The 72,089-nt window shown below is 39.5% G+C and overlaps 1 protein-coding gene and 1 long non-coding RNA gene across 5 annotated transcripts; one reads left to right on the top strand and one right to left on the bottom strand.

The window, feature by feature from the left end:
- The first annotated feature begins 27,556 nt into the window (after positions 1–27,556).
- On the top strand, positions 27,557–70,300 carry LOC138736603 (peptidyl-prolyl cis-trans isomerase FKBP1B). 4 transcript variants are annotated; one of them, XM_069886386.1, is made up of 5 exons: positions 27,557–27,718; positions 28,234–28,281; positions 66,922–67,034; positions 67,504–67,662; positions 68,842–70,300. In XM_069886386.1, exons 1-4 carry the CDS (start codon positions 27,682–27,684, stop codon positions 67,630–67,632), a joined length of 327 nt encoding a protein of 108 aa, XP_069742487.1. In that variant the 5' UTR covers positions 27,557–27,681; the 3' UTR covers positions 67,633–67,662; positions 68,842–70,300. The 4 variants fall into 4 exon arrangements, with proteins under 4 accessions (XP_069742487.1, XP_069742488.1, XP_069742489.1 ...); XM_069886387.1 differs by lacking the exons at positions 27,557–27,718; positions 28,234–28,281 and adding an exon at positions 41,489–41,568; XM_069886388.1 differs by lacking the exons at positions 27,557–27,718; positions 28,234–28,281 and adding an exon at positions 41,575–41,714.
- On the bottom strand, positions 33,422–41,441 carry LOC138736607 (uncharacterized). Its single transcript, XR_011340433.1, has 2 exons — positions 41,263–41,441; positions 33,422–34,079 (listed from the first exon to the last, which is right to left on the bottom strand). It is a non-coding gene; the product is annotated as an uncharacterized lncRNA (long non-coding RNA).
- Positions 70,301–72,089: the final 1,789 nt, after the last annotated feature.

Here is a 72,089-nt window from a genome sequence, read left to right as displayed (position 1 = left end):
TGATGGCACACAAATGAGGTGGAAAAGTGATGACTTTCCTATCCCTGCTCCTGTTCTTTATGCTGAAACATAATGAAATGGAAAGGGAGTACACTGTTAGACAATATTACAGCAAACCCCATAAAATTAATTTTCAATTTTTATCCAAGATACAAAATTAAAATGACACAGTTTCATTCCATGGAAATAAAAATAGGTAACATTCTTGTAATCTATCAAACCAGTTTTATGACTGAGTCCATATTCTAATATGCAAAAGGTGATGATAATGATTAATTAGAACTGTTTACAATGAAAGATATTGTGGATGCTAAAAATCTGAAGTTAAAACAGAAAATTGGCACAATTTCAAATTCAAACCAGAGTTGATAGAAATATCTAGTAGACCAGGCAGCATCAGCGGAGAAAGTTTTCATCAGAAATGAATATAGTTAGTATATGTGGTGAAACATGAAAGTCTGCAGATGCTGTGATTGTAGCAACAATACAAAAATGCTGGAGAAACTCAGCAGGTCACATAGCATCTATAGGAGGTAAAGATATATAATCGATGTTTCAGGCCTGGGCCCCTCTTGAAGGTATAAGCAAAAAGCAGGCAGATGTCTGAAATAAAAGGCTAAGGGAGGAGGGAAGAAAGGACAGAGGGAGGAGCACAGGCCGTAGTTGGATGTGGATACGATGTCAGGAGAGGAACAGTAAAAATTGATAGGTGGAGGGGATAGCTCTGTGAATGAAGAGCTGGAGGAGACAGATGGAAAAGTATAGAGAGCGGGAGAGACAGAGCCAAAGAAAAGCAAACATAGGGATATAGAAAGGGAAGTGACGGGGGTTGGGGAGCTAACAGAAACTGGAGAAGTCAATGTTAATGTGATCAGATGGAATATGAGGTGTTTCTCCAGTTTGCGGGTAGTCTCGGGCAGTGCACGAGATCATGGATCAATGTCAGCATGCGAATGGGGTGGGGAATTCAAATGGAAGATCCTTGATAGTGGAGAGGGCGAAGGTAATTATCGAAGTGATCTCCCAGTCTGCGTCCAGACTCTCTAATGTAGAGGAGGCCACAACGGGAGCATCAGATGCAGTAGATGACTTTGCAGATTCACAAGTCAAGTGTTGCTTCATTTAGAAGGTCTGCATAGGGCCCTGAATGGTGTTGAGGGAGTAAGTGTGGAAGCAAGTGTTGCATTTCTTGCAGTCACAGGGGAAGGTACAAAGTGGATGAGTAAGTCACAGAGGGAGTGGACCCTGTGGAAGGCAGAGAGGGGAGGAGAGGGGAAGATGTACCTGGTGGTGGGATCACATAAAAGGTGGTTGAAATGGTGGAAGATGATATTTTGGATGTGAAGGTTGCTGGGGTGATAGCTGAGGACAAGGGGAATCCTTGGGGCGGAGTGAGTCAGGGCAGATGTGTGGATAATCAAGGATATGTGGATGAGGGTCAGGTTAATGATAGTAGAGTGGAAGCCACATTGTTAGATGAAGGAGGAGATCTCGGATGATCTTGCATGGAAGACCTCGTCCTGGGAGCAGATGTGATGAAGACGGTGGAATTGCGAGAAAGGAATAGAATTCTTGAAAAGGACAGGTAGCTGTGGGAGAATTTCTAATCTAATTTTTATTTCAGTCAAACTTAATTTTGGGAAGCTAAGCACAATGTGGAACATATTTCTATTCAGAGCAAATTAAAATTATTGTAATTTGTGGGGTTGGTATTTGTTCTTGACACTCATCATGTTAAGTGGCATGGAAAGTGAACAACTTCTTGAGAGCACCCAGTGACAACTAGAGCAATAAATGCCTCATTTGGTAATTCTTAATAAGTTATGCAAATTTTAACGTGTAACCCCTGTGGGTTAATTTCAGCAAGAGAGAAAATTCATAAATTGAATTGATAATTGCATGCAAGGACAAAGAAATGAGACATAGATATGACAAATATCAGACTACAGGGATAATATCCTACAAAATCTAACCTGTACATTTGTTTAATTTAAGAGCAGATTCTATGATTCAGTTGTTCCAGTATGGGACTACAGTACATCCATAAGAGACTTTCTATAATCCATTCTGAAAGCTTGAAGAAGCAAACTATGAAATTGCTCTCTGAAAAATATCTTAAATCAACTGCAGTTTTTAAAGACACTTTATAAAAAGATAATTTGTAGTTTATTGATGTATTAAGGATTTAGATGGTAATTTACAGGAGAATTATGAAACATAATTTAACATCAAGCCACAAAATAAAAAATTGAGGCAAGTTACATAATGTTTGTCTGAAGAAGAGTATTTGAAGGAGCATTCTAAAGAAAAATAGAAATAAAGATGCAGAAGGTTTATGTGATTAATTTCAGTGTACATTTTTTTTCCTGTTGAATGCTCAGTTATCACAAATAGGACATTTAAAATTGGAGATTTAACACATAGATATAAAATTGAAGGTTTGCAGATATCCTAGAGTAGTGTCATTCCAGTGAATACTGCAGAAATTGAGGGATCTGAAAACAAAAAAAAACAATTTTTTAAAATTGAAGCATTGCTCAACCAGAAGGTGAAAGGTCAAAGAGCAGAGGGGGGAAATCAGTGAATGGGAAATCGTGCAAATTAGGATGCAAGCCATAAAACAGGGGAAGGCAACCTTTTACCATGTGTGGCCAGATGGTGTGTCAGTGGTTGAATAGTGGGCCGCACTGATGAAATAAATGAAATAAATACTGAAACACAGACATTGTGTAATTTGTTTTCAATTATCTCTGCTTGAAGTACATAATGTACAATGTATGAACAATAATTTACCAAAAAACAACCCACAGAAAAAATTCAAGGAACGAGATCAACCGTATTCCTTCCAAAAAAAACTATGATGATCCATTTCAGGTCAGGGAGATCATCTTCAAATCTGGAAATGCACCAAAAATCATGTTAGTCATTAAAATTACACAATAAAAAAAAACCATAAAAATCAAAAAGGAGAAAAATTAGCCACAATGAAAACAGAATAACTGAAACCAAAACGGGCAGCAGCTCAATCAGTGGAATAACTTGATTTTGTTTATTGTTTGAAAACATTTCGATATTGGGTGACACAGTTGTTGATGCCAATAGCAAGACATCATCTCAAGTTGTGCTATCAATCTTACCACCAGTAGAACGAACTACTTAGCAGGAGTGATAACATCATCCCTTGCTGGATATAAATATTTCAGACAGTCATTTGGAGTGTTGTAAACTGTCATTTAAACTTGGTTGCTTTTAAATAAGTCTTCAAATAGTTCAAGAGTTTTAAAAATAATCAGTAACAATTATTTTTGTTGCAAAACTCCGGATATAATTTGTCAAATACAGCATCTTGAATCTTTCTCAGCAGAAGCTATTGTGTATTCTTTTCGACTTCTTCCTTTGATCCATATCTCCCCTTTTTATTTAATTTCCCTGCACTCTAAGGTGTGTTTTGAACTATGAGTATGTGAGGTAAATCCCATTTCCAAGTGAACAGAATTTGTTTTGTGCTAAATGAGTTTCGCTTGAGGCTGGAATCGGATGAAGGAACATCACAGCACCCCACACATGGACATCTGGTTTTGTATCTTTTTGAGCAGCTCAAGGGAGTGGGAAGAGGGGGGGAGTAGGGAGAGAGAGCAGTCAGGAGAACTGCGAGAGGGGGTAGCAAGGAGAGGGGATGGCTCAGGAGCAGGGAGAGGCAGGCAGAAAGTGGGAAGAGGAGAGCAGCTCTGGAGAGCGGGGAGAGGGGGTGGCTCAGGGGAGCAGGGAGAAAGCAGCTTAGGGGAGCTGGAGAGGTGGGTGGGTGGCAGCAGTGGCAGTGGCTCAGGGGAGGGGTGGAAATTCACCAGTGGGTGAGTGGCCTGGGAACAAGAGTGGGACAGTCGGCACAGCTTGTTGCAGGCCCATCTTGAGGGCGAAGCATTTTCCCGGGAGCGTCAGGGTGAGTTACTTTTCCAAGTGCAAAAAATGATGCAGTTGATGGTTATAACGATGTATAGAGACTTCATGAACATTCTGCATGAATGCAGTAACTTTACTGCCTGGTTCACAACACCGAAGGAATGGGCAGCATTTATATAGCCACAAAGTAGTTTCTTTGCTGAGAGAAGTTTAATTCACATGCACAGTCCCTCGGGCCACCGATGACAGAGACTGACAATTTAGTGCAGTGAATGATTTTTGTTGGAGAGGCTAAGGGTATTCGGGTGAAAACGTTGGGTAGCGGGCCGGGCCGCAGGTCATACGTTTCCCACCCCTGCATAGAATATCAGATAACCTCAAGTTTGGGGAGGGTGAATGAATGAGACTTAAAAGGAATGTATTGGAACTAAGTCTTATGGGAATAAAGGCATGGATGAAGATTTTAGCAGCAAAGATGAATTTACAGACGAAGTCAGGTAATGTTACACCTTTAGAAGTAAACAATTAAGTTGTCTGTACTGATGCTTTGACTTCACCTGATATTGCAAAGTGGCATCATGTATATGAGAAATAAGACTGGGATAAGTATAGACCTGTGGGTAACCTCAGAAGCAACTTCATGCTTCTGGCTGAGGATGCTTGTTGAAAATGGATGTTCTCACTGTTAATGTATTTTTGAAGATTTAAATCAAAAAGTGTTCTTTAAGTTTTTTTTCATATTCAAGAGTTGTGTTGTTAGGCAATGGTGGCTGCATTCTGGTATATACTGTATGGGATGAAATTATACTTTCACGATTGTTACTTCTACAGCTGAATCATCAATTCATGGCTTATGTGGGAGTTACAATGCATACTTCTAAGTGAGTGGGTACTGTGACATTTTATGTTTTAGATAAAGGTTGCAAATGACTCATTCTAAGCTTATTAGAGTTATGCCATACTCAGCTTCTCTGTTTTAATAGAGAGGCACATAATTTCCAACAAAATATAATTGAACAGGATCTTATGATATAAATTTTTCAAACTTGAAGTATTAACTTTTGTGGGATTCCTGGGTGAAAGGGAATTTCCAGGTATAGCATTTTTGATAATTAAAAGTAATGCTTTGTACGTGCTATACAATTGATCAGTGTTTCCCACTTAGCAGTAGTATCATACCTATCCCCAGAAAGTTAACTTACACAATGTGATCTTTCTTTTTATTGTAATAAAGAAACTTGGGTTCTTTTAAAACAGCTATTCTTTATTAGCTAAAGTAAACAAGACTCTGTGGAGGCATCCACTTTGAATCCAATCAAAGCTGCAACAAACTAGTCTCTGACTTCCTCTGTGGTCAGGAGGATCACTAGCACTCTATCATTACATTCCCTTTCCTTGAGATATTTAATCTAACAACATGACACACTACTGTAGTATTCAATTCAATTTAAAGTTCAACACTAATGTCAACACAACATCAGCAGCACAAACTTTTTAAGTGTGCAGTACTTTTTCTTTTAGAGATCCAGCCTGTCAGGTGCTTTGATAATATGTGTGTATCTTCTTAACACAGGTGCTGGTCCACTACTATCTAGCACCGGTGGTGTTTCCTCTGTTGCTGTGCAGACAGGATCTCCTGCATTTGTCTGTTCCTGCAGTGTCTTTTGTGTTTTCAGCAGGTTCTTTTGATTCCTCCTCAGTATGTGACCATCCTCTGTCCTGACAGTGTAGGATCTTGGATTTACTTCCTCCAGAACAGAAGCCTTTTTATCCCATGTTTTATTTTCTGAGTCTCACTTTGTCATGTTGTGCCAGTGGCCCTAAGCTTCTTGCTGACTTGTCATAGTTTGCTTTTTGTCTCCATTGCAGATGCTTTTATTTCTGTTCGACCTCTTCGACATCTGTTCTTGTTTGGGTGTGCAGCATAGGGAAGTGTGGTGCATGGTCTAAATCCCATTAGAAGATCAGCTGATGACAGGCCATGTTCATGTGCTCTGTAACTCAAGAGAGCTAGATAAGGATCTGAGTCACTGTCTTGTGTTTTCTGGAGCAACTGTGAACTCCTTTCTCTGCTTTACCATTTAATTGTGAGTACAGAGGGCTTGAAGTCACATGTCAAAAATCATAGTCTTCTGCAAAATTATGGAATTCACTACAGCTGTAGCATGTTCCATTGTCACTGCAGACCATATGAGAAATTCCATGTCTTGCAAAGATCGATTTCATATATCTGATCACACTATCAGCAGATATTAGGAAGCAGCGCAATCTCCAGATAATTCAATAGGTAATCAATAACCAGCAAGTAATTATTTCCATCTATGTGGAACAGATCAGTCCTAACTTTCTGCCATGGTTCTGTTGGAATGCCTGTTAATATCATGGGTTCATTTTTCTGTTTTGCATGATGTTTCAACAGGTCCCACAACTTGAAACCATCTTGTCAATGCAGAGATTATTCCTGGCCAATAAACAGTAGTTCTGGCCGTCCTCTTGCATTTGTCCATTCCAAGGTACCCCTCATGCACGCTTTTCAGCGTCTCTTGTTGTAGTGATTGGGGAGTGACAATTTTGCTCTGAGTAGAAGCCCATTGACAACACTCAGCTCAGCTCTGATGTTGTAGTATGGCTGACATTCACCTCTAGGCCATCCTTCATTCAGATTCTTGATGACCTTTTGTAGAACTGTGTCCTTTTCTGTTTCAGCTGCAATCATGTCAAATAAGGGAAGATATTCAGTGATCAGATTCACATGCAGATTCACACCTGTCTCTGTGGAACTCCCATTGTGTGCTTCACTCTGCGTTGTTTTACTGGATAACACATCAGCTAACACAATAGGTTTCCCTGGTGTGTACACCCTCTTGACTCAGCTTACATTTTCACAAGGTTTGTCACCAAGCAGTGATTCGTGTCCATCTGGGACTAGTGTGAACCTGAGGTGTAATCCAGGTGTATTCTTTAACTTTCACCTTGAGTTTATATGTACCTGTCCATTGTAGGCTTTGAGCTGTACAGGATTTGCATAGATGTTACACTTACAGATCAAGTTGACTTTTGCCCCTGTGTCCAGCTTGAAAGGAGTATTTGTTCCATTTGTTTGTAATGACACTGTCCACTTGTCCTGCTCATCTCTGTTCACACTTGGCTGTTCAGTATCTGTTGATTTATGATCCTCCTGCACTACCATTTCAATGAAAAGTTTCACTTCTGTTTTGTTTCCCTTTGGAAAAACATTGCTTTGCATTGAGATTCTGCCCTTTACATTTATTACTGACTTTTCCATAGGCAGGGCATTGTTTTGGTGCCTGTTGAGTGCCACATTGTTTGCACTTAAATGTCTCTCCATCTTTTTGATGTTTCCTATATCTCATTTTTTGTTTATGTGTGTGGACAGAACAGACATTGTGGCTATGACTATGCCTTCATTTTCACTGGCTTTTGCATTATCACCAAACTTATTGGCATGCTTCAGAGCTATTTCACTGGCATGGAAAGAGAGCTACTTCTCTCTCACTTTTTGATCTCGGATCATTGAATTTTGCAGCAATCCAAAATTGCACGTTCAAGCTTTTAAGTTTAAGTCTGTTAAAAAAAGTATCATAGCCCTCTCCCTGCAGCTGTGTGTGCAAGTGAAACGTACCTCTTCAAAGTTTAATTTTTCTTTGGTGAACAGTGTTCATCAAACATCTCAATAACCTTGTTAAACTTGTCCTGGTCTTCCGCATTGACAAAAAAAAAGTATTGGAAACCTCTATTTCTTGAGGTCCCATCATGGTAAGTAGCAGTACAATCTTCTGTGTGTCATGTTTGCTATCAAAACCAATGGCTTGCAGGTACAACAAGAATCTTTGTTTGAACAGCCTCCACTCGTGGTCATCATTTCCAGTCAAAACAATAGAGAAATGTAAAAGCGGTTATTTTTAAAAAAAAATCTGGAATAAAAAGCAACAGGAATAGCTGCTATGAAACTATCATATTGTTTTAAGACCCAAATTGGTTCACTTAGAAAATAAATCTGTGCCCTTATCTGGCTCGGTAACTTTTCATCTCCAGAACTGTAGCAACCGGGTTGATACCTGGTTGATTTTTGAAATGGATTAACAATCACCTCAGTTCAAGGATGCGTAACAAGCTTGGAAGGGTAGAGAAGGTGCAGAGGAAATATGCAAGGCTATTGCCAGGACTGAAACATTTCAGCTCTGAGAGAAGATAAGATGGAAAGAATTACTTGCTGGTTATTGATTACCTATTGAAATATCTGGAGATTGCGCTGCTTCCTAATATCTGCTGATTGTGTGATCAAATATATGAAATTGATCTTTGCAAGACATGGAATTTCTCAAATTGTCTGCAGTGACAATGGAACATGCTACAGCTGTAGTGAATTCCATAATTTTGCAGAAGAGTATCATTTTTGACATGTGACTTCAAGCCATCTATACTCACAATTAAACGGTAAAGTAGAGAAAGGAGTTCACAGTTGCTCCAGAAAAATTGTTTTCTTTGTAACCAAATAAGCTGAAAGTAGGCTTTTTTAAGGTGTTCGAGATTATGAGAGTTAAAGACAAAAAATAGGAAGGATCTGTTTCCCTAAGCTGAAATGTCAAAACCAGAGGTCTTTGATGTGGTGCAGTTAACAGAAGGGAGATGAGGATTTTTTTATTAAGAGGTTGCTGAGATCTGGAACTCATTGCTTGAGATCACAGAGGAAATTTTAAAAAGCATGGTTGTGTACCCATACAGCCGAGAGCTGCAGATCAAAGACTGGAAGGTGGAAATAAATTTGGTAGCTAAGAACAAAAAAATGAATGTGTGTTTAATGGCAGAAGCTGCATGCCACGAACAGAGCTTAGCATTTTAAAACCAATGAATTCAATGAAAGCTGTGCAATATTGTCACATTTGATTATGAATAGTAAACATAGTTTTATAAATATTGCTGATGTCAACAATGTCCAATACCAGAGATAAGCTTGAAGTAGCTACAACCATCTTTTTCCAAAATTGCAGAATGCATAGGTCATCTCAGTCTCCTTCAGAGGAATCCCAGTGCACAAGTTGAACTTCAGTCAATTGCATTCACTCAAGATATATAAAAGAAATACTGACATACGGCGTAAGCAAAGGCTATGCGCCGCATAACATGTTGGGTGCAGAGTAAAGACTTGTTCTCGAACTAACTGGGCCTTTATCCAAGCTGTAAAAACAGAAATGCTGGAGGAACTCAGGAGGTCTCACAGCATCCATGGGAGGTAATGATATATAACTGGCATTTTGGGCCTGTGCCCTTCTTCAAAGTATGAATGAAAAGCAGACAGGCACCTGAATTAAAAAGGCTGGGGAGAAGGGAAGAATGGACAGGGGCTAAAGTACAGACCAACAGATGAAAGATGTTAATTGAATAGGGTGGGTCACAGAAGAGAGGAAAGGTGAGAATTGACTAAGGGAGGAGGATTGTTTTTGGTTCTGTGGAAGCATGGAAGCAATGCTGGGAGAAAAGGGAAGAGAGAGAGACATGCAGAGCTAAAGGGAAAGAAATGTAGGAAAAGATGGGGGAGGTGGGCTAATAGAAACCAGAAAAGTCATTGTTAATTCCATCCATTAGTGCATGGGTGGCCAAACTGCGGCTTGCAAACCACATGTGTGTGGCTCTCGGAAATGTTGGCTGAGACAGGAATTGTGTGAGCCAAACATTATATATCAAAGAGCCACATGTAACCACGGACTCCACCTAGTCCCCGGGCCTCTGCCTATCCAAGTGCCTAACACCCTGATTGTGGGCTTACCACCTGGTCCTGGCTAGCCGCCCACCCATCTGAGTTCCCTACGCCCCAATAACATGGGTACTTACTGCGGTCAAAAGTAGTATGTTTGTAATAGTCGACCCCCTAAATTTTATCCTAAAAATTGGTCCACAAAATTCGACTAATGCACGTTTATATGATATATGTACTTTTTGATTATTGAAACTAATACAAATTAACAGTTTAAAAACTACATGCATGAATAAATATTTACGTACATGCATTTATTAATATTGTTTCTAAAATTTTTGTAACGTGCATGCAAAAGTAAAAATGTGTATGTAATATTTTTTCATGTCTTGCAGCTCTCAAGCATCTGAAGTTTATTATACGTGGCTTTTACATTAAGCAAGTTTGGACAAGTCTGCATTAGAGAGTGTCCAGACAGAATTCGAGTTGTAGTTCCTGCAATTTGCAGGTGGTCTCAGTCTGGAAGTACACGAGAACATGGACAGACATATCAGTAAGGGAATGGGGGTGGGGGAGTGGGAATTGAAATGAATGGCCATTGGGATATCTCCACTATTGTGGTGGACAGAGTCAAGATACACCATCAAGTGATCTCCCAATCTACATTCTGTCTCAGCTCAGCATTGAATACGATCATTCCCCAGAGGCTGGATCCCAGGCTTCCTAATGAAAAGACCACAGTTTCTTCAGGTCAGTAGCAGAACATCAAACACCATCACACTGAGCACTGGCACACCTCAGCTGTGTGCTTATCTCGCTCCTGTTCACGCTAATGACCCATGACTGGATTGCCAGATCCAGCTCCAACAGTGTCATCAAGTTTTCAGTTGACACAACAGTAGTTGGCTTCATCATCAACAATGATGAGTAGCACTACAGAGAAGAGGTGGAATATTTTGTGAAATGGTGCAAGAGTAACAACCTGAATCTTATTGTAGACTTCAGGAGGACCAGGAATGACCACCCTCTACTGTACATCAACAACTCTGTCATAGAGAGAGTGGAGAGCACCAAGTTCCTTGGAGTTCACTTAACTAGTGATCTATCATGGTCACTCAACATCTTCTCTCTTGTCAGGAATGTGCAACAGTGATTGCATTTCCAGAGAAGACTGAAGCAGAGAAGGCTACTGGCCACCATTATGTCAACCTTCTGTAGGAAGTTTCTATCAAGAGCATCCTGGCCAGCTGCATCACAGTGTGATGCAGAGAAATGGATCAGAGGTCAATACATAAGAGTGATAGAGAGAATCACTGGAGTCTCCCTCCCAGACCCACACATCGACATGAATTGTTGTCTAAATAGGGCACCTAAAATCATTGAGGACTCCTTTTAACCTGCACACAGCATCTTTCAACTGCTGCTGATGGGTTAGAGATACAGAAGTATCAAAGACCGCACCACCAGGCTGAGGAACAGCTTCTTCCCATGGACAATGAGAATGATGAATGATGAAAGGAACTGCTCACTATAACCATCTAACTATCCATAACTCTGATATGTACAAAACAATGTTCATTTATTTATTTATTTTCATAGATTAAATACTTGTCCTGCATATGTATTGTTTGTCTGTATGTGTGCTATGTCTGATTGCATGTCTACATGATTTGCACCAAGGACCGGAGAACGCTGTTTCATCAGGTTGTACTAGTACAATCAAATGACAATAAACTTGTCTTGATGTTGAGGAAACACAATGGGAGCTCTGCATGCAATAGATCACCCCTTGCAGATTCACAAGTGAGGTGTTGCTTCACTTGGAAGGACTGTTTGGGACCCTGAATGCTGGTGAGGGAGGAGGTCTGGGTATGTGGAGCACCACACAAGGGTAGATGCCAAAGGGGTGATAGGTGGGAAGGGAGAAGTGGACAAGGGAAGTCACAGAGGAGTGTTCCCTGTGGAAGGCAGAAAGGGGAGGAGAAGGGAAGATGTGTCTGGTGTAGGCGATGGAAATGGCGGGTGTTGATCTGCTAGATGCAGAGGCTGATAGGGTAGTTGGTGAGGATAAATGGAATCCTGCCCTTGTGGTGAGTGAGGGTGGAGGGGGCCAGGACAGATATGCAGGTAATGGGTGATATGCAGGTGAGGGCCAAGTTGACGATGATAGAGGGGAAGCCACATTTTTTGAAGAAGGAGAATCTCTCCAATGATCTGGCATGGAACCCCTTGTCCTGGCAGCAGATGTGATGGAGTTGGAGGAATTGAGAGAAAAGAATGGAATCCTTACAGGAGACAGCAAGTGAAGAGATGTAGTCAAGGCAACTGAGGGAGCTGAAGGTGTCTGTTGAGAGTTTGTCTCATAAGATGAAGACAGATCAAGAAAGGTGACAGTGTTGCTAGAGATGGTCCAAGTAAATTTGAGGTCAGGGTGGAAGTTGGCAGTGGATAAAGTCATGGATGGATGAGACAAAGTCATCGATGTTGCAGTGGAAGAGTTGAGGAGTCTTTCCTGTGTAGGCTTATAGCATGAACTGCTCCACATAGCCAACAAAAAGGCAAGCATAGCTATAACCCATCTGAGTACCCATGGCTACCCCTTTGACTTGAAGAAAGTGGATGAGTCAAAGGAGATGATATTGAGAGTGACCATATTGTCCCTGCCGGAGAAGGCTGGTGGTGGAGGGTACTGGTTGGGTCCATCATTGAGAAAGAAACAAAGAGCTTTGATTCATTCAATATCAGGATGGAAATGTATACTGATTGGATGTCCATGGTAAAGATGAGGCAGTCAAGTTCAAGGAACTGGAAATTGTTGAAGTGATGGAGGGCATATGGACAATCGCAGATGTATGTAGGGAAGGACAGGACCAGGAGGGACAAAAAGAGATAAGTGGCTACCTATTTGGTGGGGCAAGAGCATGCGGAAACAATGGGTCTGCTGGAATAATTAGATTGGTGGATAATGGGTAGGAGGTAGAACCAGGCAGTGCAGGGTTGGGAAACAATGAGGTTGGAGGACACTCAAGGTATATGACCAGAAGTGATAAATTCTGAGATAGTGCGTGAGACAGTGGTATGATGAGTTTTGGTGAGGTCATTTTGGAGGGGTAAGAAAGAGGGTGTCTGAGATTTGTCATCTGGCTTTGGCTAGATCAGTGTGCCAAACTAGAACAGTACCACCCTTGCCTGAGGTTGGGATTAGTGCAGAGATAGAGGAGGATAAGGCATTCTGAGGTGGCAAGACTGGAATGGGTGTGGGGAGTGGTGAAGTCGAGGTGGTTGATATTTCAGTGTCAGTTGGAAATATAAAGGTCCAGAGCAGGCAGAAGACTGGAACGAGGTGTCCATGAGGAGGAAGAAAGTTTAAAGTAGGAGAAGGGTTTGCTACCTATCCAAACTGTTTTCATTTGCTACAATACTAACAACCACTCAATAGTGAGACAATAATGCCACCCACCGAATACCAGCAGGAAGCTTAGTAAAGCATTATAGACAGCTTATCATTTAAGGTAGATTTGTTCAGATCCTGATGACATCCTGACTGAAAAGATCTTACACCACCCATCTGCAGAATTTTGGAACAGATAGATATTTACAGGATAAATTTTTAAAATTGGATTTCCTGGTGGTTGTCAAAAAAACACACATGCTATTTCCACCATTGTTCATTAGTCAATGGAAAATATCATAGGAAGGGCATGGATCGGGAGTTGGGGTGGTGCAGTGTTGATTTAGTATAAGCTTGCCTCTGCCTCCAAAGCCCATTAGGCACCTTAAGGTCATTTGAATATTTAAAGGCAAAAGCTACAGCAGCTGGAAATCTGAAATAAAAAGTGAAAGTGCCAGAAATACTGCGGAAACCAGACACTATCTGAGGAGCGGAAATTTTCAGGTCAATCAAAATCAAGAAAAATTTAGAAATCAAACATGTTTTAAGATGTAGGGAAAGGGGAGAGAAAAGGGGCATATTTGCGATTGTATGGAGACCAAGTGTAACTAGTGTAATAGGCTTAAAGGAGGCAAAGAAGGCTTCTTCATTTCCACTGTTATATCTGGAGATGTAAATGTAAACAGAGTGAAAAGAAAAACAGGACTTGAACAGTGAGACACCATACACTACAGTTGCTTGGAAACCTATTTTCTGGCATGAAGGATGTATGCAGTTTTGCATACTGGGTGTTTGTTGTGCCTTTCCAAATGACATCAAACTCTATTTCCTGCATCAGCCTTGGCTTTTCTGGATCTATTGGCCTTTGGCCCTACTCTTTTGATTTATGTTCCTGCTGAATAAAGCTTTGCACCAGCAGTGTAAGCTCATAAAATTTAACTACACCAATGTGAACTTAGGAACACCTGGTCTGTCAAGGCAGTTAGGCTACCTAAACTATCTTGACAGAAATTTCACTTTATATTAGTTAAATCTGAAATAGGAGTGAAAAAAATCTTGCATTATCAGGTGTCAAATTTGTGAAGATAAGATTTTGAAAGTTATTCAAGTGTATTAGTTCAATATGTTGAACAGTAAGATTAATAATACCTGTAATATAAATTTACTGGAAAATAGAATAGTATATTTTATGATTCCCTATTTCTGTACCAAGATATTCATTTAAAACAAAAATTCCAAATTAAATTTGTACTTTGCCCACCAGGAAAATTTTATTTGGACAACTATATCATCAATGTTACCAATGCAAAGGGAAGGCATTGGTGCTGGTTTATACTGTGAGCATCAAATCCTTCTTCTCTTGACTGTGCCTATCAGATTTCTCTGATTGTTTGTAAAGGATAAAAATAATTTTATGGTCACACTTTCTCACATGTCTTACCTGATATTCCCAAATCTCAGATTTCAACCAAATAAAGACCCATTTTTGGACACAAGCTTAGAAACACATCAAGAAACTATTTTACATGTGTTTACAGGGTAGGACAGTTGGCATAGTGGTTAACGCAAAATCTTTACAGCGCCCATAACCGGAACTGGTGTTCGAATGGAGGGAGTTTGTATGTTCTCCTGTGTCTACGTGGGGTTTTCATGGGGGCTCCAGTTTCCTCCTACCATTTAAAACATACCGGGGGTGTAGGTTAATTGGGTATAAATTGGGCAGCACTGACCCATGGGCTGAAATAGCCTGTTACCGTGCTGTTTGTCTAAATCTAAAAATTTTAAATTTTAAAATTTAAAGTTGATTAGGAGTTTGGGGGATTGTCCTGTCAAGAAAGTTTGTGTTTCTGTTAAATTTATATTTAGCAGGGTTCAACAATAGATAATAGTTATAAGATTATAAACATTTTATTCTTTTGTGGTAATAAAACATAATTGGGGATTGTGTCCATTGGTGTTTTCATGAGGAAAAGCTGACACAATTGACTAAAAGTATTGTATTTAAAATTGACACAGAAAATGACGTTTAAAGATTTCATGATTTCAAACTTTCCCCTCTCAGAGAGAAGGAATTTGTTGGCCAATAGGTCCAATAAACTTATCTCGCCTTGGAATTTCTCCCATGAAAATAATTAAATAATTGTTTGATAAAGATAATGTTGAAGGGTATGGATAATGAGCAGCCAAATAAAATTAGATTGGGTAATTTCGTTGGAAAAAATATCTTTTCATTCCCCATTTTACAAAAGCATTAATTCAAAGTCATTATTTATAATTCCATGACATTGAGAAAGTCCAATAGGGACTAAGTGATGTTTTCCTAACACATCTTAATTCCTCAAGCATGAAACTTGCTATTTTAATGCTCTACCTACTTCCATCTGAACTCCCAGAAATCAAAAATTAAGTTCAAAAAAAGTTCAACAATATAAAAAGTAAAATACTTCCGATGCTGGAAATGTACCCTTTCAAGCACTTTACAATATTCTGGATTCAACATCAAATTTAATAGTTTTAGATCATACCATGCCTCCCACTCATCCTACGCTGAGTGCTGCAGATGATTCTGCTGTTGGCATTTACAGCAGCTGTAGACCTGCTACTTGATTCTTTATTCATTCCATTTGTAGGATCATTGAAATTGCTACTCACTTCCACACCATTGCAAGTCTTGCCCTTTGTTCTTTGCACCACTCCCCACTTCAACTGATCCCTTTCTCTTTGCTTAAGCATGTTACACTTGAAACATTTTACGATTCTAGAGAGAAACAATCAACATGAAAAAATAGAAATCAAAATAACTGCAGATGGAAATTTAACATTTTCTCTCTCTCCATAAGATTTTCATTTTATAATTCACATGGAATGATATTTTTGTAATGTAATAAAAGCAAGAAGGAAATCAAAGACTTCCAACCCAACCTGCCTAACAAGCACATTACTGCAATGGTAACAAGAATGAATGTAAAACAAAATAATTATACCCATGCTGTTTAATTGGGTGGTTGAGCAATTAAAATCTGCCACCAGGTTTACCTCTGCATAGTGGTCTCTTAGGACTATCCTTGAGGCTCTATGGGTAAAAGAGACTTTGCATCCTGCCAGATTGTTACCTAAGCAGAACAAAGTCATATGTTGTAGTGGTAGTAGTTGTAGTAGGCTTTATTTGTCGCTTTAAGAAAAGAACGAGATAATGTTTCCCTGAACTATCTCCCCGCAGGACAGTGAAAAATCACAAAATTAAACTATCTTTCTTATACGCACATCTCCAATTATACACAACTACTTAAAAATTTCAGAGGCTGGGCCAAGGTTATTCAAGAGACAGGTTGAAATATGTCTTTAGGTGTTAAAATGTCCACTAGAGACCGTTTACCCGATCTGAGTAGGCTGCTGCAGGCAACTACCGTGCCACCATCTAGGCCAGGTTTTCTGGCATCTGCTGGACTCTTGATGTCAAATTGTCTTTTGTTTTAAGGGAAAACCACCCTCACAGTTCGCTCTCTCTCAAGGTCAAAGCCACGGCATCTCCCCCATGAGACCCCAGTGTTCCTGCACATGCATCTTCAGGACCCCCGAACCAGACCCCTGACTCTGCTCCTCCTCTGACTGTACCACACCATCTCCACGACACCCAGCAACAGGCAACGTCAACTCCGGCACAGAAGACTGAAGGCCACATCAACCCAGAGGCCTTGATCCCGTCAGCCTTTCGACTCCACAACATAAGCTCCATCTCCTGGTAGTCGAGTCTGTACACTTTGCAGACTCTTTCGCAAGTCTGCCCTTGCTTGGCATTCCCCAAATTTCAACGTCCAACTCCCCGTGTTCCAGTCTCCATCCTCATCCGCTCAAAGATTGAGCACGGCGCCTACTTGGGAAGGTTCCTGAGGCTACAACCACGCTGCCATCTTGGACATTTATGGCAGAATAGAATAATGTTCCAAGGAACTCCTGCAGTGAATTCTTGGACTGGGATGATTGACCTCCAACAGTTACAACATGATATGATTTGAGGTATGACTCTAACCATTTAAGTGTTTTGCTCATCAATTTCAGTTTTACTTGGACACTGATACCACGCACAGCGACTCTTACCTCAGCCCTAGACTGCAATTCTTTGGTTCATAAGTGAATTACTGGCCACCTGATAACACTGTCAACAAATACATAAGCATTGTCTACTTTTTGCAATTTCATGACAGACATTAGGAAGAGCTTGGTTCTGTAATGCGCAAAACATAGTTTCATAATTTCTCATTTCTCTATAGATTAGCTCAAACAATTTCTTCGCAAATAATTTTGCCAAACTCTAATGAAAATTGCTCTCCCATTTATTTTCTTCATTTAAGACTATCCTTTTCCTTGTCTTATATTAATAACCCAGTCACTTTGGGTCAAGGATGATTTGCTTCCATTCCAGTTCTGGGATTTCTGGCACAACTGATGACAGTTTTGCATGAGACCAGTCTATATGGAAGTTGGGACTGTTTTGCATTCGTTATACAATAGGATGGTGGCAAAACTCTGAGGCCAGCCACATTTCGGAAGAATTCTCCACAGTCCTTTTTTGACTACTGGAGGGAAAGACTTTTGAGAGAATAAAAAAAGACCAAAAGCCTCATATAATAGTTGATGCTGTAAGTACATGAAGGAAGAGGGTCAAAGGAAAACTGTGAGCTGAAGATGGAATGAATGCAGGATATTTCCTCCCCATACCACCTCCTCCTCCTCCTCCTCCTCCCTCCCCATCAACTTGCTAATAATATGCATAGATACTTCAACTCTGTCAAAACTTATTTATGCCTGCAATAACCAGATAGACCCCGATTTACGATGTTCCAACTTATGATATTTTGAAGTTATGATGATCAGAATCCATTTTGAATAATTCGGGGTCTACCTGTATCATGCATTGATGGACCTGACGCCACTTTTTAAAAAAAAGGTGATATGGGATGCATGGACAGATTGCCGTCACTGCGGAGAGAGTAAGATAGAAGATGGAGAGAGAACGATGGCAATCCGTGCATGCATTCCAAATCACAGCATAGCTTGCAAGGTGATGCCGCTGACCCCAGTAGCAGGGACATCAGCCTCCCATCAGCAGGAGTAGGAATGTCGGCTTCCCGCTGCCAGGAGCGGGGACCAGAAGTGGATTAACTACCAGCCGGGCCCTAGGATGAGCTTTAGTAAGGCCCTCCTGACCTTGCCCCCTGCCCCATGGCTCTTACCCTTCATTGATTAGAATAAAGTGAAATTATTCCATTTATTAGCCTTTGGGCATGATGTCCTCACATATTCTCAATTTATTCACTGGGTATATGCTGGGAAAACACCAGTTGGTGCTTGGTTAGAGGAGGAAAATCCATTAAAATCAAACAAAACTCTACCTTACAGCATGGCTGGCATTATGGCGTGGGGAGAGGACATTCCCCCCCAGATGAGCTTGCCCCCAGCCATCAGCTGCTCTTTGGGATGCAGATCCTTACCTCAGCTTTGTTGAGTCCAGCGTGATCCCGCTTACCGGGCAGTTCTACTCCCACCTTTGCCAGTCAGGGTGTTGGAGAACAATGCGCATGCTCTTAAGTCACTTCTGAGGTGCAACTACGCCTTCGGCTCCTTTAGTGGTGATAAGGTGCATTGTTGCCTTGGGGTTTATGGGTATTTCTGTCAGCCAAGAAACTGGTCGCTGTGCTGTTTGGTGTTCTGTATATTCGCTTCAGTCGCTTTCCATTGATTGACAGGTTTCAATTTTGAAGGTTTTTTGGACTAAAAAGTTTTGTCTTGGCTAATATTATTTCATAATTTTTTTTACACCATCTACTCTTGACTAAACCTTCCTTCTTTGGAAGATTAAAGGAATGATCTCTTTTGTCTATTTATTCGCTAATGGTGGTTTGATGTCTTTTGAACAGCTTTCTACCAAATATAATTTACCATGCACACATTTTGTTTAGATATCTACAGATTAGAAAATTCCTGCACATGGAAATGTCCAATTATCTAGCACTGCAACAACCAGATTTACTTTACACCTTGTTCTGGTTAAATGGGTTTAATTGGTACTATTTATACTCATAGTAAATTTGAGATCAGTCCCAGTGGATAAGATTTGACAAATATGGGAATTGGAACTTCAACTAACAATATCTCCTGAAAAATAGGGAAGAATTACTAGACAAATTAATACCTCTTCACTTTGGTTATGGTCCCAGCCTATTTTTGTATCCAAGGTGACTTGTGATCCACAATTAGTCAGAGGTGTGTTGGACCTTTGGATGAAGCTAGAGTTGTAATCTAGCAATGGCATCTCAGTTTTACATTTTAGGTTGTATGGATGATGTGGGTGCATTGAGGAAGGAGAGGAGGCAGATCATTTTAGGAAGACCAGATATAAACCAAATTTAAGTATGGATGCATTGATTAAAATATCCTGGGTACATTTTGATGCTATTCATTGAACAGTAGTAACTTCAGAAGCTGAACCTGAGCAGCTAGACTCTTATTAATTGGTACCCACACGGGGTAGAGCCCAGCATGGGCCAAATTATCAATTGTATTATTGTTTTGTATATCTTACTGAAAGTGTGTACCAAGGGAAAAGATCTGGATGAACCCAAATTTACAACATGATATTTGCATTGTTGTGAATAATGCAAAGAATAATTTGTGAGATGTAAAATGTTGCAAATACCTGCCCCAAAAATTTTACGATGTGACCTTTCTTGCATTGAAACATAAATCTGCCTACACTGTGATTGTAGTAAAAACACAGAAATGCTAGAGGAACTCACCAGGTCTTGCAGTGTCCAAAGGTGGTAAAGATATATAATACCAACTTTTTGGGACTCTGCCCTCCTTCAAGGTATGGGAAGAAGCTGGCACCACCTGAATAAAAGAAGTATCAGGAAGAGGAGTACAGCCCAACAGACAAAAGATGATAACTGGATATGAAGAAGAGGCCAGAAGAGAGGAAAGGTGAGAATTGATATGGGGGAGGGATCACGCTGGCTCCGTGAAAGCAGAGCTGAGGTAAAGGAAACAGAGGGGAAAGGGAAGAGAGAGAGAGTGAGAGAGAGAGAGAGAGAGATGTTTTTTAGACAGACTTTGTGTGATTTTACTGGTCTGAAGAATGTTTAACATCTCGGCATTGGTCGTTCACATACAAACGACTAAAACTCCAAATATCCATTTCTTTACATGAGTTTAGACAGCATACTGATAGTGCAGTAAGTAAAGAGGCAGGACTTGCAACACTACTGTGGCGACATCCTATTCATTTGCTCACTGTTCACGGAATACTTGCAGTTCACTTTAGACTGCAGGCATTCCACGAAATTGACAAGGGGTTAGGGTTCGGGTTATTGAAAATGAAATTCCACGTCAAAAAAATACAGAGTACATTAGAATACATGTTAAAAAAAAGACAAGTACAGAGTGCACTACACTCAGCTTGTACTATTTCATCCACAGTACCCTGCATACTTAATCAAACAAAATATATTATAGTAATATTTTATCGTTAAAAAAATAATTCATCCCACTACCGAAACCAAAGCTGTTCGGCAGAGAGAATAAAAGGAATTCCCTGTCACAGTAATAAATTACCCTTATTAGTTAACACCTCTGCATTAATACAAAATCAGAAATATTGAAAGAAATTCAAAAAGGGTCCCCACAGTGTTTGAAAATTTAAATTCAAATTGGATATTGAGCATTGAATCTTCTCTAAATTTAAACATGACATAATGTCATGTAACCATTGAGCGTGGGAAGGACAAGGAGTCTAAAAACAGAAATGGCACCCTCATTCCCATTCCAAGCTTTTTATACAGCATGTGTTCTGGGAAAATGGGAATAATAATATCCTGGAACACGTTGGCTGTGTAAAAAACATAAGAAAAAGACAGTGCTACAAGAAAGGATACATGGTGGTGGAGGTGTGGGGGGGGGGGTGGGGGGGGGAGAGGAGGAGGTGGCTGAGGGAAACTAGGGAAGTCATGTTAATACCATCTGGTTGGAGAGTGCCCAGAAGAAATATGATGTGTCATTCCTCTAATTTGCAGATGGTGTCAGTCTGGCAGTGAGAATTGGTGGGGAATTAAAATGGTTGGTCACTGGGAGATCTGTGCAATTGTAGCAGACAGAGCCAAGGTGAACAATGAAGCGTTCTCCCAATCTGCTACCAGTCTCACCGATGTAGAGTCCACAATGAGAGTACCAGATGCATTAGATGGAACCTACAAATTCACAAGTGGTGTTGCGACTCTTGGAAAGACTGTTTGAGGCCCAAATGGTGCTGAGGGAGAAGGTCTGGGCACAAGTGGAGCATCTCCTGTGGTCCCAGGGGTAGGTGCCAAGGGAGTGGTCCCTGCAAAAGGTAGAGAGGCAAGGAATAGGGTGGGCTCATGTAATAGGTGGCAGAAATGGCGGAGGATGATATGTTGGATCTGAATACTGGTGGGGTTGTAGGTGAGAACAAGAGGAATCTTGTCCTTGTTATGCATGTGGGTGGAGGAGGATCTACCTGTTAAATCATGAACCAGGCAATTTAAGGGGATCCCGACCCCGCAATGACATGGTGAATGAATGTCACGGACTCACCAGAACTACTGCCAGAAGTTAAGAATCGAAGTCCAAGTGATGAATGGGAAGGATGTTCAGATGCTGACTGTCACAGTGACGCACGCATGTGAGCGCTGACATCACTGGAATAAGCAGGTCGGCCATTTTCCTTTTCAAATCAGCCATGGACAAGACCTAGGTAAGTTTTACTGGGTTCCCTGACTACCTCGAGGTAGGTCAGGGACCCTTTCGTGCCCTTTCAAACTGCCACGTAACTGGGGTGCTAACCATGCAAATTGCCTGGTTCACCCCATTTTACACAGCAGTTTGAAAGGGCCTATTGTATTGATAAGGCTGCTGGTGCATGTGAAGCCAATTCCTGCCAGAGATAAACAGAGAGGTAAGTCATAACTCAAAACTTTCATTATGTGACAGTCAACACCATCAAAGGTGATTTGTGGTTGGTCTGCTGATCACCTGGCTCATTGATGTACAAACTATGAAGACACAGCCAATATTGCCACTGAAAATTTGATAGGGTAGACCAGTGACATGCTGAAAAAATACTTCCATTGTCGAGATTGCACTACAGGAACCCTGGAGTGGTTAGCAGCGTGGATTCTATGATACATAGTAATCTGCTATATATTGTAGAGCTTTCCTTGTCCACTATTTTTTTGCTTGAAAACAGATTATCTTACTTATGGGCACATTTGTAATATCTTAGCTTCTCAGCCAATACCTGTATAGAACATTGAGAGGTCAGACTTTAAAACATGCAGACTCAGTGCACTCCCATGTAACTTCTACTGTCAAACTGGCTTCAGAACTAATGTTCAATAGGACTGCTGGGTGTTGAGGAACTGTTCTTCCTGTTAGGTTATTTGAAATGATGCGGCTCCAGGAGAGTGGTGGTAATTCCAATGAGCAAAAAGCAATCCTTCTCTCTGAGTTTGATGGCCATCTTGGCCTCTGTGTCTATTATGTTCATATCCTTCCTTGCAGCTACCCTCTAATTTCGGTACAGAATTCATATCTGAGTTGTGGCAGTAAACTTAAAATATTTCTTCATTATTGCACTCTTCTTGCTGATGATGTACTTGTTGCTCTTCCACTATCAATCTGGCCTGTATCCAGTGCCTCAGGATCTCACAAGTGTAGAGTTGTGAAGGGAAGGTAAATATGCCACTGATATTATCTACACCTTCAAAATCAGAAGAGATTGTGTGACAAGAAGCAAAATGTGTAAAGGATTATTTGAGTCAACTGTCATTTTTGAAGATTTCAGCCCTGTACCTGACCTCAGGACTAGCAGCTGCAATATTTATGGTGTAGCGGCTACTACAGTAGAGCGACAGTTCGTAATACCATGCTGTGCACCCGCTCGGCCCACTACCCGGCCGTTAAAATGGCATAATTTTCCTGAAGGGGAAATTAGCTTGTCATATCCATCTTCCTTTCTTTGGCTGTTACCACCATCTTATCCCACAAGAGTAAGAACTGTGACACAAGTATCTTGCTTTCTGCTTTGGTAGTGGGACTGCATAGCTATAGTTGAAGAGCTGGGAGTAGACGCCTATTATGAAATATGATCATGAGACTTGCAGCAGTGCTAGGCATGCGAGAATAAGGTGAACTCATCAATATTAGGGATGAGTGATAATTAATAAAAGTTGATATGTTGGTAATGGGGATATCTACCATGCAATAATAGATGGTTAGTCCTTTTAATTCATTGATCTTGATCATTCAAGGACCATTTTTGCTTCAAAACATCCAGTTTCTTGGGGTTTGACTATTAGTTTAACATGACTCTCTGGTCACAACCTTCTAATCATGTGACTGAAGAACAATATGGCTATCTGAGGAGATTGAGATCTCTCATCCTCTCTGCTTCAAATTCAGGTTTATTATCACATGTACCAACATGCGGAGCTAGTGGTTGTTTTGTGAGCTTACCAGTAAATATCTCATACATAGTACAACAATTAAAACACATTAGAAAAGAGCTGTTTTAGAGAGAGATCAGTTTGTACAGAACAAAGATAGCATCATTTTACTCTTTGGGGGTATACTCGGGCATCTGATAACAGCAGGAAAGAAACTGTCCTTGCATCTGTTGGTATGTGATCTCATACTTATAAATCTTCTTCCTGAGGGGAGGGGGGATTGAAGAGAGGGTGACTGGATGGGATGAATATCTTAATACGTTCACTGCTTTTCCAAACCAATAGGTTATAGATGGAGGCATTGGAGGGGAGGTGGAGCATGTGTAATGGACTGAGCAATATTTGCAACCCTTTGCAGTTTCTTGTGATCTCAGGCAGCGCAGTGATACACCCTGATATGATGCTTTCAATGGTCCACCTGTCCAAGTAGTTTAGGAATGCTGGTGACATGCCAAATGTCCTCCTTCTGAGGAAGTTGAGATGCTCTTGCAATTTATTGATGATTGCATCGACGAGAGTGGGCCAGGACTGGTCACCCCTAGGAACTTGAAGCTGTCTACAATCTCCACCTCTGCACTGTGGATTGTGGACTGAATTCCGCCCCTACTCTGGAAATCTATCACCAGCTCTTTGGTTTTGCTGAGGGAGAAGTTGTGGTCCTGGCACCAAGGCATGGACTCTTTTTGATGTTATGCAAATTGGAATGGGTCAAGAGTGGTTGGAATTATTGTGAGCTGTCACCAAACTGTCAAACCACTTCATGATAATGGATATCAGAGCTACTGCTTGATAGCCATTCAGGCAAGAATTCTTCGTATCCACGTATCCTCATCTTTTCACTATCTCTAAACTGACGGCTGGTCTGACATCTAGTAATTGTTTCTCAGCTAACTATTGGGTAGATCAAAGCGATCATATGATGCTTTATTTAATAATACTCAATACATTTGTGAAATACCTTTGGCTATTTTTATTCAGATAGGATTAGTAATAAATACATGGGTTTTTCTGCTTGTTTTCCACAGCAGAGTGAAATTCATACTGAACTTTCATATGTTGCAGCCACAATATACCTGCCTTTAAGCAATATTGCTTATTATCTTTAAATCAGGTTTTAACTCATAACATTGCCCTAACTATACAGTCATTCAACAACAGCAGTTAGAATTGCTTGCGTATTGAGATATTCTTTTCTCGAAAGCACAAATTTGATTTTTGCCTGTACCATCATATCCACGTTGGAATTCCATATTCAAATCCATGTACCCATTTTCGGGGGACCATCAAATTTTACTTCCTTGATGGCAGAGCCTAAAGATAAGGGCCACAACATTACATTTATAACAATCCATTACGAGTTGTTGTCAGAAACTTGTTAGTTATTGTCGGGTAAGTATGGAACTCTCAAAAGTTTGAGAAATTTCAGAACTGAAATTCATGAATTTTCATGTTTGTTCTTGTACTAGAATTGAGTTCTATTGCAACACAGTTATGAGGTAGACAATCTCTGCCAATACCTTTTGTTATTAGACAAAATTTTTTATACAAAGCACATTCAAGATCTTTAAATTTTATGCCTGCAACATGAATAATGGATCAGAATCACTGATCAAATGAGCCAGCTCCTCATAGACATGAAATAGGAATTGTGTATGGGCTTCTTGGTGATTTTTAACAATGCATTTGCCCGAAGATTTTCAGTAGTTTTTTCCATTCCCTTTTTACTTATAACTTGCTCATCTTGGTGTATTCATTGCAACCACTTCCTTATTAGGTAAAAGGTATTTTCAAGCATGACTTTGCTTGAGTCATTGATTCCTCTTCTCCCATCTGTTTATCGTTTTTTTTTCAAAAATTAACAATATTCTAAAAAAAGATGACTGCCTAGAAAAACTGGATGTTGCATTTATGAAAGACTTATTGAAATTTTATAAACTAAGCAGATAAATGTTTCATCCAAAAAAATGTACCTCCAACAAAATACTCCTCCTCAAATACTTTCAGAATTATCAGACAAAATCACGTACGCTTTAATGAAATGGGGTGAGCTCAATATCACCCTGATTCAGGTAAAATGGCTGGTCTATCTATTATTCACCCAGAATTAAGATTAATTCAGGGATGAGAAAAACAATCTTCAGATCTATTCACATCTACCTATTATTTTGTGGGTTGGGTACAAAGAAAAATGGGCATGTGATAAAAGGGACAGACAGAGTAAATGTGGATAGGCTTTTTCAATTAAGAAAGGGGGAGATTCAAACTAGAGGACATGGTTTAAGATTGAAGGGGAAAAATCATAAGGGGAACATGAGGGGAAATTTCTTTACGCAGAGGGTGGTGGGGATGTGGAATGAGCTTCCGGCAGACGTGGTCGAGGCGGGATCATTGGTTACATTTAAGGAAAGACTGGATCGTTACATGGATAGGAGGGGACTAGAGGGGTATGGACCGGGTGCTGGTCAGTGGGACTAGGAGGGTGGGGATTTGCTACGGCATGGACTAGTAGGGCTGAACTGGCCTGTTCTGTGCTGTAAGTGGTTATATGGTTATATTATATGGATCATTAAATGCCTTATTGTTTCAGTGACTGATAAATGTTAACTGTTTGATAACTATGCATTTACCTGTATTATATCTGTAGGCAACATTTATTTTCTACTAACATTAATGTAAATGACTAAAAGAACATCACTGCTGCCAGCTAAAAATTTTAATTAAAGGACCACTATTTTTTTAATAGCCATTATTTTTAGGTAATGAGCTTAAGTTTTGAGTGACTTAGCACCCTTATAAAACTTCACGAAAAAGACTGATTCATTGTGCAGAATACCTTGGGTAATTAATAACGAATTGGATCAGGCAGAACTGGATCTAATGAACAGGTGCAGTCATGGCATTATAGAGACATTTGCGGCACAAAATGAGACCCATTGGTCCATCAAGGCTATTTTAGAGGGGGGGGGGGAAGCGTACCTTAATCTATTGTTGTATTGGTTCAAGTGTTTCAGATGCTTATTGAATTGGTTTAAAAATAAGTGCCCAGTTGCCATTTTTAGGTCACTCAGTATTCCAGATCCTATCACTCTTTTGGGTGGAAAAAAAATCGATTCTCCCTTCTAATCCTTCACCCAAATACCGTCAATTAAATTCGCCTCCGGGTTAAAAGAAGTGGATGCTGACGACCACCCATTAGTTTGACACTTCGATTAAATACTTTAAGGAAACAACCTCCATTTGTTCTCACAACAGCAACAAAATTCCCGCCCAGGCAACATCCTGCCTGCAGTTTGCATGCCTGACGACAGAGTCCTGGAAAGGACACACTTTTCTATCGGAGCACTCGTGTGGGACGACACGACCAGGCTGACTTCGAGACCCAAATCACAAGGCTCCCAAACTTCCCCGAAGTGCCCCACCCCCCAAATGAGTGGAAGGAACAGAACACCGACAGAGACGAGCCGCCTGCCTCGTCACGTCACTGCATCGAACGCACTGGCCTCCCTCGCCACGGCACAACCCAGACAAGAAAGGGAAGCCTGTCGATGCGGAGAGATGGCCCTAGCAGTACTGACAAGTGCTCTGAAAACACAAATAAAAATGATACAACAAAGAAAAGCTCCCGGGTCTGTTGCATGCAGCAGACAGGGTTACAGATGCGATTGGAATGCTTTGGCTGTCTGTGGCAGAGATCCAAGCGCGAGCTCCAGGACAACCCGAAGTACTCTGGGGGAACTGCATGATTACACCGATTCTGCTCGAAAGCCAGCTCTGCCTTCCATTCTATCACGCAGGAGATTCGGTCACCCCGCGAAGGTCTCGAGCAATGCTCGTCAATGTAACAGAGGTCCACGCTCCCCTCGCCCTGTGCCACCTTCCACCTAACCTGGAGCCGGGGGGGGGCGGTGAGAAGGGCCGGTTTCCATTCCTTCGCCGCTGATTGGCGGTCCGCGCGGGGAGCGGGCAGGTTCCGAATGATTGACGTTCGACGGCGACGTCACGCGCCCAATGACAGGCTGGGCTCGGCTCGTGCGTCGCTTCAGCCACGCTGGGTGGAAGGGAGAGGAGACGTTGCTGCCGTTGGCGGTGGAGATTGTGTCAATTTCCTTGACGAAAGATACACATATCATCTTTTAAAAAATCATTATCGTTTAAGAATGGGTGTTGAAATCGAGACAATATCTCCAGGAGACGGTAATTCTGCTTTTCAAAGGATCTTTATTGTGTTATCTGGGTTTACATTGGAGCAGTCTTGTCTTAGCAGTCTAGACAAATTTGGTAGCAATGCAGTGTGTGTGGATTTTTAAATGGCATTTGCTGACAGCTGCTTAAAGGCTAGTAACGGAGAGATAACGGAGCGATTGAGGGATTTCATTCCACTTCGACTTTCACTTGAAGTATTTGTTCTATTAGTATTAGGAAACGATCCGGTATGTTTAAAAAAAAACGGATTAGACAGAAGGGGAATGCAAAGTTTAGTTATTGCAGCAGTCCAATCCTCGAACGATCAAAGCCAACCATTCTGAGACAGGCATAGACTACATTTTAGCAACTAATTTGGCAGCCTATTTATTGTGTAACTTAGTTGCAGTGTTTTACCTCAATCTTTTAGTAATTGTACAATCTTGCCAATAAATTGCTTCCTTTCATGTGCACAATCAATATTAACTGTAAAAATGCACCAATTCTGTTTTTTGTTTCTCTTTTAGGTAGGACATTTCCAAAAAAGGGGCAGACATGTGTTGTTCACTATATAGGTAATGTATTCAATGAATCATTTTAGTTGATTAGAAAAGAACCAGTGGGCAGTAATGGGCATTGCAGCTTTACGAACATGGTCTCTCGGATGGTGTTTTTCAAATCCTGATGGAGTTCAGTGTAGGATGCCAAGATCTGATCCTAAATTTGCAGTCTCTCCCACACAGAGCTCCTCATTTGGACTGTGTCACCATGGTAAAATGCTGAGAGATGGCCAAGTCCTTTTTTCTCTTGGATGGAAGAGTATACTGTAGGAAGAGTTGCTCTCAACTACAGTGGTGTGGCTTTTGAGTGCTGAATTCAGAAAGTCTGGCAGAGTCCCAGAAGCAGTTCACACTGCTGACTGGAGAGAGCACAAGGCATGGGCTGATGTGAAAAAGGGAATAAACAAGAATCAAGGACACTTCTTCAATAAATACAGCATCATTACTGCATTAATTGAATATACAAAAAGAGTTTGATTCTCTGGAAAATCATTGATGTCACCGATCTAAATAACTAAGGGTTTAAATTTTCATTCTCTTTTGTCCATCTCAATTAATGCAGTAATGATGCTACAAGAGGTCACTGACACTGAATGTAAATTAAGGCTGCCAATTGGTGAGATTTTTGTATATAATCTGTATATGACTGCTACTAAACTGATTCTAATATGCATAGTTATTTGTAATTGATCGCTAAAATAACTAATAAAATTAATTGGTCAAATCATTATTTCCTAGTAATTCACTTCACTGTAAATCATTGGTGAAATATTTTAACCACACTGTGGCCTTTTTATAATAGTGGCCCTTGAATTTTTAATCTGATGAATTGTTTAATACACCTGCAGAGAGCATAGAACACAAGAAATGGACCCTAAAACAGATACAGAGCTTCAAATGCATAGCAAATTTTGTCATGGGTTTAAATAACAAAAGAATTCAATTCTCTATCTTTTGTATCTTTCAATTAATGCAGTAATTATACTATGAGTGAAGCTCAATGATTCTGAAGGTAAGTTAAGGTAGCTAATTGCTGAGAATTTTTTACAAAAATTCTATAATTTGTGAGCATCTCCTGTTCCATTTTTTTTGATTTGAAGAAAAATGAGAAATTTACAAATAAATGTAAAGATTCTAAACTTCTGTAAAGTGCAGGAAGAATTTTGTAGAACAGATCTTAAATAAGGTCTGCTTCAAAATTACATATCCGGCAATGCATGCTTTAAAACAAATTAATCCTTAAGGTTGTTCTAGTAACCCCTTGTATGAACTAGATGAATCCTAAGCATTCAAGAACAAAAAAACCCACAAATGTTGGAAATCCAAAACAAAATAAAAGAATAATTCAGGAGATTAGGCAGTCATCATCGAGAGAGATTTAGAATCATTGTTCTGAGGCCAAGGATTCTCCATCAGAACTGAAAAATGATTATACAAATGTGTTTTAATTTGTGGGGAAGGGATGTCCTCTTCTGCGGGCAAAGTTGGCAATGTAAAAATTACATTAAATTCGGGCAATTAAATATAGGAGAAACTTGAAACAAAATGAAACCAAGAAGTACAACTACACCTGTAGAGAAAATAAAAATGCTGGTTACCTGAAATTATTGGGTCCTGAGGGCTCATCGTGCTCTGGTACTGCTGTTTCTCGATTTCCACTGTTCCAGTGATAACATTTATGGGAGGGTAAAGATGAAAAGATTAGAGTGGGAGAGAATCAGATCATTAAAATAACGTGACTGGGTGCTCAGGATTACCCTTGCAGACTGAATGCAGATGATCCGCAGACTAAATGCAGATGATCCACAAATTTTTCGTCCAAATATATTTGGTTTCTTTTCTGTAGAGGAGAGCATGTGTGAGTGCTGAGATTGGAAGATGTACAAGTGGTTGCCCTTATAGTTGGAAGAAGTTTGTTTGGGTTCCTGGGTAATGAGAAGAGATATGCCAACTCCTACAGTTGCATGGAGAAGGGCTGTGAGCAAGGGGAATAGCTGGTGAATCTAGGAGCAAACTAGGGATTCAAAGAAAAAGGTTCAGATTTAATATGTGACTTTTGATAATTCATTTGCTGTATGAGATCTGTGCATCACTCAACCATGACTGTTAATGATCTGACCTTAAATTTCCAGAAAAAACAAAATCATCAATTTGATTTTTGGGTATGTTGATTGAGTGATTTGGGAATCCAAAAGTCTCTATTCTGCTTTAAACAGTGCCTTAGGATCTTGTTTGTCTATCCAAATTGGCATTCAAAAGATAGCATCTCCAGTATTGCAGTGTGGCTTCCAATTGCAGTCAAATTTTATGGAAAAGATAACACTACAATCTAATTATGCTAATCCTTTTTACTTTCTTCTTTTATAGTAAAATTAAACTTATATTTGGAAAGGAGTACTTTTATTGAATTGTTATGACCTCATCTTTGTAGCCTCATGTGGTGATGGGTAGTTTCCATTATGGATAACAGCATTCTAATTAGGATCTGCATTTAGTAGTGTAGGTGAGATTTGAGAAAAGAGAAAATTAGTGAGAAGAAAACATTAAAACCTACTTAATCTCTTTTCTGTTGCCTTTTTATAGTTAAAAATGGTTCTGTTTGTTTGACACATGTGGCATTACCTTATCTTTGTCAAATTTCTGTGCTTGTCAGTTCTGTTCAATATGATCAACCATTTAATCTATTCCTGCACTTATGTCTTTAAACCCATGTTCACTGTTGCCAGATGTCATGGTCAACCAATATTTTCAAAAACCCATTCCCTGGTTATCTTGCTGTTCATAGGAAATGAGAGATGGTAGTGACCTCCACAGATTGGGACATTTCCATATTTTAGACTTTGGGTATATTGAGGTATGAATCTTTGCAAAAATTCTAAACAATTAAAAGCAGTCAATTTGTCATTAGTAGTGACCAGTTTTTTTTTGGAAGTGTAGCAGGTAGGATGGTTATGATTTGAATTTGATAACAAGAGCTACAACCTTAAATCCATTTTTTTTAACTCTCTCACATTCAAGTTGCATAGGTGACACCTTACATGCAGAAAAGCAAAGAAAGTATCTAAAGCAGTAACTCTTTTGCAAGACATGAGATTTCTTCTGTGGAAAATTAATGTTTCATGCTGTATAAATAATTTGTCACTTTTAACAACCTCGAATGGCAAAATCTAGAGTGACTTGGAATTTTTCTGGAACCAACAGCAAGACATAAAAAAGCTAGTAAGATTGTGAAAGAAAAGTAGCAAGTAGTATCAAGACAAACAGCAAGAGCTTCTTTGAACATGCAAAAAGGAAGAGGGTAACTGAGTGTGGGATCCAGAGGGAGTGAGACTAGGGAATGAATAGTTGGAAACAAGTAAATGGCAGGTAATTTAAACCTTTAATTTGTATCAGTCTTCTTGGTGGTGGATTCTGGAAATCATCCAAGTTGGCAGATGGGTTTGTTTCAAAAAGCACGGAAGAATTAGTAACCATACTTATCATGAGGGGCAAGGTGCTTAGGAAAAAAAAATCTAATGGGACTAATAAGCCATAGTTTTAAAGAATGTCGCAGAGGTAATGGAGCCATAGGTCGATATTTTTAAATATAAATGGTTATATTTGGTTTCAGGAGGCTATCAGCAGATTGGAAAACTGCGTATGTAGCATCCTTTTTTAAGAAAGGGGAAAAAGCAGGCAACTATCAGCCAATTAACATCCTTTGATGGCAAGGCACTGGAGACATAATCAAGGAAGAACTAGTTATTTTGAGAAGCTTAAACTAAGCCAACATTTTATTTAATAAATTATGTTTAATACAGCATTTGCTAGAGTGTTTCAAGATATAATAGCAGTGGTAATCGAGAGGATGCTGTAGCAGCAGTGTATTTGGATTTGTCGAAGTCATTTGATAAAATGCCACATAAAAGGCTGCTGAACAAGAACTGGGAGTTGTGTGTTAATATAGATGGAAAACTATTTATCACACAAAACACAGTAAAATAAAAAGTTATTTTTCAAACTGGAGGAATATAACAGTGGAGTGGCCCAAGAATCAGTTTTATTTCCTCATTTATTTATTATGTATGTAAGCGATTTTTACCCCCTCCATAAATCTTCGTCCGCGAAGCCAAGCCAAAGAAAGAATGTAAGCGATTTGAAAGGGGTAGTATTTCAGGTATTCACGTTTGCTGATAGCACAAGTAAGTGGGATGGCATCCTGCAAAGAGGATTTTTAGAATTTGCAAGATGATACAGATAGGTTGATTGATGGGAGTAAACAAACTGGAGTTTAATATTAGAAAGAATGAGGACCTGAAGGATTCAAAATACAGATTTTCATCTAAATGGAGAGAGATTGCAAATGAATGGATTTCCCGAGGGATCTAGATATTCCTGTGCATTATATCCAAAAGGTTAACAGGCAAATGCAGCAAGTAGTTAGGAAGACAAATGGCATATTGGCATTTATTTCCCAAGCTATTGATATTTAGAAATTGAGAAGTATTGTTTTGATTGTACAGATAGCCACATTAGTTAATGTTTTTCAAAACCTACTGAGTTTTAAGTCTGGTAAACTGCAAATGTAGTACCCATGTTCAAAAAGAGAGAGGGAAACAATCCAGAAGAGATTCACTCAGCTAATTCCTGGGCCTAAAGGATTGTCCTTTCAAGAATAGCCTACAAAGTTGAAAGTGAATTTTTAGGGGTTAGAAAAATGAAGATTGATCTTATTGACACGTTGTGATAGTACATATTCTATCACCAATGTGTATATGTGTATATGTACAGATGGTAGTGTAGGATGACTGATTGGCTGAGAGTGTAGCCACACCTACTGGCAGATCTTAAAGGATTGCTCCTAGCCAGACCAGGTCATTCTGGACTGGTCGACCTACTTGTGATATGCTCCAGTCTTTTAGTTAATAAAAGCCTTGGTTTGGATCAACAAGTCTTTGGTTCTTTCGATGCGCATTACACACGTAAGCTCATAAGGGGGCATGATCGGGCAGTTTTTGAGATATTTCCACCAGTGGAAGAGTCTCAAACAAGGGAGATGTAAAGACTAGATTATTGCAAGTATTTAAAGAGGAGGCAGATTAATGTTTGCATGATTGGAGTTTTGAGAGGTTTGTGGGGTTTACAAGCCAAGCCAAAGAGAGAAGAGAGTTCTGCATTAAATTAGCTCTAATTGTATTGAATGTTAGGGCTGGCTCAGGGGCCAATCAGTACAACCCGTTCCCATTTTCTTGTATTCCAATTTCACATTTGTTATCAGAGTACATACATGTCAGCATGTATAACCCAAGTCTTTTTTTCTGCAGAAATGACCACTTATTGGTATGCAAAAATAACTGCACAACATACACATGTAAACAAATGAAGAACAGTAAACAGATAACAAAATGTAAGCAAACTGGGCAATACAGACAATTTTTTAACAAATCAATAAAGTGCAAAAGTAAGAGTCCTTCAATGGGTCCCTGATTGAGGATTCTGATGGTGTAGGGGTATCAGCTGTTCCTGAACCTGGTGGTGCAAGTCTTGTAACACCTATACCTCTTTCCTGATGGTATAGTGAAAACAGAGTGGGTGCTGGGTGGTGAAGGTTTTTGATGATTCCTGCTGCTCTCGGACGGCAGCGTTCCCTGCAGATGTACTCGATAGTGGAGAGGGTTTTGTCTGTAATGTCCTCTTCCTTTTGCAGAGCTTTATGCTTAGGACTATTAGTGTCTCCATACCAGACCGTGATGCAGCCAGTCAGCACACTTTCCTCCACACATATATAGAAATTTGCCAGGATTTCTGATGTCACACTAAACCGCTGCAAACTCCTGAGGAAGTCAAGTGTATAACAAGGATTAATTAATTAGCTGAAAACAAAATTGCTTTGTATTTTTACTTGTTTGTGCTGTGTCATAGTGACTAAAAACTACTAAGCATGATAACCTTGAGGGAAACACCCACAGTATGGCCCCAAGAATAATGTATACATAGTTTAAGATAAGTGATTTACAGAGAAAAAGCATCCTGCAGTTGCCAACTCAGCACAAATGACTTTGTCCACAGGTAAACTTATAATTCTGGTTTATTACAGTCATATGTTTATGCGAAACTAGTGAAATTTCCTAGAAATCTGCTTGGATAAGTATAAAAAGAGGTGAACACTTTGTATGCTTTAAGTAAGGCTCAATCCAAGACATGAGTGACATTATCTACTCATTCTTTGTACAACTTATTTCCACTAGTGTTAAACAGTAAAGAAGCAATTGTAAGTTCTTTAGTTCTACTGTATAGTTTTATTACAGTGTGAGTCGACTTTATCACCTATACCAGACCATCATGCACCCAGTCAGCACACTTTCCACCACACACCAGTAGAAATTTGCCAGGGTTTCTGATGTCATACTGAATCACTGCAAACTCATGAGGAAGTAAAGGTGCTGACGTGCTTTCTTCATGATGCTATCAATGTGTTGGATCCATTAAAGATCCTCTGAGATAGTTACTCCCAAGAAGTTAACCTTACTCATCTCTGATTTCCCCCAATGATCACTGGAACATATACCTCTGGTTTTCCCTTGCTGAAGTCAACAATCAGCTCCTTGGTTTGGAGACAGTAGGCCTTTTCACACCACTGTGTAAAATGGGAATTCCTGGGAAATTTTCCCAGGAACCCTCCCGTGAACCGGCGATGTGAAAATGTCGGCCCAGAAAAATTACGTAGGTCTTTGACCCCACCTTTTGGGTAGGGGCATGGTTCTCGGAAATTTCCCCTGGCCACCTTCTCCCTGCAGTCTGAATCAGCAAATGGCCGAGCAGCGGAAGCATCGTGATGTCAGCACTTGCGTGCTGTTTCACTGCATCATCATGTCGTCATTTCAGCATTTAAGCTTGTCAACCTCAATTTGCTTTCAATAAATCAGTTCATTCTGCTGTTTTCTTCTTGCATTTCTAAAGACTGGTACATCCAAATTCCAAAATGTAAAATTTCACAAAATAGTTTCCAAGCCTAAGATAACCTAAAGGATCAACTGTGCTGATGCTTGTTACCTTAAATTATAAAGTTCTGACAGAAGCAGCAATAATTTTTGTTCTTATGAGTTTAAAGAATTTTGGTCACCTGGTCATATTTGCCCAATATTTAAGAATGTGTGCTGTGTAAGAAGCGGTTCATTATCATTCACTTTGCTGTCCTTCAAGAAGAGCTTACTCAGTAGGTTGCACAAGACCTTTCAAATCATCAATGCCTATTTTCTATTTAAATAGCTGTGTACCCTTCTCTTGGTCTTATATACATATAGAGCAATTAACAATTTGGGTATGTGTGTATGCGCACACATAAATTCATTCTCTCTCTCTCTCTCTCTCTCTCTCTCTCTCTCTCTTTCTCTCTCTCTCTTTCTTCCTCTCTGCCCCTCTCTCTCGACTCCAGTGAGTGTGTAATGTGTCACTTACTGCAGGGGGTGAGACCCCCTAAATTGCTGGGGAAGGCAAATTGCAGGGAATTTTGACCAGGTACATACAAGTAGGTCACTGTTGCCCGTGGTATAAAAAAGGCCTATTGAGTGCATTGTTGTTTGCACATTATTCAGCCAAGTTTTCAATCTCCCTCCTGTATGCTGATTCATTGGCTTTTTTTATGCAACCTACTACCATGGTATCATCGGATAATTTGTAGATGGTGTTATTGTCATATTGAGCCACACAGTCGCAGGTCTAAAATGAATAGAGCAGGGGCTAAGAATATATCCAAATGATGCTCCAGTACTGATGGAGTTTGTGAAGGAGATGTTCTTCCCAATCCTCACTGATTGTGGTCTGGAGGTGAGGAAATTTAGGATCCAGTTAAACAGTGGGGGGTTGAGACCCATGTCTTGGAGTTTGCTGATCAGTTTTGAGAGGATTATGGTGTTAAATGCTGAACTGTAGTCGATAAAGAGCATCCTGATGAAGGCATCTTTGCTGCCAAGGTGTGCCAGGGCTTTGTGTAGAGTCAGTAAGATGGCATCCACCATAGACATGTTGCTACAATAGGCGAATTGGAATGGATCCAGGTCGCTGCTCAGACAGGAGCTGATCTGCATTCTTCATGATTGTTGCTGTAAATGGTACTGGTTGATTGTCATTAAGGCAGGTTACTATGCTCTTTCTGAGCTCCGGTATGATTAACACCTATTTGCAAATAGGTGGGGACCACACCCTGATGGAATGAGATGTTGAAGATATCTTTGAATATTTTGGTAAGATGGTCAGCATAGATTTTTAATGCTCACTGGGTGCACCGTTCGATATGATTGACCTGTGTTTGAAATGGGTGGGTACCACGGTCTGGTGGAATAAGAGATTGAAGATATCGATGAATATATTGGTAAAGTGTTCAGCACAGATTTTTAATACTCGACTGGGTACTCCATTCTGCTTTCCTTGGATTTATTCTCCTGAAGGCAGCCAGCATCCTTAGATATGAAAAGGATGGGATCATCAGTGGACGTGGGGTTGTGGAGGGGTAGTTTTGCCCTGTTACTGTGGTCAAATCAGGGATAGAAGGCATTGAGTTCCTCTGGGAGTGAAGCTTTGCTGTCTGCTACTCCACTAGATTTGGTTTTGTAGCAGGTTATGTCATTTAGGCCCAGTCACAGTTATTGGGTATCCCTCGTGGATTCCATTTTCATCCGGAATCTCCATTTCAACTGGGAGATGGCTTTGCTTAGGTCATACCTGCTCCTTGTGTATTGATCTGGCTCTCAGCAGGTTGTAGATTTCACTGTTTATCCAGGGCTTCTGTTTGGGGAAAACCCTGAATGACGCAGGTGGGGGTCACACTCATCCACAGCTATTTTGGTAAATCTGTGACAGTCCTGGTGTAACCGTCCAGTTCCACAGCTGAGTCGATGACATCCTGTAACCTTTCTTCAGCCTCCTGCGACCACCTTCTAGCTGCCCTGATCTCTGCAACCTCTCTTGGGTTCTGTCTGCATGAAGGCAGAAAAGCACAGCCGGGTGATCTGACTTGCCAAAATGCGGTTTTCAGGAAAGAACAGTAGGCCTTCCCCTCATTTGAAGATAACGATCAGTTTCTTTATAATGTGATGATTGCTTGCATCTATTAAAAATCTAATAAAACATGTAGGTAAAGCAGGAATGAATACATTTACAGTATAATTTTCATTCCACTCTTTTTAATATAATTTTGTCTGGCATCTTGAAATTAATGCTTAAGCACCACTGTTGATGGTGCTTCATCCCATTTGTTATTGCTCATGTGTGAACCTCAGCATTTTGGACAAGCAGCATTCATCAGGATTCATGAGAAGCAGCTAGGAATAGGAAATTTAATAATTATCTCTCTCCTTGGTGACCTTTTATTAGCTTGCTTACTGCTGTTATGGTCAAGAAAGCCACCTCATGATGGATTTTGGATAAAATTTAGCCATTCTTTTATATGTTACATTGGATATTGGTAGCATGGGGATTAATGTATTTTGCAACATGCTTCTGTAGTTAACATAATTTGTCCATCTTGCCTCATTGTTTTCTGCTTGACTAATCAGGAAAAGCAACTTTTATCCTGAGTTATATTCTCTGGTTTACTTTTTCTAACACCTTATGAATTTTAATTTAATTTGCATCTGACCTGTGTTTAGAATCATCACATTTGGCAAATATCACACATAACATTAGAAATTTTAATTGTGGGCTTTGTAATCAGATTTCGATTTCCCTTTGAAATAGGTGCTATATTTTGGAGACTCTATATGTAATTCATGATCAGTTGTGTTTGTATCCAAAAAGTTAAGCAGTTATTTCATCTTTATAATTATTGACATTAAGTATGATTTTATTGGTCAGTTCGCCATCCATCCTTATGAAAGATATGCTGGCATTAATGGACGACTACAGGCCCTGCTTACTGTTCGAGCAGATATTTCTCAGATGCCGGAAGACATCCGCCTACTCCACCCAGAGAACGACTTTCAGCAACCCACGTGGATGTTCTGTGGCACGCCAACCAATATGGCAGGGTGTCCGATGACCTAGTTGCTGCATCACGCCCAGCGACTCATGTCTCTCCCACTTCACTGAGGAGGCCGGTGAAAGCTGCAGCAGGTAGAGACTCAAACTCAGAACATTGGTGTTTCTACCATCAGAAATGGAGTTCTGGAGTCTGCCGCTGCTGTCCACCTTGCTCCTATATGGGAAACGCTGGGGCCAGCCATCGTTGATGGCTACGATAGTCAACCACCGACAGCCTCCTGTATCTTTGGGACCGGCACTCAGGGCAACGTTTCATCATGTCGGGAAGTTTGGACTGTTTCTCACCACTGCCAACATTAGAAGCATACACACGTGCAACTTTTGCTGTTTTACCTGGACGTTCACTTTGGCTGACGTGTCTCAGCCTCGATTGGGCGCATACTTCCTTTGAGCCAACTGCCTCCTGGTCAATTCCAGGACCTTCCAGACCTCCACCCTTCTAGACACGTTCCCAACCCCCGACCTCGACTCAGTAACCTTATCGGGCAATGAGTTTACCAGAATCCTTGCAGGATTCCCGGCCATTGTAACGCCACAGTTCTCCACTACAGTCCCAAAATATGGCATCCAGCACCACATCCCCATGCAGGGACCACCACTACACGCCCGGGCATACAAGTTTCATCCTGACAAGCTATGGTTCGCCAAGAAAGAATTCAGGAGATGGAGGAGATAGGAATTGTTTGGTGCTCAGTCTCTTGGGCCTCTCCTCTACACATGGTGCAGAAGCCTTCTGGGGGATGGAGACCTTGTGGGGACTTCTGACGGCTCAATGATGCTATGACAGGTGACTGGTACCTGGTTCCCCACATCCAGCACTTAACAGCCAATCTATCCAGAGCAAGGATCTTCTCAAAAATAGTCCTGGTCTGGGGGTGCCACCAGATTCCCGTGCACCCCAGCCACATCCCCAAGACAGCCCTCATCATTCTGTTCAGCCTTTTCTAATTCCTCCACATGCCATTTGGCCTCAAAAACACAGTGCAGACTTTCCAGAGACTCATGAATTAGGTGGGGCGCAACCTGGATTTCATTTTTATCTACTTAAGCCACATCTTCATCACCAGTCGTTCACAACAGGAGCATCTAACACATCTGCAGATGCTCTGCTAGCGACTGAGCGACTACAGCCATGCCATCAACCCAGTGAAATGTCAGTTCAGCCTGATGACCATCGATTTCCTTGGGCACTGCATCGATTGACACAGATCAGTCCCTCTTCTGACAAAGGTTGAGGCTATTCGTAAGTTCGTCAAGCCAACTACAGTCAAAGGTTTGCAGGAGTTTGTTGGGATGGTCAACATCTACCATTGGTTCCTGCTGTCAGCTGTGAGGATCATATGACCTCTTTTCAAGTTGCTATCCGGTCAGACCAAAGAACTTAGCAGGCATGTGAAGTCTACGGAAGCTTTCGACTAGGCCAAAGATGCTCTGGCCAATGCCACCCTTCCAGTGCATCTGTGCGTTGATGTGCCCACCACCCACACAGTCGATGCATCCAACACAGCCATCTTCAGAATCCTGGACAGTGGAGACCGCTCACTTTCTTCAGCAGACACCTGCGACTCCTGGATGAATATAGTGCATTCGACAGGAAGTTACTAACCCTCTAACTCACCATACCCCATTTCTGCTATTTCTTTGAAGGACGGGATTTCATGGTCTTCACCGATCACAAGCTTTTGCCTTCGCCAAGGTGTCGGACCCGTGGTCAGCAAGGCAGCAGCATCATCTCTATAGTATCTCAGAACACATGATGGCTATCAAGCACATTCTGGAAGAACAATTTCATGGATGACGCTCTGTCCCATATGTCCATCCTATCTGTGTAGTCCCTGTCCCCCGGAATCAACCATACAGTGCTCACAGTGGCCCAGTTGCAGAATAGCGAAATACCAGCCTACTACACTACATTCTCAGGACTGCAGCTGGAAGAAGTGTATTTCGGGCCATTTGAAGCCACACTTCTCTGTGAATTGTCCACTGGCCATCCTAGGCCCATCATTCCCGCTGCATGGAGGCATCATGTCTTCAACACACTACATGGGTTGGCCCACCCATCTATCTGGGCAACAACTCAACTGGTCACAGACAGATTCATTTGACATGGCCTACGTAAACATGTCAGCCACTGGGCCAGAACTTGCCTGCACTGTCAGACATCCAAGGTTCAGAGGCACGTGAAATCCCCTCTTCAGTCCTTCCTGCTGACACACAGAGTTTGACCACATCCACGTGGACATCATTGGGCCACTGCCAGTTTCCAGAGGTGCCATGTACCAGTTCGCGAGGGTGAACACGTTCACTAGAGGGCCGGAAGCTGTCCCACTCTCGGACACTTCCACAACATCCTGTGTCGGGACCCTCATCGCCAACTGGATAGCCATTTTCAGCCTTATTTCCAATATCACGACGGACAGGGGGGCACAGTTCACGTACAGCCTATGGTCAGTGCTGCCTCAGTTCCTAGGGACCCAGCTACATCACACCACAGCCTACTACCCATAGTCTAACAGTCTAGTTCCAACAGCATTTGGCCCTCATGGTGCAGCTCCAAGGCCTGGATTGGGTGGACGAGCTGCCTTGGGTGCTCCTTGTCATCCGCACAGTGCCGAAGGAGGATTTGGCCACATCTTCTACTGAGCTCGTCTATGGGGCCCCGCTGACAGTCCCGGGTGAGTTTGTGCCAGCGGCTTGCGGCCAGGAGAAACACCTATGGCACAGCTAATGCGTCTTTGCGAGAAGGTGGACACCCTGGCCCCCATCCCAACCTCACGCCACAGTCCAAATCCATCCTATGTCCCGAAGTATCTCGAAGACTGCGAATAAGTCTTCATAAGGAGAGGCGTACACCAGACGCCCCTTCAGTGCCCATACAAGGGTCCATACAAGGTGTTACAGCACAACAGGACTAAATGCCTTTTGAACATTGGGGGTAGGCAGGAAACATTCACAGTCAACTGCTTCAAACGAGCACACCTTGACTTCGACCAAGTAGAAACTGTTCCAGCCCCACGGCGGCGAGGTCGCCCTCACAAGCATACAAACTATTTACGAACTGTTGTCTCTGCATCTCCGAACACAGGTTCTGGGGGGTGGGTCATGTAGCGGGTTGCTCTGATCTGCAAGTGAACTGGTTCACAGAGGGGCAGGCTCGCACTGGGCTGATGTCACAATGGTCAGGCTTTCACTGGGGTGACATCACAATGGTCGTGGAGGGGCAGCCGCAAAGGATCATGGAGGTGGTGCTGATAAGCTCTTGGAGAGTTCCAGTAAAGTCATATGGTTGGTTCAGCTCACTCACAGCTTCCGTGTGGTTTTCTCTTTCGCTTGCCGCACAGCACACCGACCATACACTAAACTAAAATGGATGAATTGCAGGTGGATCGCTGCTTCATCTGAGAAGATTGCTCATACCCACTAAAGCAGAGGTTGTATCTCCTACAGTTGCTTGTAAACGTACTGTAAGAAAGGTAACAGTGTGGGAAGGTAGAAGAATGAACTAGGAATTTTGCAAAGGAAATTGTGGTCCTTCAGAATATTGAAAGGCGAAGGTAATGAAAAATATGTCTGGTGCTGGAATCTTATTGACAGTAAATGGAAATGACAGAAAATGATCTGCTCAATATGGAGACTGAGGTGGAAAGAGAGAACCAGGGAAACTCTAGCCTGCTCAACTCAAGAGAAGGGGATGTGAATGCAATAGAGAAGGAAATAGAGGACACTTGGTTCAATGTGAAAGTTTCATCATCAAAGCAGATGTAATTCAAACAGACAATCTGAGGGAATAGATTGGGGTTTCAGGAAAATGGGTTCAGTCAGAATCCATGAGAGTCTGAAGTTTTACAATATTTGGTTGTTGGTTTATGTCTTGAGTTGGATATAGAGGTCAAGAAAAGGAAGGTAAGGACCAGATCTGCACAATATGAAAATGAATAGTTAAATTTGATCTTGATAATGATTTATAAATAATTTTTTTTTTTAACTTGTCACTGCAAGAAACACCATCTGTAAATCATAAATATATCAAAAAATACATTTGAGAGGGCTTGCATAGGACTAAAACAAGGGCTGTTTCACAGATCCCATAACAAAATAAACCCTTGTAAGTTCTTGAAACTGATTTGGAGAAAGTGGATGGAGTTGAATGAAGTATTATTCAAACTAAGAACGAGTTAAGGCAGGCAAATGAGTGTGGCTGGTAGAGTGGCATGGTTGGGACTGTGCATTGAACAAACAAATGCTCCTCAGACCACCCTGGTGTGAGATTAACAACTGCACCAAAAATGAGCTAGTGGATTCAGAAGATTCAGTCACCGAGAGCACAAGGTATGTCACAGATGTCACAGATGTAATTGAGAAATGGCAAGTCAAATGAAAATGGAATAGAGTCAAGGTAGGGAAAAAATTTGTAGGAAATGAGGCAGAAGCAATGGATCTACCCAGATGATTCTGTTTGTAGTTGTTGCAGAGTTAGATGCAGGTTGTGGAGGTTTGTGGGAATGTGTTTGGAACTATGGTAGGATCTTTCAAAGAAACAACATCTATTTAGGAAATGGTGGCCTGATGTTCAACAGTAGGGTCATGGTCCAGTGAGGAAAGAGGACATGTCTGAGAATTGATATTGGCTTCTGCAACTTAGATTGCAACAGAATTATCCATTTCAGAATCAGAATGTTTGTCATGAGCAAGTTTTGTGGCAGCATCATAGTGTAAACATTCATATTATAACCATCTTATGACATTACCTTAAATTTAAAAAAAACAAAACTAGTAGTGCACAAAACTTAAGGCAGTGTCTTCAGTTCACTGGTTATTCAGGAATCTGATGGCAGTGGGGAAGAAGCTGTCCTTGTGGCATTGAGTGCTCGTCTTTAGGCTCCTGTACCTTTTTCCAGATGGGATATGGTGTGGGTGGTGGGGATCTTTGAGGATAGTGACCACTTTTTTTAAGATACCATTTCATGCAGATGACCTTGATGGAGTGAAGTCTGGTGCCTGTGATGTTTCAGGCCAAATTAACAACCCTCTGGAGTTTATTCTTGTCTTGAGAGTTGGTGCCTGCATACCAGGCAGTGATGCAAGCAGCTAGAATGCTCTCCAGGGTACACCTAAAGAAGTTTTCGAGAGTTTTTGGTGACAAACCAAATCTCCTCAGACAACTCACAAAGTATAGCCACTGGCGAGCCTTCTTTGTGATTGCATCAGCATGGAGGCTCCAGGACAGATTCTTGGAGATATTGACACCTAGGAATTTGAAGTTATTGACCCTCTCCACTACTGAGCCCTTGATGACGACTGGGTCGTGTTCCCCTGACTTCTCTTGAAGTCCACAATCGTCTCCTCGGTTTTGCTAACGTTCAGTGCAAGTTGTTGTCATTGCACCTTTCAGCAAGCTGATCTATCTCCCTTCTGTACGCTTCCTCATCGCCGTTGTAAGGAAATTTGAAGAAAAAAATTGGGGTCGGTCCTTGGTAAGAAGAGCGCTGCAACTTCAGATGAGGGTAGGCAGAGTTAGTGCCATAGAATAATTAAGATGGTTAATATTTTGTTAGCACTCAGCAATGAGTGGGTGCAGAGAGAGCAGCAGGTAAAAAGAAAAGGACCATGTGGATTATGAATTCTGGAGATGGGGAAATAGGTCCACAGTCTGGAGTGAAGACTTTGAGTTAAAGAAATTGGAATGTGGTTAAAGGGGGAGGAGGAGGAAGTTGTTGTTGTTGAAGTTGTTATCATTTAGAAATTATTATGGTTAAAATTAAGGCCTCTGCTATAGGCTGATCATTTGAAATTGGAGGAAGGGAAAGATTGATAAAGGGAAGGAGGGATAGATCAGAAAAACTTTAAAGGGGAAAGAATTCTGGAGGACTATTAGAATTTAAAAGCTTTTGAAACTCACAATCTAGGTAGTTTTTTTTTAAATAGTAATTTGATGACATACTGTTTAGTTTGAAACAGTTTTTAACGTTTGATTCTTGAGAATCATTTATCCATGTGAACTAAATGACTAAAATTGTGTTGAAAGGACTACAAGGATTACATTAATGACTGGCTACCAAAATGACTAAATTCATATGGGATTGCTTTCTTGAGCAGCATGTTACTGAACCTTCATGGGAACATGATATCTTGGATCTGGTCATGTGCAATGAATCAGATAGAATTAGTGATTGTGTAGTTAGGGAACATCTTGCAAAGAGCGATCCCAGTATGACTGAGTTTCTCATACAAATGGAGGGTGCAATAGTTCAGTCTAAAACCAGTGTGTTATGCTTAAACAAGGGAAATGATAAAGGGATGAGGGATGAGGAAGGAGTTGGCCAGTGTAGACCAGGAACACTGTATATGGAGAAATGGTTGAGGAACAGTGGAAGACTTTCAATGAGGTTTCTTACAGTGCTCAATAGAAGTATATTCCCATTATAAGCAAGGACAGTAAAGGTGAGGACAGTCAGCCTTGGATAACTAAGGAAATCTTGGAAGGTATCAAACTAAAAGCAAGTGCATACAATGTCGCCAAGGCCAGTGGAGAAACAAGAATGTTTGGAAAACGTTAAAAAGCAACAAAGAACCACAAAGTGAGCAATAAAGACAGGGAAGGTAGACTATGAAAAATTATTAACATAAAATATAAAAATATGGACATAACAAGTTTTTAGAATTAATGATACAAAAGGGTGGCTAAAGTGAAGTTTGGTCCCTTGGAAGATGAGAATGGGGAATTGATATTGGGTAATGAGGACATATCTGAGGCTTCAACTATTTTGTGTCAGTCTCCACAGTGGAGGACCCAACAAACATGCCAAAGACAGATGTTATGAATGTAATAGGAGGTGAGGATCTGGATGTAATAGCTATCACTAAAGAGATAGTACTTGAGAGTCTTAAGGTAAATAAGTCCGCTGAACCTCTTGGAATGCATCACAGGGTACTGAAAAAATAATAGAAGTTTTAATTCATGTTTTGATGATAATTTACCAAAATTTTCACTGGACTCTGGGCAGGTCCCGGCAGATTGGAAGACGGTGAATGTCACACCACTATTCAAAAAGGATGTTGGCAAATAGGCCAGTTAGTTTAACATCTGTAGTTGGGGAAATGCTTGAAACTATCATTCAAGAAGGAATAATGAGACAACATGGATTCAGCAAAGGCTTGTCCTGTTTGACAAAATAACTGGAGTTCTTTGAGGCTAGAACAAGCACAGTAGATAGGGGAAGGAGGTGGATGTTGTGTACCTGGATTTCCAGAGGGCATTCGATAAGGTGCCGCATAAAAGACATTCATAGGATAAGGACGTATAGAGTTGCTGTGAAAAGAACGAAGGGGATAGGATCTTGTTTTACCCTGATTTAAGTGAGAATTTGTTGAAGAGAATGAAAGAATTTAATACTGCTAAGAAGATGTTATTTGAAAAAGTTACAAGTTTGTTCTTCAGTATCCAGATATTTTGAAGATCCTTGTTCCGGGATATCAGAATATATTGTTTTACAAACTTTGTTCAGAGTCTTCCTCAAGCTCAATCCTTAATTTCTGCAGATCTGATGCAATGAATCAGTTTTTTTTTTCCTTTATTTTGTTTTTCTAAATGGGATGGAAGAATTTGGAGATTTATTTCTTCTTTTATATTAATCAATTGAATTCTTTTCTTTGGCTTGGCTTCGCGGACGAAGATTTATGGAGGGGGTAAAAAGTCCACGTCAGCTGCAGGCTCGTTTGTGGCTGACCAGTCCGATGCGGGACAGGCAGACACGATTGCAGCGGTTGCAAGGGAAAATTGGTTGGTTGGGGTTGGGTGTTGGGTTTTTCCTCCTTTGCCTTTTGTCAGTGAGGTGGGCTCTGCGGTCTTCTTCAAAGGAGGCTGCTGCCCGCCAAACTGTGAGGCGCCAAGATGCACGGTTTGAGGCGTTATCAGCCCACTGGCGGTGGTCAATGTGGCAGGCACCAAGAGATTTCTTTAGGCAGTCCTTGTACCTTTTCTTTGGTGCACCTCTGTCACGGTGGCCAGTGGAGAGCTCGCCATATAATACGATCTTGGGAAGGCGATGGTCCTCCATTCTGGAGACGTGACCCATCCAGCGCAGCTGGATCTTCAGCAGCGTGGACTCGATGCTGTCGACCTCTGCCATCTCGAGTACCTCGACGTTAGGGGTGTGAGCGCTCCAATGGATGTTGAGGATGGAGCGGAGACAACGCTGGTGGAAGCGTTCTAGGAGCCGTAGGTGGTGCCGGTAGAGGACCCATGATTCGGAGCCGAACAGGAGTGTGGGTATGACAACGGCTCTGTATACGCTTATCTTTGTGAGGTTTTTCAGTTGGTTGTTTTTCCAGACTCTTTTGTGTAGTCTTCCAAAGGCGCTATTTGCCTTGGCGAGTCTGTTGTCTATCTCATTGTCGATCCTTGCATCTGATGAAATGGTGCAGCCGAGATAGGTAAACTGGTTGACCGTTTTGAGTTTTGTGTGCCCGATGGAGATGTGGGGGGGCTGGTAGTCATGGTGGGGAGCTGGCTGATGGAGGACCTCAGTTTTCTTCAGGCTGACTTCCAGGCCAAACATTTTGGCAGTTTCCGCAAAGCAGGACGTCAAGCGCTGAAGAGCTGGCTCTGAATGGGCAACCAAAGCGGCATCATCTGCAAAGAGTAGTTCACGGACAAGTTTCTCTTGTGTCTTGGTGTGAGCTTGCAGGCGCCTCAGATTGAAGAGACTGCCATCCGTGCGGTACCGGATGTAAACAGCGTCTTCATTGTTGGGGTCTTTCATGGCTTGGTTCAGCATCATGCTGAAGAAGATTGAAAAGAGGGTTGGTGCGAGAACACAGCCTTGCTTCACGCCATTGTTAATGGAGAAGGGTTCAGAGAGCTCATTGCTGTATCTGACCCGACCTTGTTGGTTTTCGTGCAGTTGGATAATCATGTTGAGGAACTTTGGGGGACATCCGATGCGCTCTAGTATTTGCCAAAGCCCTTTCCTGCTCACGGTGTCGAAGGCTTTGGTGAGGTCAACAAAGGTGATGTAGAGTCCTTTGTTTTGTTCTCTACACTTTTCTTGGAGCTGTCTGAGGGCAAAGACCATGTCAGTGGTTCCTCTGTTAGCGCGAAAGCCGCACTGTGATTCAATCAATTGAATTACGTGATTGAAAATACCAAGGGAGTTGGGAGGAGTGGGAGGTATTGGTTTCTACAGGATTATGTGTGTGTTTATGACCTTGGACACAACCCGTAAAATGGAGGGAGATATTGTTGTTTTAAACAACACTTGTTGAGAGGATTTTTCTTTTTCTTTGTATTGTTTATAAGTACAGTTATGCATATTGTTTTTCCTTTTCTGCTTTTTTTTGGATTGCTGGAGGAGGTGTGTGCAGATGCATAGATTCTTTTTGTTGGATTGTGAGGAGGTCTGCTGGACAGAGTGAGCAAGTGAGATTAATTAATATTTGATTTGATGAATAATTAAGTTTGTAAATTTTAATGTTAATGGGTTAAACAGATCAATAAAAAGTGTTAACATTTTTTAAAATTGGAGTAGATGTAGTTTTTTAATAACGAACACATTTAACGGGAAAAAGAACATTTGAAATTAAAAAAGAGATTGGGTAGGATATGTGATGTCCTCTTCATTTAATTCTAAAGCAAGATGGGTAGCAATTTTAATTTAAAAAAAAATCTTCCTATTAAGGTTCAAAATATTATTATACACCCTGCAGGTAGATATGTAATGATGCATTGTCAAATATTTTTAGAAATGTGGACATTTTTTAATTTGTATGCTCCAAATATTGATGATGTGAAATTAATTCAAGAAACTTTTTTGAACTTAGCAGAGGCACATGAAAATATTTGAATAGGAAGAGATTTTAATTTTTGTTTAGATCCTTTGTTGGATAGATCTACTCAAGTAGCAACAAGAATGAAAGCTGCTAAAGCTAAATTGGGTCTGATGAGAGATTTGAATTTGATTGATATATGAAGAAGAATTCATCCTAGAGAGAGAAATTATTCATTTTATTCTAGTAGGTTTGATTCTTATCCTAGAAATGATTTATTTTTGGTTTCGACTCAAATACAAGCTAGGATTCTTGACTATAAAAGATGAGGATTTTATCTGATCATTCGCTGTTGTTCAATACCATGGAAATGCCTGATAAAGGGAAGTTGATATATAGATGGAGATTAAATTCTCTGTTACTTAAAATGAAAGATTTTTATGAATTTGTTCAAAATCATCTTAAAATATTTTATGATTTGAATTTGATAAATGATAAATTTATTATATGGCATGCTTTAAAAGCATATTTGTGAGGGCAATTAATGTTTTACATCTAAAATTAAAAAGTATTATGAAAGAATTAGACCAATTAGAAAAAGAAATTACAGTTTTAGAAAAAGATTTCCAAAAGTCGGTTCCTGAAGACAAACATAGACAATTGATTAATAAAAAAAACTTGGTTAACTTATAGGACTGAGAAAGTTATTATTAGGACGAGGCAACAATATTATGAATTGGGTGAGAGATTGCATAAAGTTTTGGCTTGCCGATTAAAAGCAGAGCAAGCTTTGAGAATGTGCAGAGAGATATAGGTAGTTTAATGATTGGGCAAGGGTCTGGCAGTTGGAGTACAATGTTAGTTAAAATTAAGGTTATCTACTTCGGAAGGAAAAATGGCAATCAATTGCAGAATGCTGCCATGCAGAAGGACTTGGGAGTGCATGAATTACAAAAGGTTGGTTTGCAGGTGCAGTAGGCTATCAAGAATGCAAATGGTATGTTGACATTCATTGGTAGAGGGATTGAATTTAGGAACAGGGAAGTTATGCTGCAACTGTACAAGGTACTGGTGAGGTTGCATCTGGAGGACTTCATACAGTTTTTTGTCAACTTACTTGAAATAGGATGTATGTTTTGGCTTTGGAGGTGGTGCAGAGGAGGTTAACCAGGTTGATTTCAAAGATTAGCAGCTTAGCCTGTGAGGAGAGATTGAGTTGTCTGGGACTATATTCACTGGAATTCAGAAGTATGAGAGGAGATCTTATAGAAATATATCAAACTTTAAAGTCATAGATAAGATGGAGGTAGTTAAGTTGCTTCCATTGGTGGGGGAGACTAGAACTAGGGGACATAGTCGCAAGATTCAGGTAGTAGATTTAGGATGGAGATGAGGAAGAACTGCTTTTTTCAGAAGATGGCGAATGTATGGAATTTGCTGCCCATTGCAGCAGTGGAGGTGACCTCAGTAAATATGTTTGACATGGTTGGATAGATTTTTGCATAGTAGAGGAATTGAGGGATATGAGGAAAGGGCAGGTAGTTGGAGATGAACCTATCATCAGATCAGCCATGATCTTATTGAATGGTGCAGCAGATGAGATGCGTCAGATGACCTACTTCTGCTCCTATTTCTTATGTTCTTATTTTCTTAAAAGTGTCAGCTTTTGGGGAAATTATTATTGAATTCAGAAAATTCAACAAGTCGTCTTTATCAGTGGAGTAGGGTGGGGGGGAATGACATGAAGGGAAGTGGAAGGAAATAATTTTCATTGGGCCACTAGGGTTTCCATTCCTGCAGGTCACCAGCTGTTATTCGAGACAAATTCTAAAGAAAATAAATGTAATTTTTAGTTCCTTCATTGATTCAAGAATTCTCCAAAGATGTGTTAATTCTGCCAAGTAATAGCCAATGAAATGTCATTTTGAGTTTCATTTCATAATGTAAAAAATATCCATGCATTGATTTGAGAAGCTTTAAAATAACTACCAGTACATACTTTGCTGAATTGTTAACTTTTATTTTAAAAATGAAGATTAATTGAAGATGTAAAGTTCTTGAGGTGGGAGATGTATACAAGTTTCTAAATGTGTTTACTTTCTTATCTTTATATAATGCTCTTTCAACAACTCAACACTAATCGGACCAGATTGCCTGCAAAATCTGCAGTTTACAAATTCATCTAGATACATATATTTCTCTTTCATTATTTTAAAAATATTTTATTTAATATAAAACCACTAGCAAACATATCACAATATTTCAAACCTCTTTCATTATTGAGAATTTTACACTTTTTGCAAAGTAAAAAAATAAATGCTGAACAAAATGTTTAACAATTTTTTATGTCAAATTTCCTTATGATGTGATTCTTCCAAAAAATATTTTTGCCCTGTTTCGCCAAAAAAATTCATAATTGATGGAGAGCAAATAAAATACTGTATGTAATGAGATTTATTGTCATTATGTTGAATGGAACCATTAAGACTTGTCATACCCAACAATTTTAAAATGGTCAGTTGTGCAAAGTATTCTCCACACTATAAACAAATTAAATGAAGTAGCCATCATTTTAAACAAATTAACCTTTACTCTTATTTCAATATTTTCTTTTGAAAAACATAGCTTAACATTTTTAAAATGTATCGTGCCTGAAGGATTTACTGTTACTAATTATATTTCATTAATTCCCCTTTTGACATGGGCAAGAATTTTTACTGGCACTTTAGTTGGATCTAACTGTGCACAAATATCAACCTCTCATCTTGGTAAACTTGAGTGAATTAGGCAAATTGCGAACTGCCATATTCATGTCGCTAACAGCAACACATCTTGACAAAAAAAGTAGGATTTATGAATTTAATCACTTATGTCTGATTTTTTTTCTCTCTGCACCATCTGCATGCTATTTGATTTGTCCATTGTTTGGCAGAAAGTTAACTGTATATTTTGTCCCACACATACATAAATCAACATTGATATTTTGCATAACAGGATGCCCTAAGTCATTGATTGCATTTGAATTTTAGCAAGTGACATCCTGTGATCCTTACTCTGCCTCAAAATGACTGTTCTTTGCATCCCATTCTGCTCTGTAGCTGATAACAGTAAGAAAATTGTTTTGTTATGAAACATTAAACTTAGGAGGAAGCAGTTGAACTATGTAAGATTTATGTCTGTGACTAATTCATACTTGGGTTCTTTTTTATTATCATAATGAGTTATACTTCACTGGATGAGGTTTTTGTACATCATAGGCCAGCATTTCTGTTTCCTGTTTGCATTCTCCAGTGGCAGGATGAATTGTGGATCATAACATTGTGGAAAATGGATGCCGAGTGCAGATAGTGGACTACCAGTTTTTCAAATAAACTGCAAGGTTACAACTATTGTGAAAGGATCAGAAAACTGAATCTCTGTGTTGAATGGAGAAAGCTGAAGAATAACCCATTATTTCCTTTAAAATTTGAAGGATTTTGGCAGCGTACACTGAGAATTCATCCACTTGTGCAATGCAAAAGAAATCAGTTTTCAGTGAATGACAGCCATTATTCAGAATTCACTCAAGTGGAAATTCAAACAACAAAGGCAAAAAAAAAACCGAAGAAATAAATTCAAATAAAAAGACTGGGCAAATCATCACTGCGGGTGAGCGCTGAGACTTCATTGGAGGTACATAGGCTTTCCCCCTCCAAACTAGCAATGCCCCTAAATGAGCACATGTTCTTTTTGCTGTTGTCACTGCGTGGCGGTGAATAGAGTTGTCAGCATGAGAAAAGTATGCCGTGGGCCTGACCAGGACTCTTGCGTGGAGGTGAGTTGGGTTGGCAGCATGAGGAAGGTGCGCAGAGGGCCTGACCAGAACACTTGTATGGGGGTGAGTCAGGTTGCCTTGGTGAAGATGGGAGCAAACATTCAGCCAGAGGAGTGCCCTGTCGGCAGTAGTCTTTTGAAGAAAGTTTCAATAAAGTTGCATTGGAATGAAATGGCAACGCCCAGGATGAATAGCCATCCTTGCCGCTGGGGCGACTCTCCCAAAGTGTCTCCCTATCCCTGCCTAGTAAGGGTCTTTATTTTTATTAGTTTTTAATATATTAGTAAAGCTTTATGTGTAAACTTGGGGGAGGGAGATAATTATGATGGTGGAATAGTTAGTGTAGTGTCTTGTCCCACACTGTTACAGCACCAGTGACCAGGGTTTGAAAGTAAATTTTGTAAGTTATGGGAATTACTTGATGAAAGTGAACTTTAAATAATTAAAGATTACAATACCTTTTTTCTTCCCAAATGACTTTGCATTTTGAACTGTCTTTTGTCCTTTAAATGGTGTATTAGTTAGGCATTGGAAGAGTAAGTCTCAGTCAACCACAAAATTCTCATTTCTGGCATCAGTGATCCCCATCGGTGCTGGATAATGGGGATTTTACTGTATTTGCTTTAGAGCAGGTTGCAGTTATGTGCAGCAATGCCTATTCTTTTTTCTTAAATCTGCTCAAAATTTCTGATAATTAACCAGTGTATTAATTGGTTTTTTTTTCTCTAAGTAATAATAGGATCAATTACAGTATGTGATTTGTGAGGTAAACAGAAATCAAAGTACATGTCAGTTTGAAATTAAGGATTCCTCCACAGCAACCCAAAAGGAACCACATTTTTGAAAGAAATAGAATTTTCATTTAGAATTATTCATTTTGGGAAACAATTCAAGGGTGATGCAGAATGCTGGAGGGCCAAAACCCTCCTTTTTTTAAAAAAAAAGGTGGATCATATATTTGTGGAACTGATTAATTGAAAATAGTCACAGGAAGTGTTTAAATAAAAAAAATTAAAGTGTGATTTCCTGCTGAAAGTGAGATGAAGGGTTTCAGAATTGTGGCAAATAAAGTTTGAACAATAGGCTAGAACTATATGAATGTGATCTGCTCAAATGATCATTGTTAATATATGTACACAAGGATAGTCATAGAATGAAATAAATGGAGATAATTTGTCAATGTCAGCTCATTATGAGTTTGCCCTATTAATCTGGGATCTCTTCGCTCTCATTGTACTGTACTCGTATATTTGTGGTTGATCAATTTCATTTTGAAAGTTTTTTTTCTGGCTTATTATATGCTGCATGAAAAATATAATATCCTCATCTGGATTCAGTTATTTTGGATGTTAGAAGACTCTACAGCAGTCCTCTTTACAAGATTAAAACACTTTGTTTTGTATCACCGTTGTAGAGATACATCATGGAAACAGAACCATTGGCCCACCAAGTCCACGTGACCACTGAACATCCATTTTGATGTTTGTCAAACTCTAACCTATTTTGTTCTCCCTGCTATGCCTTCAATACTTTGCTATGTTTCCCAAACTTCATGTACAAAATGGGGACTAGTTATAAAAGGAAATCACCCACCAATTCTAACGCTTCTGGGATGTGCATGAAAACTAGAACAGCTGGAGGAAACCAACATGGTCACAGGGAAAACATGCAAACACCACATTTACAGCACTGGTGGTGTCTGGAGTGTGAGGTTGCGATTGTACCACAGTGCAAAAAATATCTACCACTTTTCTGCTCTGTCAAAGTTAATTTCAAGATTGCATAATACAGTAGTCTCAAATTTGAAGGATTTTTTTAAACAACAGCCACTACTCGTTGAGTTGGGGGGGGTAGGGAGAATGGTGGTAGAGAGACCTCATTAATCCTCTCTGCCACTTTTGTGGTTCTGTGCATTTTCCTACGATGCTTGACAGCACCTGTATCGCACTATGATCCAGCCAGCCATGATGCTTGTGATAGAGCTCCTGTAAAAAGCTGACAGAATGGTAGCTGATAACCCCAGCCTCCTCACAAGTGAGGAGGTATTATGTTTCCAGGATAGGACACTTATTAAGAGGACTTCAAGGAACTTGGTGCTCTCTACTCTCGCCACTACTGAGCTATTAATGTTTAGCAGAAGATAGTCATCTATGGTCTTTCTAAAATCCACAATCACAACTAGCCGAAGAGTTCATGGACATTTTCAACCTCTCATTGTTGCAGACAGAGGTGCTTCAAAAGGACATCAATCATCCTGGTCCCAAGAAGAGTAGTGTTAGCTGCCTCAACAACTACTGCCCAGTAGCACAAACTTCTACTATGATGAAAAGCTTTGAGAGGCAGGTCATGGCTAGAATTAACACATACCATGCAAAGATCTGGACCAGCTGCAATTCACCTATCATCACAATCGCTCCACAGCAGATGCAATATCACTGGCTCCCCACTCAGTTCTGGATCACCTCAAAAACAGCACTTCATACATATGGCTGCTCTTCATTGTCTACAGCTCAGCCTTCAATACCATTATTCCCTCAGTGCTGGTCAAGAAGCTACAAGCACTAGGCCTCTGTACCCCCACTCTGCAACTGGATCCTTGACTTTCTCATCAGTACGAATTGGAAACAACATCTCCTCCTCATTGATTATCAACACAGGTGCACCTCAAAGATGCATGCTTAGCCCACTGCTCTACTCATTATGCACCCATGACTGTGTGACCAGGCACAATTTAAATTCTATCTACAAGTTTGCTGATGACATCACAGTTGTCGGCAGAATCAGATATGGCAATGAGGAAGCGTACAGGAGGGAGATAGAACAGCTCGTTGAATGGTGTAAGGACAACAACCTTGCGCAAAACCAAGGAGGTGATTGTGGACTTCAAGAGGAAGTCAGGGGAATATGACCCAGTCCTCATTGAGGGTTCAGTAGTGGAGGGGGTCAAGAATTTCAAATTCCTGGGTGTCAACATCTCTGAGGATCTGTTCTGGAGCTTGCCAGCAGTTATACTTTGTGAGTTGTCTGAGGAGATTTGGTGTGTCACCGAAAACTCAAAAAGTTCCACAGGTGTACCTTGGAGAGAATTCTGGCTGGTTCCATCACTGCCTGGTATGGAGGTGCCAAATCTCAGGGCAAGAATAAACTCCAGAGGGTTTTTAACTTGGCCTACACATCATTGCAGGCACCAGACTTCACTCATTGAGGACATCTGCATTAGGCAGTGTCTTAAAAAAGCAGCTTCTATCCTCAGAGACCCCCACCACCCAGGCCAAGCCTTCTTCACTCTGCTACCATTGGGTAAAAAGGTACAGGAGCCTAAAGACGAGCACTCAATGTCACAAGGACAGCTTCTTCCCCGCTGTCATCAGATCCCTGAATAATCAATGAACCAAAGACACTGCCTTACTTTTTGTGCACTACTAGTTTTTTTATTTGTAGTACTATCGTAAGATGGTTTATATATGAATGTTTGCTCCATGATGCTGCCACAAAACACCGAATTTCATGACTTTTCATGAATATAAATTCTGATTCTGATCATCTCCTTTATCTTGTCCACGATGAGACTCAGTCTGTTATTCTTGCACCATTTCAGAAGATTTTCCACCTCTCCTCTGTATGGCGACTCATCATTGTAGCTGATGAGGCCAACAAATGTCGTGTCATCTGCAAACTTGGTGACGGTTAGAGCTAGATCTGGCATTGCATTTGTGGGTCAGCAGGCATGAACAGGAGCACACTGTAAAGCTGCAACATATAAAACAATTTAATTAATATATTGATTTGTAAATACATTTAGTCAGACATGGAAAATAATATCACAGGATGGACTTCAATGATCTGAATTTCTTTAAAAGATTGTTGATTAACAGGTTTAACATATGATATGAATTTGCAGTTTTAAATTTGTATACTAATAAGCATGTAACAAACCGTAGTAAACTTATATGCTGGGGTATATTGTCTTATTTGATAATATTGATATCTTTGTGCAGGAAAGGATTAAAAAAATCAATAAAATTAAAGCGCAAAGGTGTATTTTATTCTATTTCATTTGTTATCCATCAGACCGACCAGAGAAAAACTAAAGTAGGGAAAAATATGGATACATTTTCTTTTAAGACATTAGCTTGATGGATGACATACAACTGGCTGGCACAGGATATAATTTCTCCCTCTGGGCACTGAAAGTCCTTTGGTTCTTTTTGAATTTATCTTTGCTTTTATTGAACTTCACAAGATCTTTGAAGTGAAGACTAAATAATTTCCAAACAAAAAATTGTCACTCAAATTTGCTGGATGCAACATACTTTTATAAAATTATCTGTTTCCCAATGCTTTTTTAGCATTTGTTAAATGGTCAGTTAAAATGACTCTTTTAGGCTGATAATTTAAGAACTTCAGATTTGCTACATGTACCTTATCAAGATTAAAACCTGCCTCTTTTCCCTATCGCTAAGTATGTTGGAAGGAGGATAAGCATTTTATTTTGAAATGACATGTTATTAAATTATTACATGATCTAATAAACAGGGTGTGGTATATCTGCAAAATTTAACAAATTATATTGTAAATGAATAAGTACAAATATCTTTTTATTAGTAAACCAAAAATATTTCCGATTGAATGCCCCATCCAAATAATTTTAAAATGGCAATTCCTAAATCTTCTAGACAATTCTTGAGTGGATGGACAGAAGTAAACAGATCTGCACATTACTGAACTCCTGATGCACACAGAGAGACTGAGCACAGGCTGGGAGATCGTTTTGTTGAGCAACTTCGCTCTATTTTCAGTTCTGCTCCCCACTCCCGCACCAACATGTCTGTCCACAGTCTCATACACTTTCAGGGGCCACCTGCAAATTGAAGGAGCGAAACCTAATAGGCCTATCTCCAACCAAAAGGCATTAACATCAACTTCTCCTTTTCCATTAGACCTCTCCCTTCTCTCTCTTTTCCCATCCATTGGATTCCTTTCCTCCAGTTCTCCACCCCCTTCCTTCTCCATTCAGAGAGCTTTCCCCTCCCACTACCACTTTTCCTCTTTTTTTCTCTTGTGCCCTTCCAACCATAGCCAACTATGACCTCTCGCCTGTGGGCCTGTGCTCCTTCCTCTCCCACCACTATTTTATTCCGGCACCTGCCTGCTTTTTGCTCATACTTTGAAGGGTTCAGGCCCGAAACGTTCTTTAGGTATCTTTGCTACATTAGTTTCTCCAGCATTTTTGTGTAAATTACAATCGTCGCGTCTGCAGATTTCCTTGTTCAACTCGACAGTGAAATGCTGTGTTTGAATTGGCACAGCTTAAATGTACATTTATGTAGTAGTTTGGAAAGTTTATATTCATGGATTTTTGGTCCTCTGAGGAATCATTTAATTTGATGCACCTTACACACAGACCTATTGTTAATCTTTTTTTTGGGCTTCAGAGACCTACAGAAGTTATGTGTGCATTGTTCACCTGCTTTTCAACTTGTATCAATTTAAAATGCTAGTTAAGCTTGGTGAATGAATCAAAAAGTGCAGTGTGGAAGAGCACCCTTGATACTGTGGGGAGAAATTCAGTCGAGAAATTGCACATTTCAAATATTCTTGTTATATTGTATGTGTACATTTAAATTAAGGCCAGACCAGGGGAGGGAAAAACAAATATGTATCATTGAGGACATAGTCAATTCCATGTGAACATTCATCAAAACAAAATATTCTGCATCTGCAAACAAATAAATTTACTTGTCAAAGCTCAATATACAGAGAATGCAAATGGCTGTAATATAGAGAATCATGGCTTTCACTTTTTTTCCCATGTTGTGATCTGTTGATATGTAGGTTCTCTTATTAAAATTTAGCTAAAGATTGGGCTGATATCTGCAGTGGGATGGATATTCTTGTTGGATATTAAATCACTCTGCTGGTTTGATCATACTTTGATGAAGGGACCAAGCCTGAAACATTGGTTATGTATCTTTATCTTTGCCTCATAAAACTACACTGATTGACCTGCTGAGTTTCTCCAGCCTTGTGTTTTTACTTCAGTCATTGCGTCTGCAGACTTTCGTGTTTCTGCTAATTTGATCATCAGTTTCCTGAGAGTGCTGATCTTCCATTCCAGGTGAGTTTCCATCCAAATGGAGTTAAGCCAAATCTGCAGATGCTGGGGTCAAGTGCAATACACAAAAATGCTGGAGAAATTCAGCAGGTTGTGCACCATCCAGAGGAAGTAAAAGGTGACTAATGCTTCAGGCCTGAGCTCTTCATCAGGAATCAGGAAAAACAGGTCAATACCTATAGATTAAACACTCAGAGACCACCTACGGCTCCTAGAACGCTTCCACCAGCGTTGTCTCCGCTCCATCCTCAACATCCATTGGAGCGCTTTCATCCCTAACGTCGAAGTACTCGAGATGGCAGAGGTCGACAGCATCGAGTCCACGCTGCTGAAGATCCAGCTGTGCTGGATGGGTCACGTCTCCAGAATGGAGGACCATCGCCTTCCCAAGATCGTGTTATATGGCAAGCTCTCCACTGGCCACCGTGACAGAGGTGCACCAAAGAAAAGGTACAAGGACTGCCTAAAGAAATCTCTTGGTGCCTGCCACATTGACCACCGCCAGTGGGCTGATAACGCCTCAAACCGTGCATCTTGGCGCCTCACAGTTTGGCGGGCAGCAACCTCCTTTGAAGAAGACCGCAGAGCCCACCTCACTGACAAAAGGCAAAGGAGGAAAAACCCAACACCCAACCCCAACCAACCAATTTTCCCCTGCAACCGCTGCAACCGTGTCTGCCTGTCCCGCATCGGACTTGTCAGCCACAAACGAGCCTGCAGCTGACGTGGACTTTTACCCCCTCCATAAATCTTCGTCCGCGAAGCCAAGCCAAAGAAAGAAAAAAAGAAACACTCAGCGACTCATTGCAGTACATAAGAATAATAATTCAAGTGCTGCAGAAGAGCCTTGATTCATGAAAGCATAACTGAAATGTTTTTATAATGTGGGCCTCACCTATGTTTAATTTTTTTTTAAATGGCTAATATTGATAAATTCGTTTGTGAAAGATTAATTATCCATGTGCATATTTTGCTGCTAGCAGCCAGTCACCAAATTTGAACCACATCAAAGCTGTCAGATGTTAGGTTAGCTTTCTCATGTGGTGTCTTTTTTAAAGATATAATACATCAGACAGTGTATGAGATCTCCATTCTGTTTCTATTTGTATGAGTTAGCAATGGTTTTAATATAATTTTGATATTAGATGAAAGAATTCTATGTGGGAAAGAATCCAAGAAGTGGAATTCTGATTTTAGTTGGCTGTTGAGAACTGCATAGTACAATTTTTGATATAATGTATCAGCCACTGGTGTTAAATATTATTAATTCTTAATTAATGATATTTGTCCAGACTATCCTATTTACTGAACAGCAATTTAGAGAAGAATTTAAGGTCACTTCACTTTTCCAAATAGTGTGACAGGGTTTTTGTCTGGTGAAGCATTAAACTATTGTCCATCCAATTATCTGTTGTCACACATTTTCAGATCATGAAATGTAAAACTAAGGACAAATTGCTTGTTTAAACATTAGGTTTTCAAAAAAAAATTGATTCACATTGGCAGTATACATAGAGGAGGCGCACAAATATGGAACAAAAAAAAACAATTTTGAAGAACTCAGTGGGTCAAGCAATATCTTGGTAGGTAGGAGAGTGATTGATATTTCAGGTCGAGACTTTGCAATGGGCATTGCAGAAGGAAAATAGCCAGCATATGGATGTGAGAGGAAGGGTGCTTTGGATACTGGTTGGTGATAGGTAGATGGGGAGATGATGGGCAGGTGGCATCAAAGGGTGAGGAGGGAATGTTGTCAGAAATGCTGGAGGAACTCAGCTGTTCTTGCAGTATCCATAGGAGGTTCAGATATATTATCAACATTTCAGCCCTGAGCCCTTCCTCAAGGTATGTGAAGAAAGACAAGCATCTGAATTAAAGACTGGGAAGAATAGGAGGGGGAGGAGTACAGACCAACAGATATGAGGAAAGATGTGAAAGAGACAGCTAGAGGAAAAGAAGAGACAGGGAAGAAGATGGGGGGGGGGGGGTCATTTTCTGACAGAATTCGATATTAAGGCTGTCTAGTTGGAGGGTGCCCAAATAGAAGATGAAGTGTTGTTCCTCCAATTTGCAGGTCGTCTCAGTCTGGCAGTGCACGAGACCATGGACAGACATGTCAGAAAGTGAATGAGATAGAATTGAAATGGGTGGCCATCACAGCTATTGCAGTAGAGCCGGGGAGCTCAACAAAGCAATCTCCCAATCTGTTTCCAGCCTTTCTGATGTTGAGGAGACCACAACAGGAGCACTGGATGCTGTAAGATGACCTCTGTAGATTCACATGAAATGTTGTTTCACTTGGAAGAACTGTTAGGCCCCTGAATCGTGGTGAGGGAGGTGGAGTATGGGTGCAAGTGAAGTATCTCCTCTGGTCAAAAGTGCCAAGGGGGTGATTGGTGAGGAGGGAGCAGAAGACAAGGGAGCAGTCCGTATGGAAGGAAGAGAGGGCAATACGTGTCAGGTAGTGGGATCATGTAGTAGGTGATGGAAATGGCAAAGAAGGATATGTTGGATGCAGAGGTTGGTGGGTTGGTAGGTGAGGGTGAGGGAAATCCTGACCTGTTAAGTGTGGGGGCAGAGGGAGCCAGGGAAGATGTGTGGGTAATGGAGGATATGCAGGTGAGGGCTGAGTTGATGGTGGTAGAGGGGAAGCCACATTGTTTGAAGGAGGGCATTTCTAATTATCTGGCATGGAAGAGCTCATTTTGGGTATAAATGCGACAGAGATGGAGGAATTGAGATAAATAAATGGAATCCTTAACAGGGGACAGGGTGAGAAGAGATGTAGTTGAGGTAGCTGTGGGAGTTGGTGTAAGATATCTGTCAAGAGTATAATCTTCTGAGGTGGAGTAAGAGAGATTGAGGAAAGGGAGAGTGTTGTGAGAGATGAACCAAGTGAAGTTAACCATTTACAAAGCGGAAACAGGCCATGTCGGCCTTTCGAGTCCGCACCGGTTCACTAGAACAACTCCACTAGCTCAATCCTCTCACTCTCCGCCAATATCCCTTCAATCCCCTCACCTCCATGTACACATCCAACCTTCTCTTAAATGACAGAAGGGACCCTGCCGCAACTATCTCATCCGAAAAACATTCCATTCTGCCACCACTCTATGAGTGAAGATCCTCTAATATTTCTCCTAAAGTTTTGCCCTCTTACCCTTAACTGTCTGCATGGGTTTGAGGGTTTGAGACTGTAAGTTAAATGGGTGCAATTGGGCAGCATGGGCTTGTAGATGAAACATTTTCTCCTATAGTTTTATAAAACCACACAATTTCTAGTAAATGTTAAGATATCACACCCAGATGAGTCAGTCACCAAGTATGTCAATTCTATAAACTTCTGATATAAAGGAAATAACTGGAAATACAAAAATGTCACCCATTTGCTCACATCACTGTCATACTGAATCTTGAACTAAATGGCAAGCTTGAAGAAAGGGTATGGGAAATAAACATGGCCAAGGGGAAACCACTAAAATTGGAAAATTAAATATTCATACCATTGAGTTGTATGCTATCAAGTAGAATATAAAATGTTCTTCAAATTTTATTATTGGCTTTACTGTGGCAGTGGGAAAGGATAAGGACATGCATGAGTGTGGGAATGGGAAGGGGAGTCAAATCAGCTTTGAATAGTGAGGATGTTTTGGAAACCAGATTTTTTTTTCCTTTTTCTAACTTTTCTATACTTTTGTTTCTATCTTTTTTCTTTTTTTTTCTTTTGTCTTTTCTCTTTTGGGACTATTATTTGAGGGAGGTGGTGGATGGGTTATTGGGATATAATTTGCAGCATGTATAACTAATTTAAATATTGATTGTCACTTCCTGTATTTGGATATTAATATGTGCAAAAAAATGGAGTGGGCTGGAAATACTGAATAGTCAACTCCTCCTATTTTCATCTTCTATGTCTAAATGTACATAGATTCCTATCAATTCTCCTCCATCTGGTTACCAGCATTAAACTTACTTAGTAGTTCCACACTATTCAAATACTCTGTAAAATGAATTAATTTCCATCTAAATATTTTGCATTGCAGAAAATAGTTGGTATTGTTTTCATGCGTGTACCATTACAATTAATAGAAAAGTTTTAACATTATTGTCAAAATATTTAGTCCATGAAATTAAATTGACTCATGGTGCCTTTATTTCTATTAGTAAATTTGTTCATTTTGTTAAGGATGCAATCTGATTTTTTTTTCCTCATTAGGACTTAAATTGCTTTTAATGTAAAATCTATGTTACAGAACATCTTTGGAAATAATTGTTCCCAAAACATTTGGTTCTATATTTAAAAAAATGAAGTTGAGGGTGATTTTTTTTTTCTCTGATATTAAGGATCCAGGGTATTGCTTTTCAATGTCTCTTGCAAATTGTCAGACAACCAAAGGCAAAACTATGACCTAGATTTTTAGTCAGCTCTGTACAAGTAGGTTAGCATTCGTACAGTTTTTCAGCAATATAATTTTACATGGTTATGAACAAATATGCTGAGCACAGTATATGAAGTGAATGTTATCTTCTAATACTCTAAGGATTTGTTTAGTCATGGAAGAGAGATTTGATATAAAAGCAACCTGAATGTTGCTACTGTAAAGCCAATGTTCAATGGCCTACTGATGTTTCAATGCTAAATAATCATACTCTGGATAATTGGAGCTAATCATGTTTTCCTTATGGATGTGTGGGGCTACCAGTGGGGGGAATTATTTTTAATGAATTTGTTTTGAAAAATTAATAGACAATAGACAATAGACAATAGGAGCTGGAGTAGGCCATTTGGCCCGTCGGGCCAGCACCGCCATTTTAGATCATGGCTGATCATTACCATCAGTACCCCTTTCCAGCCTTATCCCCATAACCCTTAACTCCGTTACCCACAAGAGTCTTATCTAACTCTCTTTTGAACATAGTCAGCGAATCCGCCTCTACCACCCTCTGTGGCAGAGCATTCCACAGATTCACACTTCTCTGGGTAAAAAAATGCTTTCTCATCTCCGTCCTAAAGGGCCTACCCTGTATTCTTAAACTATGCCCTCTAGTCCTCGTCTCCCCCATCATTGGGAACAAGTAATCAGACTTCACCTTGTCTATCCCCCTGATGATTTTGTATACCTCAATCATGTCCCCCCTCATCCTTCTAAACTCCAATGGATACAAGTCCAGTTTTTCTAGCCTTGCTGCATATGACAACCCTGCCATCCCGGGGAACTAACCTTGTAAATCTGCGCTGCACACCCTCTATAGCTAGTATGTCCTTCCTCAAGTTTGGAGACCAGAACTGGACGCAATACTCCAGGTGGGGTCTCACCAGGGCCCTGTATAACTGCAGAAGGGCGTCTCTGTTCCTATACTCCAATCCCCTCTTTATGAAAGCCAACATTCCATTTGCCTTCTTCACAGCTTTCTGAACCTTCAGTGACCGGTGAACAAGTACACCCAGATCCATTTGCACTTCCCCACTCCCTAGCTTGTCTCCATTTAAATAATACTCAGCTTTCCTATTACTTCCCCCAAAATGAATAACCTCACATTTGTTCACATTGAAATTCATCTTCCATTTAGCCACCCACTCCTCCAGCCTGTCCAAGTCCCTCTGCATTTTCCTTACATCCTCCTCACACCCCACACCGCCACCCAGTTTAGTGACATCTGCAAATTTGCTCATGTTATTTATAATCCCCTCATCCAAATCATTAACATAAATTACAAACAACTGAGGACCCAACACCGATCCCTGAGGCACTCCACTCGTCACATCCTGCCATTCTGAAAAAGACCCATTTACTCCAACCCTTTGTTTCCTATCTCTTAACCAATTTCCTATCCATGTCAGCACCTTACCTCCAATACCATGCTCCCTGATCTTGCCCACTAGACTCCCGTGCGGTACCTTATCAAAGGCCTTCTGGAAGTCCAAATACACCACATCCACTGGCTCTCCCGAGTCCACCCTCTTTGTCACATCCTCAAAAAATTCCAGAAGGTTAGTCAAGCATGACTTACCCTTAAGGAATTAATTCATCTCTAATTTTGAAGCTATATATTTTCTATTATTTCACTTGAAAAATATGAAACCATTTTGGTTTTTCTTTTCACCAGTATTGGAATATTTAATAGGAATATGAAACAAAACCACTAATGACTCAAAATGAAAATAATTGAACTCACCAATATAAGTAAAAGACATTACTGAGGCTGTATTATGTAGCAAATTATTAAGAAATTATTTAGATCTGCTCATTCTTGAATTCTGGTGAAGAAATTAGCACATTGAAAATAATTTGTTAAAAGTTTTTTGGTAAAATTTTGGAACAAGAGATTTCAAATTCATGTCATACTATCAGGGCCAATGAGATCAATAGTTTTATTTTGACTTAACCTCTGAGATGTTTTTTAAAGAAAGAAAAATCAATACAAAGATGAAAACAGCCATTAAACCCATCCAGTCTGAATCTTCCAGTTTAGATTCCAATGGAACAGGTTGTACCTCTTCAATCCAGCAACGTTGGGACCTGGCCATTGCCAGACCACAGAAAATGCCTGAAAACAGAAGTGGGACACTTATTAGCATTAGCACCATCTTCTGCTCCTCTTGGATGACATCCTGAAGTGCTAAACTACAGCTGAATATAAGAAATTTACAGGATTGATTCAACAAAACACTCAACTGCAGTGTAAACAGATTTTGGCACATTAGCACTTCTATTAGTGCTGCCCTGGTGGCAGATCCATAAACAAATGGTGCCAGATTCAAAGCGTGCCAGACCATGGGAATTGCTGGACCACAGAGCGCCAGATTAGAGAGGTCCAACCTGTATTTTAGAGTATTACTGAAATCATCTTACTGTTCAGTCTCTTTATTTATAATATTGTCTTGCTTCTGGATATCCTATTCAGCTGGCATGGTTTAACATAATACTGTGGAACCACCTCCAGGAAGATGGTTCCACAGCATTATGTTAAACCATGTTTCACGTGTTAATCTATATTTGTGTGCCAATAAAAGGTAGAAGAGACTTGCAGAACTAAATAGGCTGCCCTCTAGTCTTGCCCATGTGTGACGCATATCCTTTTTTAAAATTTTACTTAATTGTTTGCAACATGACAGGAAAATAAATGAATAAAACATTAATCAAATATCCATCGCCAATGATACAAAAAAAACTTTTATATTTTTCTCCCCATCCCCCCCACCCAAAAGTAAGAAAAGGAAAGAAAGAAATGCCTACCATTTAATATACAATAATACTAGCATATACTATCATTAATTGTTATTAAAAATTACTAATTAAGAGGAGTAGATAAGATAAAAGAGGTGAATGGAAAATTATCCATAAAATCCATATATGGTATCTAAATGATATAAAAATTTTCAACTTGATTCCTTAAACTATACGTAATTTTTTCCAAAGGTATACAATTTTGCATCTCATTACACCATCTACCTAACAACACTTCTCTGTCATCTTTCCATGATATCGCTATACATTTCTTTGCAGTTGCTATTGCAATACTTCAAAAATTTTCTTGGTACTTGTCCAATTTCAATTTTCTATCCTTTTCATAAATATCTCCAAGTAAATATATTCTTGGAGCCTTTGCTATTGTTATGTTTATAATTTGCCCTAATAATAAACTCAGTTCATTTCAAAACCTTTCCACTTTTTCACAAGACCACACTGAATGCAAAAATAGTCCCTATTTCTTTGGCACATCGAAAGCACTTATTTGAATAATCAGGATTAAGTCCATTTAACTTCTGTGGAGTTTAATACAATTGATGAAGAAAATTATATTGAACCATTTGATATCTAACATTTACTGTATTCGTAACACTTTCATAACATAATTTTGACCAAATCTCCTCCTGAATATGTATATTTAAATCTTTCTCCCATCGGATTTTTGATTTGTATAAATCTTTTTTTCTTTACAGTCTCTTGTAATTTTATATACATATTAATAATGAATTTCTTAACAATAAATGTATCTGTTATTATGTCTTCAAATTGACTTTGTTTAGGGAGTCTCAAATCTGCTCCCAGTCTCTTTTTCAAATACAATGTTAATTGATAATGTGCAAAAATTGTATTATATATATTGTATTTATCTTTAAATTGATTAAAAGTTTAAAAAAAAAGATCCTAAGAAACAATCTTTTATTCTCTGTAAACCTTCACTCTACCAAATATCAAATAAAGAATTATTCAAAGTGAAAGGACAAAGTTGAATAAAATTGAATAAAATAATACGTGAATTTCTTTGGAAAGGTAAGATGTCAAGAATTGGTTTAGAAAAATTAATGTGGAAATTTGATCAGGGTGGACGAAGATTACCAAATTTTAAGAATTATTTTAAAGCAGCTCAATTGAGGTTTTTGTCCTCCTGTTATGAACGGGATGAAAAACCAGCTTAGATTCAAATAGAAATGAATAAAATTGGTGAAACTATTCCATTGTTAATTTTGTATAAATGGAATAATGAGTCGTTTAAAAGAACTGAAGATTTTTCTGTATTGAAACATATTTTAAACCAATGGAATAGAATTCATATTGAGAGGGGAATTAAAAATTATCAATTACCAAAATGTGACGCATATCCTTGATACCAATCAAACTCTCGTACTATATTGGTTGAAAATGTAAGATTATATTATTAAACAAAGACTTAATGTAAACAGGAGTCTTGATCCCCAACAAATGCTAAGTTATGAGAAAGTATAAAAATGATAATTGAGCAGTGCAAAAGCTTGGCATATTAATTTGTTTGTATAAATCGTGCTTGTAAGGATGCATACAATTCCTGGAAGTATTTTGGTGGTAACATTAAATTTTCTTATCTTTGTAAATAAATTTAAGTCCATTAGGTTTTAACCTTGTTGTCAATGTTCTTATGGCTGTCATGGTTTTTAAGTTTTTGAGTTTGTAATTTACAGGAATGCTCCAGAATGGAAAGAAGTTTGACTCTTCCAGAGACAGAAACAAGACTTTCAAGTTCAAAATTGGCAAAAAGGAAGTAATTAAAGGCTGGGAGGATGGTGTAGCACAGGTATTTATTAGTTTGCCAGATATTTTGCTTTTGCATAAGTTCAGACATCCATTATAGTTGCTGCAGCTGACAGTTTTTACTATCTTTCTATGTAGCTGAATAAGTAAAAATTTCATGGCCATTTGGAGTCTCATTAAATACCAGACAGATGTCTAGCATATTCATCAAGCATGCATATCTAATTTAAAAATGCAGCATTTAGAAGTATTTCAGTTTGATTGTGTGGGCTGAGCAGTCACAAAATGAAGGGTTTGCAGTAGACTGGTAAAGTTTAATGAAATTTATAGCCTGATTTAGTATTTTTGAAAAGGATGTCAAAGTGTAAAATAGAAGCTGCAGTTTGCCAACGACGAGTCAGTTTTCTGCTGTGTATGATAGTATTAATGCATTATTATTACCATATGCAAGTAGTGGGAAACAAATAAATGCAAACTGAGAATTCAACTAATCAAAATTGTTTTAATATCAGATGAGTTTGGGGCAAAGGGCAAAACTGACCTGTACCCCTGACGTGGCATATGGTGCGACAGGCCATCCTGGAGTAATCCCAGCCAATGCCACTCTTATCTTTGATGTAGAACTGCTGAAGTTGGAGTGACAATGTCCTTGATTGATATTTAATTGCAAGGCAAGTAATCCTTTATAACATTATTGATATTTTCTTTGTATAAATTAGTATTGAACTTGATCTGAAACTTTTAAATAATTACTTTATGTGCAATTCACTTTAAAATATGCCTGGCCATTTGCCTGGGGGACAATAGAATGTCTGGGAAGTAATTACAGAAGCTGCCTTGATTTTCCAAGAAGAGTGCTAGATCGTGTAATGGTAATACTGTATAATGGACTTAATACTTTGAAACGCTAAGGCCAAAGGGCTTGATGAGCCAATTTCTTTCAATCCTTCATCTAAATTAACCCCATAAACCAAAATGATTTTGAAACTGGTATTATGGTCCTCTGGGCTGAAAACTTTGATTGATTCAAATTGAAGATTCCTTAGCTTGATAAGTCATTTGTCTTGAGTAGAATTTTATGATTATACTTGATACCATTAAATACATAGCAGCACTATTACATTTTACAGAAGTGTTTAGGATCTTTGAAAGCAGATTTTGTCTGTAAGCAATATGGTTATATGGTTATATTATGGAACTATGCCTTCACAGTTCTAACCTTACAAAAAACACTTTTTTTGTACATTTGCACTGGTACATGTCAGCTGTTTTGGTAACATGACATTGACATGGATGCGGGCTTAAGTTTTTGGTGACAAATTTGAAGAGAAATGTACATTTACTTAATTTCATATCAGCTTCCCTGTACAGTTCATTGCAGGTACCATATACATGATTAACCTTAAAATATATTTTCCTAGTGATGAAGTTAGTATTCTTCTGAAAATCATCTGATATTTCAATTGTCTACATTCTTTCCTTGGTGCACTTGTTTTTATTGTGCAACATTATGAGAATCGAGTGATCACCATTCTGCTTTTCTATATAATCACTGGAGTGTGTCGCTTTATCAGAGAACAATGGGCATGTTTCATTAATGGTTCAGAACTTGCAGAAAAGATTTTTAAAAGGTGAAAATTTTGACAAATGGGTACATGGTAAAATTTACAACTGTATTGGCACAAGATCATTGCCTTTTCCACCTAGCAACATAGTTAAACAATAGTCCTGTTTACCTATAAAATTGTTGTTTTTCTAGTTGGAATAAAATATTGCTGTTGCAATGGTGGAAATAAATGAGAGATGATACGTATTGAAATAGTAATTTTATTTTTCTCTTTTTTTTAAAGGGATGACATAGGGAGTTCTGGGTTTCAGTACTGTGGAATAGATCTTCAATGGCTCAAGAAGCCAGTTAGAAGAATTTTATGATATTGATTAAAAAGATCCAATGATACTTATCTACCTACCTACATCTGTTTACTTTGCTCTCAATATTTGGAATTGTTAGTTTTGACTGCCAGTGTTGTTCATTTGTAGATCATGTGCTTATGAGATTCATATTTCAATTTTTTATTGATTTCTGGTCTGTTTAATTGCATGAAATATTTAATGAATTTGAATAACTTCCAATTATTTGACAAAGTTGACCTGACTGGGGTCTAGCCTAATTTTTGAATAGCAAAGATTTTATTAAAAAAAAAGCCTACTAAGATTTTATGGAATTCAAATAAATGGGCATTCATAAGAAACTACAGAACCTGTATTACCAGTCTTACACTGAAGCAAGAACTTGTGTAAAACTTAACTGCTTGTTGAAATAAAAAAAAATCTTGATGTTGACCTTTAAAATACAGTGCCAGGTAATTGTATGTTTCTTTCTGTTGGGAAAAGATCACTGATGTTTGTAATCAAATTCTGGCAAAATCCTTGAGCCCATAAGCTTTGAAATGTTGCATGTGAACCACATCCAGAATGAAACAAAAATGTCACGTTGCAAACAGATTTTAGAAAACGTGGAGCTCAATATATGTTTTATCAACCAGAATGTGGTCATTTTAAATGTGTGTAAGATTTTATGCTTTTATAAAAAAGAGCAGAAATGCTGGAAACACTCAGCAGGTATGCCATTCTGTTTTCCCTGTTATGTTTCAGATTCAACTGCATCAAAAGTTCTCTGATTTCCAAACTTGTGCTTTAGAAATCAATACTGTCTGTTCTAATTTAGGCTTTTGAATGGGGGGGGGAAACAAGTGATAATGGCATTTCATACAATCTAGAAAAATGACTTGCATCAACAAATTTTATGATGTACCATGCTCAATCAGACTTCCAGACACCAGAGAAAGACAGCCTCAACCTTCCTCAGGATATAGCTTCAAAACGAACAGCATCAAAAATAAAGAGGAAAAGATTACAAGAGACATAAATTTTAAAAAAAATTAGAAACACTAGCAGGCCAGGCAGCATCTGAAGAAATTGACCATTTCAATTCCACATCTTCCATTAGGACTGGAAAAAAAGCTGGTGATAAAACAACAACTCAGAAAATGCAGGGAATGGATATGGGAAAGAAAGAACAAAATCTGATAGGGTGCAAAGCACCATCATTCTTTTTGCCATTTAATTTCTCCTCCCTTCCACTGTATTTGAATCTTCATTTTGTTCTTTTCTGCTGAGTATTTCCAGAAATTCCTAGTTCAATTTTGGATTTATATCTTCTGCAATATTTTGCTTGTGTACTTATTTCATTCAGTTTACAACACATGGTTTGCAAGGTTATGATAATAAAACTCCATTTTTACATAATTGTGCATTAATCATTTGACATTGATTAATCAAACATATCTTTGAAATTTTAATGATTTTGGAGATTAAGAAATTAAAATTTGCAGGGAATTACCAACTAAAATAATCCGATTTCTAACAATTTGTGAGAACAATCCAAAGTTTTCTACAGCTATTAATTACTTTTGAAGTACAGGTACAGTCATTTTTGTGATGTAGGTTAACACTACAACCAACCTCCACATAGCAAAATTTCATAAATAACAGACCAAATTGTTTTTGGTAATGTTGGTCAAGAAACTTGAGGGGAATGTCTTAAGAATCATTCAAAATAAATCAGTGCGTTTAACAAGTCATCAAAGTTGGTGCTCTGAAGGACGGATGTAATGTGTGTCCAACTATTGGATTTTGGGATGTGCCTGAATCCTTTTATTTTGCTCAAACTGCACATTTGTCAAGAATGTCCATGAACCCTGGAAGGAAATGATGTACATTGTAAACAACAGGCAAAATAATTTGGGGATTGTTCTGCAGGAGATGGGCCATGAGACAAGAACAAGTTTCTAGAAATAAAATATATTTAATGTTGCATAGACATTTTTGTAGTTATTGGAATAAAATAATTTGTTGAGGTATAGGATGTAGAATAAATTCAGTGAGACTGATCATCATCTTAAAATTGGGACTTTATGAAAGTTGGAATATATTAAAGTATGGTAATGAAAATTCTTCATCTCTCCTTACCTTGATTTTTTTTTTCCTCATTAAATTCATCTAACCTTGAGAACCAAATGTAAAGCAATCATTATTAGTGGAATTATTGGGATAGTACAAACCTTTTTCTTTTTAAAATATCTTTATTGAGTTTAACATATATCTACACACAAATCTTTTAATAAAACAAATAACAGGTTATATCATATACATATCACATGTAAATCAAAAACATTATTGTTTATTTAACAATATTTCTTTAAAAATAATTCTGGATAAGAAATAAGTAAAACTATTTTTGACAATCCCTTGATCTAAACAAAGGGTATGTTCTGTCTAATTTAATGATATGATCTATAACAACCATTTATAAACCTATATTTAACAAAAAAAAGGAAGAAAAACCTAAATCTACCCCTCGCTCTAATCAAAGTTGCCTTGTAGAAAAAGTTGTAAAGATATGGATCAAATTGTGACCTTCAGACACTAGTCAGAGAATCTCTGGAGCATCCAAACTTCTTAAAACTTCCAATCGTTGATAGTATTCTATGAATGGGCCCCGCATCTTTTGAAATTGAAACTTTCTATCTTTAATATGTATCTAATTTTCTCCAAGCTTAAATAGGTCTTAAATATGATTAGGTGAAGAGTCATCTTTCCATTTCATTAAAATTTCTCATCTGGATATCAATATGATAAAAGTTTAAACTTTCTCCTAAGTTGCAGACAGAAGTATATCTGGTTTGCGAGAGAAAAAAAACAATGTAATGACATGGTTCTATTTAATGAGATATAGGATGTAGTATAAACCTAAGAACTCAACTGGACCTACTTAAACGAGGTTGTAGTTTCATTGTTTTACAGTGGAAATAGTGTTCAAATGCTTAAAGTAATACTGGATGTCACTTAAAGCAACTTCAGGATTTTGACATTTAACTGAACATGTGCTGATGCCAAAGATTGTTGCCACATTTATCCAGACAATAATGCAAGTATTGACTATCTCAACGTTACATTGACTTCATATTCCAGAACGTTGTGTTCTGGAGTCATGTTTGGTTTATATTGAGAATGCTCTAAATTTGTTTTTGGGTCT

Source organism: Narcine bancroftii, chromosome 6, assembly GCF_036971445.1.
Source record: "Narcine bancroftii isolate sNarBan1 chromosome 6, sNarBan1.hap1, whole genome shotgun sequence".
In the NCBI taxonomy this organism is placed as follows: domain Eukaryota; kingdom Metazoa; phylum Chordata; class Chondrichthyes; order Torpediniformes; family Narcinidae; genus Narcine; species Narcine bancroftii.
Note: the sequence above shows the minus strand (reverse complement) of the source record. Positions and strands in the feature narration are given on the sequence as shown.

Bases quoted from the DNA above. Each gene is read 5' to 3' on its own strand.
- LOC138736603 (XM_069886386.1), top strand. From the start codon at position 27,682: ATGGGTGTTGAAATCGAGACAATATCTCCAGGAGACG. The intron at 27,719-28,233 runs GTAATTCTGCTT...TTTCTCTTTTAG, and splicing joins GACAATATCTCCAGGAGACG to GTAGGACATTTCCAAAAAAG. The intron at 28,282-66,921 runs GTAATGTATTCA...TGTAATTTACAG, and splicing joins ATGTGTTGTTCACTATATAG to GAATGCTCCAGAATGGAAAG.